Genomic DNA, 72089 nt, shown 5'->3' with positions numbered 1-72089 from the left:
CGCGAAGAATTAGAAACAGTTATTTTCACATTTTATCATTTGAACAGCAGTAGCTGTTTTGGGAAGGGACGACGCCATTATTATCCTCATTTCACACATAAAAGAATTGAGGCTTACAATTTTTAGGTTGTTTTGGCTAGTAAATCTTCCAACTGAATGCACAGCTGGAGCAGATCCAGCTGCATTTTAAGACGTTCAGTTAAAAGAGAAACAGAGTAAAATGCACTGTAAGCTTAATAAAGATATACAGAAATGATGGAGAACACCATGCTTAGCAAAACCTTCATGTATAAGGTGCATATTATTTCACCAACTGCTATACTTATCTTGGACCATATAACTTTTAAGGAACTATTTATGGTTTAATTAATAATTTTTCTAATAACACTATGGTTAACTGTTTGGAAGTCCTGGATAATTGCTGATAAATAAAATAAATGCTTTATTGACTAATTACTGTTTAATACTGTAGATTTTATTCATTTTTATTTTATTTTACTTTATTTTATTTTGGGTTTTCATGACAGGGTTTCTCTGTGGCTTTGGAGCCTGTCCTCTTATAGACCAGACTGGCCTTGAACTCACAGAGATCCACCTGTCTCTGTCTCCCATGTGCTGGAATTAAACTTCTGTGCCACCACTGTCCGGCTTAATGCTGTAGATTTAAAAATGATCCATGCAAGACAGTAAGAATTAATTGCTAGGGGTTGGAGAGATGGCTCAGAGATTAAGAGCACTGACTGCTCTTCCTGAGGTCCTGAGTTCAATTCCCAGCAACCACATGGTGGCTCACAACCATCTGTAATGAGATCTGGTACCCTCTTTGGGCCAGCAAACATACAGACAGACAGAACAATGTATACATAATAAATAAATAAATTTTAAAAAAGAATTTTTTGCTTGGGACTGGGGAGATAGCTCAGCAATTAAGAACACAGGCTACTCTTCCAGAGGATGAGTTCAATTGTCAGTAACCACAAGGAAATTCATAACTCTCTGTAACACCAGTCCCTGCAGGGGTCCAAAGCCCCTATCAGAACTTTGTGATCCCTGACACTCTTTTCTTGTCTTTATGGGTACTACACACAGTGGCACCTAGATACACATTTAGACAAACATTCATGTACATAAAATAAAAGTAAAGAAAATGTGTTAAAAAGCTATTTACTTTTAAATATTGAATGGCAGAAATTTTATCAGAAACATCCCTTCATTATCTTTTTTTACATAAAAACACAATTATGATGAAGTAATATGCAGTATGATACATCACTATAGCAAACATTTCACATATGCAGTAACTATTCTATAATGGGAACCATGAGAAGGATACTTCCGTCACTCTTAATCTTATGGGAAATTATTACTATTTGTAAACGTAAAGTCAGCATTCTCTATTTCTGTCAGTAGTCCCCATTTTATTCTCAAAGAGTTTATAAGTACATTTTAATCATGTTCTAGTGACAAAATCAAAGAAATATAGTAATTTCTATTAAAACTATGGGGTTTGTTATATTTTAAAGTATTATAACAACTAATGTTAATTTCATAATTACCAGAAAAGCAAAATGTAAACTTTTGCTTCTGATTTTATCTTAAAACACAGGCAAAATAAAGTTTATGTAGATTAAATCTTATTCACTGTAAATGATTAATTGGTAGCACTGGTTTCAATATAAATGATTTATTATGAACAATTGCATGCTAGCAATTGAGCCAAATGCTTTAGAGTCATCATTCGATTTAATTCTCACAATGAATTGAGTATTATTATCCTCATTTACATAAAATAAACCTAAACCTTGAATAAGTCAAAAAAGTGCAAAGCTGCACAGACCATATATAATAGAAATTTTGAAGCCAGTTCTGACCTTAAATCTTCCCTCTTTGAAGCATTCAGCAATGTTTTATTAACTAGTCAGTAGGACAAGGATGCAGTTGTAGACACTGAATATTGAAAATTGCTATTTTACAAATAATATTTAAGGTTATAGAATCAAAATCTAGATGACAAAAGCCTAAATATCCTTAAATATGCATAATATTTGCATTGATTCTCCTTCTGAGAACTGTAGTTCAATGAGGCTATAGATAATGGTTCTGAAATAATGTTGGAGAAAGGGGAACTGATGAGAAGACAGACCATGACAGAAGATGAAGAAGAATATGATCAAAGTACACTTTATACATGTATAGAAATGGCATAAGAGGACAATTGTTTTGGTAAATATATATGCAATAGATAGATGACTGACAGATAAATCAATATTATACAAGGAACAGACAGTACTGTAGATAACACAAATGCTGGAAATCTAAGCGAGTTTTAGACTGGAAGATTACATCCTTGAAAATATAGTTTTCTCAATGAATAACATAAAATTTTCAATTTGAGAAGAGCGAGGATAGAAACCTGGGAATAGGAGTGAGTATATAGAATAATTCTGATTCTACCCAATATGCTTTAGACAGTTATACAATAGTTGTGGGGTAACATTTTATGAGAAATTTCACACTTTCTTTGGTCAAAGCAATACTTAAGAGTTAATAGATGAAAAAAGAAACCTATTTCCTAGAAAAATTGTTGACTGTTTCACATGTAAAAAAATAGGAGACAGGAGAGTGACTTGTCATTTTGTAAGTGGGTGCCAAATGTTTTACTCAGGGGAATGGCAGTGCTCATAAAAATGTTTTTAGAGTCTGAATGAATATGATTGAATAGCTGCTAGCTATCTTTCTTATAGTAATTTTCATTAAATTAATTTTACTAAGATAAAGTTACTCTGCTTTTTAAAAATGTGTATGGGTGCTTTGCATATACATACATATTTAATGCCCACAGATAGCAGAAGAGGGTTTGCGATTCTGTGGGACCTGAGAAGTGGACAGTTTTAAGCCACTATTGAGTGCTAGGAATTGAATCTTACTCTTCTAAAAGAGTATCCTTTGTTCTAACCTGCTTATGCAGCTCTTCGGCCTTAATTTACTCAGTTTTTCATGACATTTTCTAAATAGCAAGATCTTTTTATATTAGGTTATTGAATGGAGATCTACTACATCTGATCAAGGCACTTGATCTTCCTTTCTCAAGGGAAAAGTCACTGAATCTCGTGTCCATATCTCACTACAATTAGTTATAGACATTTAGAGATAAAGATTGATGCTTGTTTTTTTTTTGTGAGTTCATCACATGCCTACCTCTGTCTCTGAAGAACAAAAAATGTATTTCTTGTCGATTTAGAAATGAACTAATAATATGCATTTTTCACGTGAGCTTAAAAGGGAACTTTATTCAGAGTGGGGTATATCTGCTCTCCATACTTTTAACATTTCTACTTCAAATATTATATTGAATTGGAATTTATTTTAGTGTTCTTTCTATCATTATACTAACTATGCCTTTTACAATGTTTAAAATATTTATTCAGTTAAATAAGTCATAAATAATTAATTAATATTTTTGTCTTATGATTCCTAGTATCTTTCCCTTGTCTTCTATAAAGGAACCCTTATGATTCTTCTCATTACTTGTCTGACAAAATTAGCTATTAAAAGATTATTTCTTTTATCTTTTGAGATTCAAATATAATTACACCATCTCCTCCTTCCCATATACTCTCACATATCCTCCTCCTTACTTTCTATCAAGTTCAAGGATTGTTTTTACATATGTATGTATATAAGCACACATATACATATGCATGTGCATGTTTATATATATTACTAAATACACAAATGTATTTTGTTCAGTCTGCATAATGTTATTCATATGTATATTTTGGGGGTATTAAACGTCAGATTGGTGTAATATTCCCCAAGTAAGACAATTTTCTTTTTTCTTAGCACTTCTTAGTTACCTGTACTTCTTTATATAGGCTTGAGGACTTTGTGCTCGTTCCTCTTCTACTTTAGAATATCTGTTGCTATTTTGCTTATTCAGTTCATGTTTAGGCTGAGACTTTATGAGCATATCTTCTGATATTTTTAGGATACACAATATCATAATAAATTCCACGTTTCTGCTCCTCTTTCTCAATGACCTATCAGCATTAGATGCATGAGTTCATTTGTACATGTACTTAGTGGGTGTGGCTTCACAACTCTGCATATTCATTGACTGTGGTTTTGTGCAAAGTTCTCTGGTTAAAAAAATGCTTCCTGATAAGGGAAGAGGATTACAATATCTGTGGATATAAGGATAAATATTTAGAATGTTAGGATTTTTGCTGGTTTGATAAAGTGGTAGTTGTAGGTTCTACTTAAAACTCCATAATGTCACATGCCCTTGGTAGTTGGCTAGGTTTCCAGTACCAATCATATTTTCCTCTAGTTGTGTGGGCCTTAAGTCTAATTAAAGAGCCATTGTTTATTGTCAAGGCATTTGAGTCCCTCCTGCAGCCTTAGGGTTAGGCAACATGCTGATCCTGTTGGCTTAATAATCATCATAGCTTGGTAGCACTGTTGGTTTCTTCTATTTTTTAGAATCTTGCACGTAGCTTCTGGTACCATGATAGCTGGTCCTCAAGGAGGCAGAAATATTCATCCAGAACACCAAGAGATTCCCAAAGCTGATTCCTTACACTTTCTATGAAGTTTTGAATTAAAGCTTCCCTAAATCATATTCTGTATGAATGGGCCTCAGGAAAGAATCAAGGCACATGGGTTTCACAAAACAGGATGACTGTGAGTTGTGGAGAATTTTTCACTTTCTTCTTTTTAGTACATAACCTATGCATCACGTATAGCTGAACAACTATTGTTTAAAAACACTATTAAAAATCCCCCTTTTATTCAATTTATGTTAAGTTGAAGACAGAATACATTGCCTTTGTATAGTCTGTTGATGATACTTTGTTACAAAATCATTTATGTCACCACATTTGCTTCTAAACAAGTTTTTTTTAATTTATTCACAGTAAATTACAAGTAATACCACAAAGGTAAATTATGTTAAAATCTTTCTTATTCATATAACTATATCAACTGACAACTTTGGTGCTAATTCTAAATCTTAAACATTACTGCAATTATGTTTCTACTAACTGTTGTTATTCTGCTTTTGGGCTTACCCATCCATCATACACTATTACAACTGCATACTGACTCTTCTTCTTCTGTAAGGTTTGGCCTCTATTGCTATTTATGACTGGGCATTTCCTTATAAATTCTTTTCACAATTTCCAGAACAGAATGTCTACTATTTATACCCAATCCAGCTATGATATATTTACTCTATATATGATAATGGCTCCCTTCAACTGTGGCGAAAATCATGTGTATACCTGTTAGGACAAAACATATTTCAACAGTAATCCTTTGTACTGTGCAACTATCATAATATAAACAAACAAAAACTATAATTTTATACATTCTCTTGCTATTTAACTTATTGCTCTCACTCATACTTCTGTCTGGCCTCCCCTCTGGTTGTATATGGTAATAAACTCTACTCATTATTCAATCCACCACTGAGCTAACACTTCTTTTTAATCATGTTACTTCATGACCTTACTCAATGAAAAAGATAAATATATTTTCAATTGAATTAATCATCTTGGTACAGAAATTCTTTCATCTTTATACATCCAGATATTTGATCAGGTATGTGAGTAAAGGAGACTTTGAATTTTCAACTCATTTTCTTCTATGTTTAAGTACAAGTATGAATGGAATAGAATAGAAGCAGTGTAAATTAGAAGTAGAATAATAAAGTGAAAATGATGAGTGAAAAATAAAGCAAATAGAATGGAATGGAATGGAACAGAACAGAACAGAACAGAATAACACAGAGCTGAGAAAGTACAAGTTGCATCCACTGATAGTCATGTTAGACGCTTGCTTCCTAATATTCTGGTATCCCCATGAAAACAAAATAAACTTTGGAGCCTAGTGGAAGATAATTTAGGACCTCTTCCAGCAGTGAGTTACCTTTTGGGAGGTATAATTATTTTTCCCATAAAACACAGATATTCCATATACTTGCCATTTTCTGAATGTGATTGTTTCCTACTTTTCTGTTTTGTTCATAAATACTTGTACAATGTTCACCTCATGCGATTTTGGACTTCATAAAAACTAGAACTGCAAAGAAAGTAAACATATTTGACTGCATTAGCCAGGGTCAGATATTTCCCTATAGCAATGTATAAGGAATACGATAATCTGTGACAGTTTGTACAATAAGTCCATTCAGCTAAATGATGTGTGTCTGATTTCCAGACAAGGTCCCAGATAGATGCCCCTATGCCATTCATCTCTATCTTTATGACAACAAACTTAGAGTATCCATTATTCTCTGACTCCTGGGTGGCTCACATATTTCATCTGAAACAGAATCAACCTTTGTAGATATTGCACCTCTGCTCTGGTATGATGACAAATAAATGATAAAGGAGAATTATTCAGCTTAGGTAGACAATTGATGAATTTCAAGTGTCCCTTTGTATAAAAGACTTTTGATTGTAGAATAAATGCCTAACGGATCAAGTGCCTTCTAGGAGATAGCCTGGATACCTTTGTTTTATTCTACTCAATGTGTACCTTTTCTTTATAACTTAAGGTATGAAGGGAAATCATTGACTGGAGTGACGGCTTTTAGGCTACTAAATTTAATGAGTAAAATATTTTGATGTCCTTATGCTGATAGAGTTGTGCTATGTCTTCCAGCCCTTGATATGATGAGTTTGTTATGTCCTTCTTTAAATTAAAAAAAAAAACTATCACTTTACTAGGATTTATTAGTTGTAGACAGTTTTGACAACTTGATTTGCTGCCTCTAAATTAGTTAATGGTTGGTTCAGGCGGCAACAGCCTCCAGCAAGGATTATGGCTTATGCTCAAGGCTAAAAACCTTGAAATACAGGCTCAAAGCCCAGCAAGGCAAGATAAAAAAATCACAAGTACAGAAATAATGTATCTTATCTAGAAAGTATCCTCCCTCCTCCCCACATCATACTAAAAAGAAAGAAAAATAAACTGTGGCATGTAATTTTCCTACAAATTGAGAGAATGATAAAATATTCAAAGTATTGAATATGGTTTCTTTAAGTTCTTGGTTATGTTCATTCATTAATATAGGAACCAAGGCCTCTGATTCTTGTCCATAGTTCTTTCCATACAGTTTTCTTTTACTTCTTGCAAAAAAATTGTTAAGAAACCATTAGGAGAATGTAATTCTAATATGATGCTCAATAGGACAATGGGGAGGGAAAGTAAAAGATAAAGAAGCTGCTGAACATATTGGTCAATAATGTTTAATACAAGTATGTGTACCCAGTCAGGCAATAGTGGCACAGGCCTTTAATCTCAGCACTCACGAGGCAGAGGCAGGAGGATCTCTGTGAGTTTGATACCAGACTGGTCTACAAGAGCTAGTTCCAGTATAAGAACCAAAGCTGTGGAGAGAAGCCCTGTCTCGAAAAACAAACAAACAAAAATACACAAAACCAAAACAAGTATGTACACACACATTTTTCTACCCAATACACTGATGAGCATTTTCATTTTGTACTGATTTTATAGTCAAAGAATCAATTCATCTTTAGCCTGCAGAATGCTGCTTTTTTCTAGTACCAAGCAGTCCTGGGATCAATATGAGTCATAATGACAGGGACTGGGTGGTAATAAAAGTCCTGTATTATGCCACATTAAGAATCATCTTCCCATGAAACTGGTAAGCTGCTCAAGTACTCCCCTGTGTGGTTTCAGACACAACCATCAAATATTTAGCATGGATTTTTGGCTAATGTGACTCATTCATTCCCCAAGACAGTCTAGTAAAACAGGCGTTCATATTACTACCCTTTCATGGAGAGATTAACCAGACAAGACAAGCATCCTTGAGTACCCAAGCCAATCTCTTAGATCCCTTACTACAATAGTCACTCCCTGCTTCTCTTGGCTTTAAGACCAGGACGAATTTTAGAAATTCTCTTCACAGCCTCTCTCCAGCTGCTCTTTCTGCAGCCAGAGGTTATGATTGCTTGCTGGTATTAAGCTTTGCCCCTCCTCCGCTTTACAACCACTCTTGAGTTTGTCCCTTCCCTAGCCTCAGATAGCGACACTCATCCAACCTCCTCTTGGCTTAACCTCCCTCATCCTGAAAGACCAATTTTGTTTACTGAGCAGAGAAGTTAATAGAAGGCAACAGAATTTAAGCTTCCCTGGGACTTGCTGTACAGGCTGACAAAATCATTCTTTTCTCCCTCTCACTCTGTTAAATATTCATGGCTCTCAGATTTTTAGATACAAAGGTACATTTTGTTTTAAAATGTGCTGATCCAAGGCATACTGGATTGCATTGATTTCCCCTTCTTTGCATTTCTATTGCATTGGAAATAAAGAGGTCCTCATTCACTTCTTTTGAAATATGGACCTGAATTCATCTTTGCTTTTCTTTTCAATTGTATTGCCATTAGACGAAAGGGCTGACATTCATAGATGATTTATGTGTTTGATAATTTCTCTCTTTTGACATTGCATACACAGACACAGAGAGTGTGGGGAGAGTAAGAGAGGGAGTAGGAGATGGAACAGCCACAATATTTTCTAAATATCTAGAGAAAGTATTAGTATAATTTGAAAAGCATCTTCAAAAAGATTCGATCTATTATAGGCATCAAATATTTGCACTTTGGAAATTAAATAAAATATACATATTTACAGAGTAAATATTTACACACTTAGAGACAAGTCTTGCCCTGAAACAACTAATAGAAAATAGAAAATGAAATGAGAGCATCTGTGACCATGTGAAAAGAGCAACACCATGCTGTAAGGATTGTGGAAGGAGCCTAAGGGACTGCAAGTGGGAAGAGAACCCTGAATAATGTAGGCCCCAGGTCCTTTAACAGGGAGTCACAATGCAGGCTATATAAGGCATTCAGACTTTGGATGTTACATATTTGGATTGTTGCTTTGTTTTTTTGTTTGTTTTTGCTTTCTTTCTTTTTCATTTTTGCCATCAGTCTCACATACAATATTATATGTTATTGAAAGAAAAATAATCTATTGATTAGCAAACTATAAGTTTCTTCTGAGTATAGTAAAGGGATTTAACATTTCGCAATACTCTTAATGTTTGGATTAAGGAGGAAAAATACAAGATTTTTACAAAACTTAGCTATTCTTGAAGCATTTTCAGGGCTAGAGATATGGCTCAGTGGTTAAGAACACTGCTGTCTCTTTTGTGTAAATGGAGACTGCTCTTATGTTTCTTGGCTGTCTAGACCCAAATAATCACACAGAAACATTAATTACAATACTGCTTGGCGTATTTGCTCAGGCTTCTTATTGACTAATTCTCACACCTGAAACTAACCCATTTCTATTAATCTGTGTATTGGTAAAGTTTTGGCATCATTATTCGACAGCTACATGGCATCTCCTTGACTCTGCCTACTATCTATCTATCTATCTATCTATCTATCTATCTATCTATCTATCTATCTATCTATCTATCTATCTGTGTGTGTATGTGTGTGTGTGTGTGTATGTATCTGTTTAGATTTCCCAACTAGCTTTACTCTGATAAGCCACTGACCAAAACAGCTTTACTCGTTATCCAATAAAAGCAATACATATACAGAGGGGCATTCCTGATTAAAAAAGAAGTAAAGAAAAACTTTAACATAGTAAAATTATATATATATATATAAACAGGTATCAAGTAAGAATTACAGTTACAATATTTCTTTATGAGCCTAAAGTTTCATATCTAATTTACCTTTTATCATAACTAAGGATAACTATAATTATCTGTATTCACCTCTTCAAAGACCCCAGAAGGATATATTACCTAAGTAATAGGAAGTACATTGTAAGCAACTCCCAAAATTCTAGAATTGACAAAGGTGTCTCACTGCGTGGACAGTCACTCAAAGTTCTTCTATAACATTGGGGAATCAGTCTTCAACCTGCAGGTCCATGGTATCCAGTACACTTTTTCATGAAGCAGGAAACTTGAAGATCTGTTGTGCCTTCTAATGGCAAAGCTCATGAGTTTTCCTGCAGAATGTCTGGCAGGTTCTTCTGTGAAGCAGGAACCCTAAAGGACGATCCATCTTTTGGAAAGTTCAACAGTCACTTTTCTGTGGGCCCCGTGTGGGCAACTCATATAATATATCAAAAAACAGTCCAGGCTAGAGAAGTTTCTTGCCCAAATTGCTAGCATTATCACATTGAAGGCAAATTCCATAATGAGTTTCTTCAGTGCCAATCAATCTGTCAAATAATAGGCTGCCAGAAACAGACAAGTCTCACTGTAAAGAAAAGATTTAAGCTCTTAAAACCTTTTAAATGCCATATTCTGTAAGTCTTTGAAGTGTTGGTGTTTATCTCTCTAACTGAAATACAACTCTAGCTAACACGAATACAAATCTAGCTAACATGACTACAAATTAGGCTATTATAAATGAATATCTATTAATCTGTAATTTTTAATTAGACTTTACATTTTTAAATTGAGCTATGTAAACATAATACCTTAAACAAGAGCAGAAATACGAATATACATAGTGTAACATGTGGACCTTAAGTTTATATCAATAGACCAAGATCCATGTTAATGCAAAATATTCATCTCTCTATCATATCCTTCTTTAAATGAAAACAAATATTTATAAACAATCATTTTGGGAATTTGGACATAGTTTTCTCCAAATTGCTTCCTGCTGTTTATTGGATGAAGAATTTTTAGGGTTCACAGAGACCTCTCAGTTTGTTTTATTCTATCAAACCACATTGGCCTGAATCTGCAGGTTCCCATTCTCTGTGGATACAAAAGCAAAACCTCTTTTCCAAAGTAACATATCCTTAGACTCAAATTTTGAAGTCAAACTACCTTTTAAAAATATATGTTTGTTTAGCTTAACAGCCTGTAAATGAAGTGCCTCTCTGTAGTTAACTCATTCACTAACAAAAAATTCAAAGAAAACATAATAGTATACATAATCCAGACTTTCTGTGTATTTTCCATCCTTATGTGGTTTATTTTTACTCTATTATTTTTAATATTTAATTATCTTTATTCCTTTAATCTGTGACTGTCTGTACTTTTATATTACTTTTGCTGTCTCTTTAAAGACTTCTTTATTTTTTTATAACTATTTCTTTTTATAACTCTCTATACTCTTTTTCTTCTCTCTCCTAAGCCTATGTACTTTTTAAAAACACACTCTGTCTTGATTAGAGGTATTTTATGTTTGAATTTGTCCTATTGTGTATCTGAAATCCTTTTCTGATAAAGAAAATTTTCAAAAGGTAAGCAGTGTGGTCTTGGCAGCCCTGGATTCTGACGCTCTCTCTTGGGGTCTTAACATTGCAGAGGTAGTTCACTGCCAGCTCTGGGACCACTGGGTGAAAGCTGTGATCACTACCTCAATTCTGGAAGGTAGTTGGCCCATGCTACCAACAAGTAACTTGCAGCAGGCTGCCCACAAATCCCATTCAAGAGCTTGGTCTCCTGAAAGACTCAGAGCTGTTTCTGCTGCCAGCATGAACCAGAAAGTTGTCTCTCAAAGAAGCTTCACAGGTGTTGCTGCTTATGCTGACTCAGAAAGCTGTCTCAAAGTAGACATGCCTCTGTTTGCTGGCAGCAAACAGAGGTTATCTGAAAAACAATTAAAAAGGCAGCTACCCTCATTAGGACCTTGGGAGCTCAGTCCGGTGCTCCAGTGTGGGTCTCTGTCTCTTCATCGCTAGATGAAGGTTCTATGGTGATATGCAAGATATTCATCAGTATGGTTATAGGATAGGTTCATTTCAGGTTCCCTATCCTCAGGTGCTCCAAGGAACTAACTGGAGACATTGCCCTGGGCACCTGGTAGCCATTCCAAGTTCAAGTCTCTTGCCAACCCTTAGGTGACTCCCTTAACTAAGATATGAGTTTCCCTGCTCCCCTATCCAACCTTCCTTTATCCCCAATCATCCCGTTTCCCCAAGTTCCCCTCATCCTCTCCTTCACACTTTTCTCTCCCCATCTCCCCTCACCCCCATCCCACCCCACCCCAAGATTCCAATTTTTTGCCCGGCAATCTTGTCTATTTTCCATAGCCGGGAGGATAACTATATGTTTTTCCTTGGGTTTACCCTCTTGTTTAGCTTCTTTAGGATCACAAATTATAGACTTAGTGGCCCCTATCCATGGTTAGAAACCAATTATGAGTGAATACATCCCATGATCTTCTTTTTGGGTCTGGGTTACCTCACTCAGGATAGTATTTTCTATTTCCATCCATTTGCATGCAAAATTCGAGAAGTCATTGTTTTTTACCGCAGAGTAGTACTCTAATGTGTATATATTCCACACTTTCTTCATCCATTCTTCCATTGAAGGACATCTAGGTTGCTAATGAGGAGCAGAAGGAGGGAGAACATGAACAAGGAAGTCAGGACCATGAGGGGTGCACCCACCCACTGAGACAGTGGGGCCGATCTATTGGGAGCTCACCAAGGCCAGCTGGACTGTGACTGAAAAAGCATGGGATAAAACTGGACTCTCTGAACATGGCAGACAATGAGAGCTGACGAGAGGCCAAGGAGAATGGCACGGGGTTTTGATCCTACTTCATGTTCTGGCTGTGTGGGAGCCTAGACAGTTTGGATGTTCACCTTTCTAGACCTGGATGGAGGGGGGAGGACCTTGAACTTTCCACAGGGCAGGGAACCCTGACTGCACTTGGGACTGGAGAGGGAGGAGAAGAGGAGTGGGGGGAGGGGGAGAAGGGTGGGAGGAGGGGGAGGAAATGGGAGGCAGGGAGGAACCGGGAACATTTTTTTTAATAAAAAAAATATAAAAAATAAAAACCTTAAGTGATCAAAAATCTAAAAAAAAAAAAAAAAAGGCAGCTACCAAGAAGTTGTGCTTAGCTCCCAATTTTGTGGAGTCTTATGTGGTTCATGTCCCAGATGGTAGGTGCCATTTTGGAAATGAAGACTGCTCTTATGCTTTCTGGCAGCCGTGATCTGAATAATCAGACAGAAACTATATTAATTACAACACTTTTGACCTATTAACTCAGGCTTCTTTTTAACTATCTGTTACAACTTAAATTAACCCATTTATATTAATCTGTGTTTCATGACAAGGTTGCGGCCTACTAATAAAGTTCCACGTTCTTTTCCTTCTACAGCTACATGGAATCTCCCTGGCTCTGCCTACTTACTCTCTATATACTCCTGTTCATATTTGTGACCTGACTTTACTCTGCTAATCCATTGGCTGAAACAGCCTTATTCATTAGTCAATAAAAACAACACTTATATAGAAGGACATCCCACATCACTTCTGAAGGACCCTGATTCTATTCCCAGCACCCAAATGGTGGCTCACAACTGTCTGTAACTACAGTTCCATTGAATCTGATGCCTTGGCACCAATGCATGTAAGATAAAATTTAAAAACATAAAGAAAATTTTATTGAGTCTAAGTATGGGTGCAGATATCATTGCCTATTATTAAAGATTTACTAATTAGAAGAGTTTGCTTGTTGACTGATATAGTAAAAAAAATGGACATTTGATACTTGTATAAAGTTTTGTAAAGATGCTATGATAAATGAATAAATTATCTTTTCTCTCTCCTCCCCCCCCAAAAAAAAACAGTTTCTCAGGATCATAATTACATGTTGATGAAGACAATTGGGGGTTTGGATGATCTGAGATCCTAAGTGTAGATTCTCATGATTCGAAAAACACCTATATGCTTATCAAGCGTGTCTTTACTTACAATCATGAATTTCTTTGTAACATGCTGTTCAAGTGCTTGAATACCTTTATATCAAAGCCAATCCAAAATTCTAAAGACAGCAGCAGACACTATTGGGTGCCTTGTCTGAATTTCTAATATTAGTGTGATTTTGATGTTTTTCTGAGCCTCTGGTATTTCTTTTTCTATTTGCTTGTTATTTATTCATCATTGTTCACATTAAGCCTAAACCCAGGGCCTGTGCATCTCAACACAGGTACTCTACTATTGAACTACATACTTAGCCATTTCTGTTCTTGAACTTGCTTTGCTGTTCAGGTTACACTCCAGTTAATGTGTCGTCTTCTAGGATGGCAGACATGCAGCACTTCATTCCAATCTATGGGTTTTTGTTTTTGTTTGTTTGTTTTCTATTTAGTTGAAGACTGGCTTTACTCTCCTGTGATCTGTCTTTCCCTCATGCCATTTGTTACTCTTGAAACTCATACATTTCCTTTCTCAAAACTGTTTCAAAGTCTTTCCCACTCCATGGCATATCTCTTGTCTCTTATACATTGACTTTCTTATAACTATGAACACCTGCCTTGATGGATAGATCCATAAATATCACCAATTAAACACTGCTTCTGGTGAGAAAGGAAGTCTTATCATAAAAGAATGATGTGATATTTTCCCAAAGGAAATATTCTAGTAGTATTTCCATATTGAACATAGTAGATCATCTCAATGATTTGAAAACAAAATAATGAAGACATCAATAATAAAAAAAAAATCTCAACTTCAATGACCATCAACATGGATTTTGAAAAGCATCATTATTTACAAAACTCAACAATTCCAATGCATGCAATATCCTTAATCACAAGACCAGGGGTCTGCATTTATTTTCAGACATTTCAATTTCTTTGCTAAATCACGTTTCTTCATTGTCCATAGAATTTATTGAAGTTAGATATGGTTGTCTGATTTTAGTTTTATAAATTATTTTCTTTAATTGATTTTTTTTAATTGACAGATAGAAAACAAGAGGCTTGAAATATGCATACATGGTGGGACATCTAGACCAAAGTGTACCTAGCAACTGTAAACTTATGCTGTGTGAAGACCACTCATAAAGTTTACCTCTTGGTTATATTTAAGAACTTAATTTATTAATAGTAATTATAGTTACCTTGTCTTATAAACAGATCTCTTGAATTTATTTATCCAATCTATTTTTTTTATCATTTGACCTGCTCATTCCCAAATCCTGGGCAGAATCATTTTACCTTCTGCTTCAAGTAATCTACTCCTTTTGGGGAGATCTCATAATAAAGTATATTTCTAGCAGATTTTTATGCTGTATTTATTATCATTGGTGTACTTGGAGTAATTGTGGCATATGAACCATGATGCTTAAAAAATACCATGAGATTTACAGATGTAATTGGCTATCTTAGGCTGATAACAAATTAATCGCCTTTGCATTAAAAATTAAACTCTGATATGGGGACATGGCTCAGTTGGTAACAGAAATGCCAGGCAAGATAAGGACCTGAGTTTAGCTCCTTGGCAACACACAAACACACACACACACACACACAATAGCAATGGCAAAACTGGGTATTGGGTAGTCCAGCTGTAATTCTATAACTTACATTCTTGGGGATTGTATACCAAAATGATTGAACTGAAAGTTCGGTGAAAGACCTCATCTCAAGAAGCAAATAAATAAAAAATGAGTTGGTGTGTTGTTATCTATGCATATGTATCCATATACTTACATATATGCAAATGAACATTTACACACAGAACTAGATAAATAAAAATAATCTTTCCATGTATATTCTATTATTTCTCCACATTTTAGGCATTTGTTGTTTTAGTGTATGTGGACAATCATTTTTTAGTGAAGACCAGAAGTTGACATCAAGTGTCTGTCTCTATTGCGTACCAGCTCACATTTCTGTGTCAGAGTCCCTCACAGAAACCGAGTGATCATTCACGTAACTAAAGTGCCTGCCAAGTAAATGCTTCAGGTTTCAGAATACTCTTGTCTGGATCCCCAGTACTCTATGGGTCCACCACCCCTGTTTGCTTTCTCTGTGGGTCCTAGGTATAGAACTAAGTTTCTCTTGCACAGTAAAGTATGCTTTACCCATACACTCATCTCCCAAAATTGTTCTTTTATTTTTATTTTATAAGTCATATGTTTTATTCTTTATGCCCACAGAAATATTATTGCAACTACCCTCAGTCATGTTTTTATCTCTAGTTTTCATATGATTAAAGATGTGATTTTTGTACCATCATTATAGATTGATCCTTAATTTGACTGTAGTGACATTTACCATTTAAACAGTTTCACTTTAAAATGTTTTTGTATTTTGCATTATCATTCTATTTAGTTAAAAAAAACACTTTAATATTTTTTCCAAGAGAGTTATTTCTGGTAGTATAGATATAAAAAGTCCTAGGGCATTAGGTTGTTGTTCTTGTTGGGAATAGTATTAATCTTTATCTCATTCCTGTTGAGTAGTTTTGATGTTAAGTGTCCTTAGTTGACTATTTTCTGAAGCATTTATAGTACTAGACTACTCTCTCCTGAAAATAATGATAGTGCTGAGAAATACACTACTAACCTTATTGATAATAATGTATGTGAGATATTATTTCTTTCTAATTTTCAGGCTTCTAGTTTGACTTGATTGCTGGGGCTTTATTATATATTTAGTGTGGATTTAATCTGTAGAACTTTAACCTTCTTTTATCTGGGTCTTTATGTTGTCAGATTTGGAAAGATTCTCTGTCTCTCTAGAATTTCTATACCACTCTGTTTCTGTCTTTCTTCTTTAGTTTTTGTGATTCAAACATGAAAATTTTTGATGCTGTTCTGAAAACATGTGAGTTTACAAATATTATTACTTATGCTCCTTTTTGCCTTCCTCTTTAATTTTAGTATTTTTCAGCTACAGGTTTTTATGTTTTGTTTTTGAACTACCATTTTATCATTGTTGCTGTTAAATTTCTCATTTTGGGTTGCTGATCTCTAAACAGTTCTTGTCAGGCAGTTCTTAACCTCCATTTATTTGTCCCAATTACTGGTGATACCTTTTATTGTTGTTTTGGTGCTGTCTGTTACTATGACCACTTTTTTATGTTTCTGTGGTCATAGCAGATACGAAGGGCAAAGTGTGAAAAGTGAACTGTCCTTTCAAAGCATCTTTCCTTTTTTGTGCTATGTAATACTTGACCAAATTTCCTTAGCATTTGTTAAATTATTTTAAGGCATAGATAGTTATGCCATTGGTGTTTCTTAGAGAAATGAGAGTTTGGAAGTTTTATCTTATCTTCTGGCTTTCATTATTGCTTACTAATTTTATCTGCATTGCATTAAATTTACGTGACACTGTGTCAGGGACCTTTACTGTTTAGTACTTAATCCTAATTTGCATGCTTTATTGAGTAGCAAAGCAGTATGCTCTTATAAATACAGTTGAGAAAAATTAATTACTTAATATACAGTAATCTTCACTTACCTATACAGTTATCTGAAAACACTTTGACACCAAAGATATGTAATAGCAAAGACACAGCCAAGTGGCACTAAAGCATCTTCCTTGTTATGGGCCTCAATGTGGTATTGGTTCTAACATTTCCTGTACTATTTTATGATCATGGGTCAAAATATGAAGTATATTCATAAAGAATACAGAAACTGAGAAATTTTAACTTCGTGCTTCATTTTAGAAAATGCACTCTTGGTATAGTTTCATGTGCAGTTTTATCCACTATAGATGGTTTAACTATTAATCTACAGAAAAAGCAGGTGTATCATCTATTGACAAAGAATCCAGACGTTGATAAAACGTTTACTTTCAAATGATGGTTATACCATTGACTATGGGAAATTGTGTGCTTAGGAACTTTGAACTCTAGCTTCCTCTTTATTGAAACAGACATGATAAAATTTTGCAGCTTTGCAGAGTGGCTTAGAGAGGAAAATGTCACAAAAAAGCCTGTTTTTAATTACTAAGAACAATTAAAACATTATCTTTATTTCAATGTGAAGAAAAATATAGTTTTAGAGTTTGAGAAACTTTCCTAATGTGTACCTTTGGTAAGATTTAAAGTTTCTGGCTTAAGAGATAGTCTAGTTGGTAAAATTATCTTGTTAAAAATCACAAAAACATGCATCTTGATCACCAAAAAATAAAGGTTAAAAAAGTTAAGTCATTCATCCTGTCCCATGTTTGGAATACCAACACTGAAAGCAAACAGGTAGGTGATCTCTAGTTAGACATCCTAGGAATCCAAAGTCAATAAGACACCTTGATTAAAATGAGAAAGTAAAAAAGAGAGGAGGAGAAGAAGAAAAGAACATGACAAAACAATTCATATGATATGAGGAGTTACAAATAACTTAGGTTTCTACACATAGACATTCATGTATCCCATCGAGCACACACACACAGACACATTCATTCATTCATCCATTCATTCATTCAGGAATCACCATTGCAGACATGAATCTAAATGGTTGAGTATTGCCCACAGATATTGTGGCACAAATAGGTATTCAGTATGTACATCTGGATGCCATGCTTTTAACTACTGCACTCTACAGGTTCTCTATTTTGGAGGACACTATACTACAACTTGAGATATCTAGAGATAAATAAGTTTGAATGAAGTTTTAGGACTTAGGTATTAACTAATATTCACATAGTAGAATCACATTTATGTTAGAGATTCTATAAGGCTCATTAACTGCTTACAATTTCATGATTGAATAGAACTCAATGTTCTATGTTTTTTCTACAATTAAAATTACTTGGGGTTTCATTAGTTCCCTTATTAGGCACTTATTTTCTGCCTTTGTGTCTGACTTAATATCCTCTTGGCTATCTAGTAAAATATTTTGAAATATATTTGAAAATGCCTTGATTTACATCTTTCGTAAAAATTTTTTGATCACTAAAGTGTTTCTACATTGTAACGTATTATTGGCATTAGCATAAATCGAGGTTAATCAGTCATACTTGGTTGTAGAGTAAGCTCTCCCTTAATCATTTTGGGGTTGGAACTGTGTTCGGTGTTCACACAGGGAAAGTAGTAGTTGGAAAAATGACCTGGCAGCATCTACCTAAAATTAGCATAAGAGAGAGCCATGATCAACAAAACCAAAACCATAAACTAATGCTTGCACAAAAAGCTCAACAAATACTTGCTGAATAAATGCATATTTACGAAGCCAGTAGAAAAATTTTAATCTTAAGTTAAAGAAAGAAAATGTTCTTCAATCCAAAGAATCTTTGATTCACAGAATTAAACTTTAAAGGGTTTGAAAACTGAGCTGGGGTGAGAGGACACAGTAAAGTAGTAAAGTATTTTCAGCACAAGCACATACACACAAGTGCCTGAGTTAATGTCCGAGAATCCTTGCAAAAATCATGGATACAATGACATATGCCTGTAATTGCAGGGTTAAAGCTTGCTAGTAAGTCAGGCTAGTCAAATGAGTAAACTTCAGATTCAGTGAAAGAACTTTTCTCAAAAATCAGGTAGAACAAAACTGCAGGAAACACACTGCATAAATTTCTGGTCCTCATGCACATGCATATATGTGCACACACAGAGAAAGATTTGAAGACCTTCTTATCATCCCCACATGATTATTATCTTCACATTCTTTCAGACCCATGGTAAGTCAGTAAAAGAAAAGGGAGCTTCTGGATTCTAGAAAAGAAACAAGAAGACCAGAAATCCAGTCCACAGAGAGTGTAAGAAGCTGACGATGAGAGTCCAAGAGCCTCCTGTTTACAGCCAGCTGTTTGATAGCTACGAAGGTCAAGGATAAATACCAACTTAATAATGGCTATAAACACAAGTGTAAGTCTCCAACAGCAAAAAGATGCTTGTCCACATTGACGTCAGTTCTCACCTACTGAGTTTTTTTTCAGAATTTGTTTTTAATTCTTCTCTTGTCCCTGTTAGCTCATGCAGCCAACGTCTCAGAGATGACAGTTCCTCTTAGACTCACCAGTCTGATTGCTGTTGAGGACCTCTAAAATATGAAGGACCTATGAAATATATGCCATTTAATTGGGCTTGTTTCAGTTAATGATCCTGTTCAGATGGTGTTTTACCAGCCAAGTATGCAAAACACCATGAGAGTAACCATGAAAGAAACCATGAGAGTAACAGTTCATGACTTTTTGGGGTAAGTAGATAAATGATTATAGAAAATAGATACTCCCCTCAAGTCAGTAATAACAGCCTTAGCAGTAGATCTGACTCATAGATCTGACTCCCTTGGTCAAAAGAATATTGATCAAGATTATCTGTTATCTTGGGTTGCTGCTAAGAATGCAAATATTTATAGTCTACTTGATATTAGCTGAATAGAAAGAGCAACTGACAGAATTATTTGTTAGATCTATTATGCGATCCAAATTATGTCACCTCTATACCCCAAATTCCTTTTTCTGACATGGCAAAAATACTCATATAGGATCAATCTTTATAATGAAACATACCTAATCCCAGACAATATTTTCTGATAGTTTGGTTGAAAATATCTGGTTTACATTAAAGAATAAATCACAGTATACAATACAAGCATCAGACATTTGAGATATATTTGATGTCCTTCATCAAAAATGAATAAAATCACAGTAACACTTTATAAATTTACCTATTTAGCTGTTTAATGATCACAAATATTTATGGAATATTATAAACAAATGTGCTATGTGAGTGGGTTTGTTGTTTAGGGAACAATTTTTGTCTATTTTACTAATAACTTTATTGGAAAAGAAAAGAAAATGTATCTATATATAGTTACAATATCAAAGAATCTGACTTTGTAACATGAAGCATGAAGTTATGAGATCAGAGAAAACAGGATCACAGCTCATCATAGAAAGAAAACTCCCTGGAGGCAGGGTCTCCAAGCCAACAGCCCAGAGTAAGAACTAATTAAATCAGAAAAAGAGAGCATGGGAAGTTATTGCAGACAGACAGAATAATGTGACAAGTGTATATAGAAAATTTAATGATGTGTGGAGATATTTTGTTTGTGATCTAACAAAGAAAGCTTGCTTGAAGATGAGAGTATAGAGCTAATCCACTAGTTATCCATATGGCCAGGCAGTGGTGGCACACTCCTTTAATCCCAGCACTCAGGAGGCAGAAGCAGATGATCTCTGAGTTCAAGGCTACCTTTCACTACTTGAGATTGATGGAGTCCAAAAGAGAAACAGAACCAGATGGTTATGGACACACCTTTAATCCCAGGATGTGGGAGTCACATAGCCTTTAGTCATACTTCCCAGTACTAAGAATGTAGAGACAGTAAGGGATATGGCTGGGCAGAGAGGGAAATATCAGGCAGAAGGATACAGGAGCCGAAGGCATTCAGTCTGAAGATTTGTGGTGACAGAATTTTGCCCCCTTTGGTCTGGGGAATCATTAGAGGTAAAAAGTTTTTCTATTGGTTGTCTCGTTTACTTCTCTGATCTTTCAGCATTTACCCCAATGTCTGAGTCCAGGCTTTTATTATTAAGAGCAACTGGAATTCATGCTATATCTTGTGTACAACTTTTGGGTCATGGATTGACAAAAAAAAAAAGCTGTTACCTCTGGCTTTGTAGTCAATAGCATACAACACATGTTGTATGCTAATAGAGCTACATGTGGCCAGAATCATCATCCCAGGGCTACATTTTCCTTTCTTCTCTCCCAGTGGGTTGTGAGCTTTCCATGGACCCTCTTCTAAGGCTGCTGCCAAATGAGGTAGCTGCCTTGAATGCCACTCAATCAGCTACTGTTCTATACAACAACAATCAGTCTCATATCTTTATCACCATCCTCAGCAGATTTGGGGAGACAATTAGGAATTCTTAAAGGGAGGAATTAGTTAAAAGAGAGAGTTTTTTTCCAAGTTAAAAAAAAATGGGAAATACTCTAGCTTTCTAGTAGAGTTTGAAGTCAGGGACTGTGGTGCCTCCAGAAATTCCTTTACTGTACAGAATTGTTTTGGCTATCCTGTGTTTTTTTATTTTTCCATATGAACTTCACTATTGTTCTTTTGAGATCTGTGAAGAATTTTACTGGTATTTTGATGAGCATTGCATATTAAATCTGTAGATTGCTTTTGGCGGGATTGCCATTTTTAATGTTAATTCTGCCTACCCAAGAGCATGGAAAATCTTTCCATTTTCTGCTGTCTTCTTCAATTTCTTTCTTCAAAGATTTAAAAGTCTGGTTATACAGGTCTTCCACTCGTTTGGTTAGAGTTACTCCAAGATATCTTATGTTATTTGTAAGTAATTTGAAGGGTGATGTTTCTCTGATTTCTTTCTTAGCCCATTTATTATCTGTGTAAATATGGCTGCTGACTTTTGTTTTTGATCTTGTATCCTGCTACATTTCTGAAGATGTTTATGAGTTGTAGAGGTTCCTTGGTAGAATTCTTAGGGTCATTTATGTAAACTATCACATCATTAGCAAATAGTGAGAATTTAACTTCTTCTTTTAAAACATGTATCCCCTTGATTTCCTTTTGTTTTCTTATTATTCTAGCTAGAATCTCAAGTACTATATTGAATAGATATGGAGAGAGTGGACAAACTTGTTTTGTCCCTGATTTCAGTGGAATTGCTTTGAGATTCTCTCCATTTAGTTTGATATTGAATGCTGGCTTGCTGTATATTGTTTTATTATATTTAGATAGGTTCCTTGTATCCTTTCTCTCTCCAACATATTAAACACGAATTGGTGGTATGTTATTTTGAAGTCTTTCAGCAGCTAATGAGATGATGGTTCATTTTTTTTTCCAGTTTGTTTATATGGTGGATTATATTGACATACTTTTGTGTGTTGAACCATCCCTGCATCTCTGGAATGAAGCCTAGTTGATCATGGTCCATAATTTTTCTAATATGTTCTTAGATTTGGTTTACCAGTATTTTATTGAGTATTTCTGCATCAATATTCATGAGTGTGTTTGGTCTGTAATTTTCTTTCTTGGTAATGTCTTTGTGTTATTTGATTATCAGGGCAATTGTAGACTTGTAAAAAGAGTTTGGCAGTGTTCCTTCTGTTTCTATTGAATGGAACAATTTGAGGAGTATTGGTATTAGTTCTTCTTAGAAAATCCTGTAGAATTCTGCATTGAAACTCTCGTCCTAGACTTATTTTTGGTTGGGAGACTTTTGATGAGAGTTTCAATTTCTTGGAGGAATCACAGTCCCTGACTTCAAACTCTACTACAGGGCTACAGTATTGAAACCAGATTGGTACTGGCATAAAAACAGACAGGAGGACCAATGGAATCAAATCAAAGAACTGAATATCAATCCAAACACCTATAAACACCTGATTTTTGAGAAGAAGCAAAAAACATAAAAGAAAAGAAAGCATATTCAACAAATGGTGCTGGTATAACTGGATTTCAACATATAAAAGAATAAAAATAGATCCATATCCATTAACATGCACAAAAATTGAATCCAAATGGATCAAAGATCTTAACATAAAACCAACTACACTGAAACTCATAGAAGAGAAAGTGGGAGGTACACTTGAATGCATTGACACAGGAGACTACTTCCTAAATATAACCCTGTAGCATAGACACTGAGAGTAACAATAAATAAATGGGACCTACTGAAACTGAAAAGCTCCAGTAACACAAAGGACATGGTTAACAAGACAAAACAGCAGCATACAGAATGGGAAAAAAAGTCTTCACCAACCCCACATCAGACAGGGGGCTAATCTCAAAAATATACAAAGAACTCAAGAAATTGGTCATCAAAATAACAAATAATCCAATAAAAATTTGGTACAGAAGTCTAGTGGCATTTTAATTTTGTTTTAATAAATAAAGACTGCCTGCAGATCTGAGAGTTAAAACAGTCACACTGGTCAACCTTATAGACCAGGCTAGGGTAACACACCTTTAATCCCGGTAGCCACAATGACACATGCCTTTAATCCCAGGAGCCACACTAGATGCTATAGAATCTGGACAGTGTAAGCCTTAAATTCCCGTGGTGAATGCCTTTAATGCCAGTCCTAAAGAGAATTATAAAAGGGAAGGAAACAGCTTTCAACACACAGTATCATTTTGAGATTATGTGAGCCAGGATTACCACTTGAGACTGAGGTCAAGGTAAGAGCCAGAGACTGGCTGTTTTGCTTTTCAAATTTTCGGCATGAGCCCAATTTCTGACACTGAGTTTTTATTAATCATGTGTCACAGAGCTAAACAGAGAACTCTCAACAGATGAATCTAAAATGGCTGAAAGACATGTAGGAAATGTTCAACATCTTTAATGATCAGAGAAATGCAAATCAAAACAACTCTGAGATTCTATCTTACACCTGTCAGAATGCCCTAGATCAAAACCCCTGATGACAACTTGTACAGGAGAGGATGCTCGGTAAAGGGAAGACTCTTCCATTGCTGGTGAGAGTCCAAACTGGTGGAGCTGCTTCAGAAATCAGTATGGCAATTTATCAGAAAATTAGGAAACAACCTATCTCAAGACCCAGCAATAACACTTTTGTATATGTTCATAGCATAATTTGTAATAGACAGAATGTGAAAATAACTTAGATGCCTCTCAATTGAAGAACTGATAGTGAAATTGGGACCTTGGGGATGATGGGAATGAGTAGAAAGGGAGGGGGAGGAAGAAAAGAGAGCAGAAAAAAATATAGCTCAATAAAAACAATAAAAATTAAATGAAAAAACAAAGAATGGGAAATACTAATACAACAGAGAAAGTTAGGTCTCTGTATGGGTATGCAATGTATGACTTAAAATTAAAGCAACTAAATCAATTTTAAAAACAGATAATCAGGTTAACTGGAATTGACATAATGGTTATTATCATTTTGATACTCTTTTTGGTTGGTTTGATAATTCTTAATTTATTTCTAAAAAAGATTGATTGATATGAGTGCCAAAATAAAGATCTTAGAAAAACGTATTAAAACATAATATAGAGATATCCAGATCCAGACAACAGAATTTAAAGGAAACCACATTATAAGGTTAGAGAGAAACAGCCAAAGGTTTTCAAGCAACTAACCTTAAATTATCCACTCACTTTATAAGAACTGCCAAATGAAAGATATTTCCAAGGCTATTTAAATGTTCACTGAAATCCTGTGGAAATGTTAGATTTAGGGAGATTCAAGGAATCTATAGTGTCATATGGCAAACACTCAGTTTTTGTGAAACACATGTTAAGCACGTAATCAAATTGTAGTATAATTATACCCCAACACAGGAAAGACTTAGTTACAGCATTCCTGAGGTCTGGTTCTTAATTATAATGGAGGATCTGGTGGCAAGATGCAGCTAAGACAAATTAATAGTGAATCAGTTCTAGAGAAGTATAAAATCTCCCAAGAGTGAGTTCTTGGAGAGAGTGAGTATGCTGATGTACAAAGACAATCTCTATATGGGGAGCACACCTTGGCTTTATGAGGTTTGAATGCTTGAGCCTGAATTGGAGAAGTAGGAAAGAAAATTGATTCATTTACTAAAGTTACAAAAGGCCCAAAGGAAACCTTTGTATATTTCTTACAAAGATTAACTTCAGCAGTAAATAGAATAATACCAAATTCAGAATCTAGACAATTAATAATTGAATTCCTGGCTTTTGACAATGCTAATGCACAATGAAAATGGGTAACTAGGCTTTTAAAGACAAGATAAGCACCCTTGGAGGAAAGGATCCAAGATACAATCAATATTTAATCTAATGGTCATGATAATGCTTGGATAGGGGAGATGATTTCCATAGTTTGAAAATAAATAAAACTTTCAGGTACTTCAATTGTGGTAAACAAAGTCACCTAAAAAGGAATTGTAAACAGAGCATTCCTAGAAATATTTTTTTCTAAGCATAATCTAAACAGAATGTCCCTCCATTCTGAATTATGCATAAGGTGTGGTAAGAGCTGACATTTAACTAATGAATGTAGAACAACAAGGGACAGTTGTTCCCTGTCATTGTGGAGAAAACTCTTACCCAGAGCAATTATAGAACGTAATGCCTATTGTAAAACATCATACTGCTCTGGATGATAGAAAAGAGAAAATAAAAATTCAGGACAAACCATGAAACAAATTTTGACAATCTTCTATAAGTGAACAAAGACCAAAATTAAAACTTCAAATAAATGATGCTGTTGTTGAAGATCTTAGAGATATAGGTGTGAATGTAACCATAATAGCAACAGAATTTTGGCATTCAAATAGGCATTTTCAGGAGGCAAATGTTCGTCTTTTAGGGACTGGAATGTTGACTCAGGTAAAACAGAATGTGAGATGGGTCAAGTGTATAGTGCCAGAAGGATAGAAAGGAAAATTAAAGGCCGTATGTGACTAATCTAGCAATGAATTTGTGAGGAACATAATTATTACAGTAATGGGATACTGAGATTAACATTTCCCCACTATTGGAAATAAAAACAAAAAAATTTACATAGATTTCTGGGAAAAACTTTAGAAGATATTATTTAAAAAAACTGTCACTGATCATTTAGGTTATGCAAGAACAGGGCAAAATAGCTGCTAATCTTTCAAAGACACCAACAGTCCTATCTTTAAAATGATTGTCAGACAAACCTGCATGGATTTTACAATGACCTTTAATAACAGAGAAATTACAGGCTTTAAAATAACTGGTACTTTAGCAACTATATGTTCAGCAAGTGGAATTATCAACTAGCCCTTGAAATAATACTGTATTTGTTATTTAAAAAAATCGATCTAGAAAATGGAGAATAGTAATAGACCTAAGAGCTCTTAATAAGGTGATACACTCAATGAGCTCTCTAAAGACAAGGATTACTTCACCTTCTTTATTATATAAAGGATGGCCTCTTATAGTTATTGTTTGAAAAACTGTTTATTCACTATACCTTTAAAAAATACAGAGAAAAAAATGCTTTCATGTTTCCTACTTGGGATATCAATAACCTGCTAAGGGATATCAGTAGAAGATTCTCCCACAGGGAATCTTAAATAGCCCCACCCTGTGCCATTATTTTTTAGGTCAGCCATTAGAAAAAATATGCAAGCAATTTCCTCAATCTGTAGTTTGTCATTGTATGGATGATATTTTTTTTAGCTGACCCTAATGTAGAAACGTTAGAAGTAGATTTTAGTAATTATTTAGTATATATACTAGATATACAAAAAATTAGACCCCAAAAGGTTCAAATTAGGAGAGACTGATTTCAGACTCTTAATGACTTTCAAAGACTGCTAGGAGACATTTTCTGTGTCCAGTATTGAGGCAAAAAAAAAAAAAAAGACAAAATGAGCAATTTATTCAAAACTTTAGATGGTGACAAGGACTTTAATAATTCAAGAGAATTATCAAGCTGAAGCTGAGAGAGAATTGGCTTTGGTAGAAAAGAAATAACAGGATGCCCATGTCGATAATTTAGATCCAAAGTTTGATCACATTCTGGTTATTGCTGTAGGAAATCCTACAGCCATTGGCTTTAAGTTACTCACCCACTGGGGTGTGGCCTCCTATACTATTTATGACATTGTAAAGCATGCATCTGCCCTCTTTTCCTGCTGCAGGACTCAGTTGCTGTTCTTTGTTATAGCAGAAAATATTGACTTGTAAGTCTACCCCTAAATAAGTAAGCACCTATTATTCTCAATTCTGAGCTAGTGTGGGATTTCTTTTAAGTGTCCTTCTTCATCTGCCACCCATGTGGATTTGGACTCCACATCTACCAGGTTGACAGCCTAAAGGCCTAGCCAGTCCATGGCCCAGAAAGTCTCCCAACCCTGCCTGCTTGGCCTGCTTTCACTTAAGAAGTATTTTATAGAACACCTGCCACAGTGGAGCTTGCTGCATGTGGCAACTTGGAAATTTCCAAAGTGCACACACACTTGCCACATTCCCTGGTATGGTTCCTATTCGCATGGCAACTTTTGCATTTTCTGCTTTGTGCTTCCTGCCCTTGAGTTCTGGGTTTCTAGCTCCGTGTATGGAATTGATTTAATTGCTTTTAATTTGCCAAGTGAAGCATATTTCTCAGTATTTAACCTGTACCAAGGTGGGAAACTAAAGCAGCTCAGGACCATTCCTGTAGCCACTGGATGCAGTGCTGCTGCTAGTCGTGACTCTGCAACTATAACATCTTCTGGACAATAAAAATTATTACACCTAAAACAATTTACTGGATATCATAAGAGGTAATTAATAAATCAATATACCAGACTATATTAATATCAAAACATTTAGTAACTTTTTTGCTAATACTATGGATTTTATACTTTGAGCGATGTATGATTATGGTTATATTCTAATTTATTGGATATTGGGACTCAGTTTTTTCTTCATATTATATAATTAAGAAAGAGTATGGCACTTTTAGAAATGATACAGACTTTACAGACTAATAATGAACAGCTAGTTGACAGGATTAATACCATTGAAAATAAAAAAAGTTACATGAAAAAATTATTAGTATTAAAAAGGGTAACATTAATTTGACATACAAAATTAAATCCATGTCTAAGGGTACTGGGAAATTATCTGAAAGAATTCATACTGTTTAATTCTACAAAAAAAAGTTGTTAAAATTTATGATGTGATAGCAGATAGAGTATCTCTCCAGAATGACAGTCTGCATGTTATCCAAGTGATATCCAAGAATGAGGTGTTATATTTAAAGGAGAAACTTCAGACGTTGGAACCAAATGTGCAGAATGAGGACCAGAGGCTAGGTACCTCAATAAAATCACTAGAAATATATACATGCCAGGAGATTCAGGCTTTACAAAAGACAATACTAAAAAGATTTGAAGTGATTGAGGAAATTATTGGAGCTAATGTACAGGGAAAGAAGGTACAAGGACAGGAAGAAATTTCCAAAGGAATAAGGAGACATCAAAATACCAAATGTTTTAATTGTGCTATAATAGGACATATTAGAAGGGATTGTAGTCAAGGAATTCCTAGGGATAATAATAACTCCTCTGGGAATGGCAAAATAGGAGGACTCAGTCTTCAGGTATATGTAGAAGGTATAGTAAAGGACAACATTGGACCAATGAATGCAGATCAACAAAAGGCAGAGAAGGCAACCTGATATCATCAGGAAACTTTTGGAGGGGCCTCTCACAGTCCTCCAAGCAAAAAGTGACCCAGTCATTTCCAGTCACTGTGGAGGATATGTCTTACCAGGAAAATTAGAAAATATCCCGAGCCTTCTTTAAAAGACCATACTGTTCTAGATGATGGCATAAACATGGAGGATAAATCAAAAATTCCAATAGGAAATATATATTCTGGCAGACTTATGGAAATGATCAAAGACAAAAGCTAAGAATGTATATAAGTGGCATTGTAATTGTTGGTTTGATAGACACATGTGTGGATGCGAGTATCATTACTCCAGAATCCTGGCATCTAAATTAGCCTCTTCAAGAGGCAGCTGTTCAACTACTAGGAATTGGAACAATATCTCAAGTTAAACAAAGCACAAGATGGTTTGACTGTAACAGTTCAGAAAATCAGAGAGGGAAGCCAAGGCCATATGTGGCTAATATTGTAATAAATTTATGGGCTGTAGCAATGGAAGGTTAACTTCCCACAGTCCCAGGAACTCATATTTCTTGGAAATTTATTATAAGCTACTATACATTAATGTAGCTAGCCATTTGGGCTGTATAAGAACATAAAGTAACTAGCAAACCTTTAGAGGTACCAACAGCCCTACCTTTAAAAGGGTTAACTGAGAAACCAATATGGCTTAAGCAATGGTCACTAACTGAAGAAAAGCTGCAGGTTTTAGTACAGCTGATACAAGGGCAACTAGATGCTCACCATATTTAAGATTCAACCAGCCCTCGGAATTATCTTGTGTTTGTTGTTAAAAAGAAATCTGGTAAATGGAAGATGGTGACAGATCTAAGAGCTGCCAATAAGGTAAGTCAACCTATGGGCCCTATATAATCTGGAATTCCTCTGCCTTCTCAATTACCAAAATGATGGCCCCTTATAGTTATTGATTTGAAAGATTGTTTTTTCACTATACCTTTACAAGAAAAGGATAGAGAAATATGTGCCTTCACAGTGCCTACTTATAATAATGCTCAGGCTACTAAGAGTTATCAATGGACTATTCTTCCACAAGAAATGCTCAATAGCCCCACTCTGTGCCAATACTTTGTTTTTTTTTTTATTTATTAAAGATTTCTGCCTCCTCCTCACTACTACCTCCCATTTCCCTCCCCCTCCTCCAATTAAGTCCCCCTCCCTTGTCAGCCTGAAGAGCAATCAGGGTTCCCTGCCCTGTGGGAAGTCCAAGGACCACCCACCTCCATCCTGGTCTAGTAAGGTCAGCATCCAAACTGCCTAGGCTCCCACAAAGCCAGTACGTGCAGTAGGATCAGAAACCCATTGCCAGTGTTCTTGAGTTCTCAGTAGTCCTTATTGTCCACTATGTTCAGCGAGTCCAGTTTTATCTCATACTTTTTCAGACCCAGGCCAGCTAGCCTTGGTGACTTCCCGATAGAACATCCCCATTGTCTCAGTGTGTGGGTACACCCCTCGTGGTCCTGAGTTTCTTGCTCATGCTCTCTCTCCTTTTGCTCCTGTTTTGGACCTTGAGAATTCAGAGGGATGATATTATCTTAGAATGGATCTTTTTACCACAAAAACCAAGTAAAAAATTAAAAACTTATGTGGAAAAAATATTTGAATTAATTGTAAAAGGTAAATTGAGACTTCATCAATTAGCAAATATAGACCCAGCAGAGATTATAGTGCCTTTCACTATGGATGAAGTAAAAAAGTTATGGGAAGACAATGAACCATGGCAAAGAGCTTATGCTAATTTTTGGGAGAAATTAATAGCAATTATCCCCAAAGCAAAGTTCTTATATTGACAACTTCTTGGATTCTTCCTTAAATTGTATGTGATGATCCAATAACTGGAGCCCATACATTTTATACTGATGCAAAAAATCAGGGATGGCAGGTTACAAATCAGAAGAATTACATAAGGTGGAACAAAGCCCTTATAATTCTGTCCAGAAGGCAGAATTATATGCTATTCTCATGGTGCTAAGAATTTTTAAAGAACCTCTTAATATAGTTACTGATTCACAAAAGCAGAAAGAGTTGTCTTACATATTGAAACTGCTTAATTTGTACAAGATGATAGATAATTGACTTCATTATTTTTCTAGGTACAAGACATAATCAGGAATAGGCTTTGTTCTATATACATAACAGACATCTGATCACATATGGGTCTGCCAGGTCCTCTAGCACAAGGTAATGCAGAAATTGATCAATTATTAATTGGAAGCATGTTGTAGGCCTCAGAATTTTATGAAAAAGCATTATATCAATAACAAAGGTTTAAAGAAAGTGTTTTCTATTACATGGCAACAAGCTAAGGAAATTATAAAGAGGTGTCCTACTTGCTCTTTCTATAACCAAACACTGCTACTTACAGGGACAAACACAAAGGGTATCCAAAGGAATGAAATCTGGCAGATTGACTTGTTCCACTTTGCAGAATTTGAAAATTAAAATATGTACACCACACCATTGACACTTATTCAGGTTTTCAGTGGGCAACTGCTTTAAGTTCAAACAAAGGCTGATTCAGAAATCACACATTTATTACAAGTTACAGCCATCGTGGGTATACCTGCACAAATAAAGACAGATATTAGTCCAGCATATGTGTCTAAGAAAATGAAACAGTTTTTTGCTTATCATAATATTAAACATATTACGGGTATACCACATAATCCTATAGGTCAGGCAGTTATAGAAAGACCAAATCGAACTATAAAGTATATGTTAAACAAATAGAAAAGGAGTGAAAAATACACCCAGAAATAGATTACATTTTGCTTTATTAACCTTGAATTTTCTTAATGTTAATGGGAAAGGGACAGCAGCAGCAGAGAGATATTGGATAACAGAAAAGTCTTATGAATTAAATCAGTCAATTTATTTCAAAGATGTGTTGATCTCACAATGGAAACCAGGAGATGTGCTATGTTGGGCAAGTGGTTTTGATCTTGTTTCCACAGGAGAAAAAAACTATGGATACCCTTAAAATTAATAAAAAGTAGTTTTGAAAAAGAGAAACCTCTTGAAAAAGAGAAATGACAGCTCATCCACTATGGTGACAACCATACAGGTGGTAAGGAAACCTCATAAGGGTTGGGGCAGGGTTCTGTTCTTACCTTTACAGCTCTTACCTTGAACAGCTGGTACTCAAAACAGGCCTTATGGTAGTGCTATCAACATCATGACCCCATACCAACCATGTGGAGCTGTTATTGTGGGGCCCCATCTTCTTCCTGGAAATTTCAAAGATTACTGCAGGAAAATTCATTGTTCATGGTGGAAAACTTAAACATTATTTATATAGACATATACAAACATATATATTCAATGAAAATTTACAATAAAATACACATCTTACCTTTTACCTTTACAATAAAATACACATCTTCAAAAAATTCAAGAGACCACGGATGTTTGGATGCTGACTGAAAAAATAACTGTCCAATAAGGATCATGAAGAAAAACAAATATGACTTATAAGGACAGGTGATCAAAACATATACATATGTGTGTGTGTGTGTATGTGTGTGTGTGTAGAGTTTGTTTTGGGGTTGGGAAATGGCTCTGTCCTCTTCTACATCCAAGAATGTTGTTAAAAGGAATATTCAGAGTTTCTGTCTCATGTCAAGAGCCATCTGGTATGAGACAGAAAGAAAAAAGAATTTAGAAAAAATATACTTTTCTTCTCTATCATACTTTTCATTGAATATATATGTCTTTATATGTCTATATAAATAATGTAAGTTTTCCACCATGAACAATGAATTTTCCTGCAGTAATCTTTGAAATTTCCAGGAAGAAGATGGGGCCCCACAATAACAGCTCCACATGGTTGGTATGATGTCATGATGCTGATAGCACTACCATAAGGCCTGTTTTGAGTACCAGCTGTTCAAATGGCTCCAACATGCTAGGCTGAAATGGTGCACTTTTTTTTTACAATGTTCTTGCCAGAACTCTAAAGACGAACCTCAGAAAAACCCTACCAAATACTCAGAGACTATTTGCAATTATAGTGGACAGTAATCTTGGAAGTAACCATCATTTTACTTTCACAGTATCCCATACAATGAACATCACCCCCATGAAATCTGGAAGTAATTCTAGAAGACAACATCCTCTTTCCCAACAAAGCTTGTCCTCAGGGTCAGGGACATCATTTAGGGGTTGATTTCAATTGGTATAGCTTTGGTAGTTGGGGTGGAAATTTTGTGGGTACAGGGATCTCTTTGGAAGGAAAAAGAAAATAGGATGGGATAATAGATTAGTGTGAGCTTACTCGCACTAATAATAGTGAGTAATAGAGAGAATATTTGTGAGTTATTACTTATAGGCAATTTACATTGGTATAGATTCTTGCATTTTGATACAAACTTAAATTATATTGAATATATTACTGTTTTCATCCACCATTTCTGTATATCTATGCAAAACTATATTGTCATATTATGTATATGCATGCTTCTCTCTCTGTTTAATACATTATTGTTTATTGATACAATTTTAGAACATTTCTACCTCTGATCAAGATACTTATACATTGTTTAAATTTTGAAGTCATTTTCCTCATTTGTTGCACAGTTGTTTATTGTATAATATTCTAATATGAAGTCTTAGTCTTTAAGTTATATAGGTATTAAGAATTATAGATCAATAGTCATCTATGTTTGTCATACTTATAGTTAGACTTATCAGTTTCTTTAGATACATGGAGATTATATTCTGCATATATAGGTAATCTTCAACCACTTCAAAGAGCTATAAAATTTAAATAACAGGGTCCTGTTGAAGTGAGACACATTTGCCCCTGGCAGTACCCATCTATATACAAGAGAATATTGAAAACCAAAGACACTCCACTTGGAGCTTGTTTTTTTCTTGGCAAAACTGGCCTGTGGGCATGGAATTGCCCTTGCCTCAACCACTGTCAAAGTGCATGGTATCTAAAAATGGATAAGCAAGACACAAGGAATAAGACTGTCAAATCCTACCAAGACAGGGTAAGACAGTTTTGAAAAATTCCCTGCCTCTGAAAATGGTCTATCAGTTACTCTAGACCTTACCCAAAGTTAGTTGCTTCTCATTGCAAAAGAGACTTTGGGTGACTGCCCAGGTAGCCAGCCAGTATCTCGATCATTTGTTGTGCCTTTTGGAAGTTGCTTGATTGCAATTCCTGCTTACTCAAGTAATATTATTTCCCTTCTCGAATCTTCAATGGGGTTCAAGACTGAATAGTTGTAATTTGCTCTCATGACTTGGCCACATTATTTATTGTACAATACTTAAACTCATTAGAATAGGATAATTATTGAATATGATTGTTTTTATTGCATATAATTTTGTATTAGGTTTAGAACTCTCTTATTTAAAGAAAATGGGGAGGTGCTGTAAGCAATCTTACAGACAGTATCCTTTAAGTTACCCACCCACTGGGGCATGGCCTCTTATCCTATTTATGCCAATGTAAAACATGTGTCCGGCTTCTTTTCTGGTTGTGAAATTTGGTTGCTGTTCTCCATTCCAGCAGATGATATTGATTTTTAAGTAAAACCTTAAATAAATAACCAACTATTATTTTCAATTCTTAGCTAGTGTGGATTTCTTTTATGCATCCTTCTTCAGGTTAGTACACCTTCTAGACATTCTCCACCAGGAATATTAATGCAGAGCAGAGATACTATCTTATACCTTTCAACCACATAAACAGAGTAAAAAATTAAAAACTTATTTGGAAAAGGTCTCTAAATTGATTCTTAAATGAAAATTGAGAATTTGCCAATGAGTAGGACTAGACCCAGCAGAAATTTAGTACCTTTGACTAAAACTGAAATTAATAAATTTTTGGCAGAAAGTGAACCCTGGGAAAGAGCTTACTTTTTGGAAGAAATTAGTAACAAATATCCCAAAAGCAATAGAATTCAATTCATAAAGAGAACTAATTTCATGCTTCCTCATATTGTTTGATGACCCCAATATCTAGAGCCCCTAAATTATATATTGATCCAAATAAATCAGGAAAGGAAGGTTATCAAACAGAAAATTTAGGTAGAATGGCTCAAAGCTCTATGACTTGGTCCAAAAGTCAGAATCATATGCTATTCTCATGGTATTCATGGATTTTCCAGTACTTCTCAACATAGTTACTGATTCACAATATGCAGAAAGTATTTTTTTTCAAATTAAAACTGCTCAGTTTATAACAGATGATACAGAATTGACTTCATTATTTTTTAAGTTACAAGAAATAATCAGAAGGGCTGGAGAGTTGGCTCAGAGCTTAAGAACATTGTCTGCTCTTCCAAAGATCCTGATTTCAATGGGGTGGAGAGAGGGCTCAGGGGTTAAAAGCATTGCTTGCTATTCCAAAGGTCCTGAGATCAAATCACGGCAACCACATGGTGGTTCACAACCATCTGTAATGGGGTCTGGTGCCCTCTTCTGGCCTGCAGGCATACACACAGACACAATATTGTATACATAATAAATAAATAAAATATTTAAAAAAAGAAACAATCAGGAACAGGAATCATCACATATATAGCATACACCTTATCCCATATAGATCTGTCAGGACCTCTAGCACAAGGTAATGAATAAATTGATCAACTATTGATAGGAAATGTGCTGAAGGCCTCAGGATTTTATAAAAACATCATGTTAATAGCTAACATTTTAGAGATAAATAGAAAAAGCCAATTAAGATGTTTTAATACTTTAGGCTCTTTTTATGACAATGAAAAATATCTGCTCCTGGCAATATCAATCTCCTTCAGAGAAGATGATGGGTGTCAAATAAACTCCATACGGAGTTTACTTTCTTTGTGGCAAAAGTTAGCCACTGGGCAATAAAGTGCCTTGCTTTAACTGCTTACAGTATGCTGTCTGAATTGGACTATCAGGACACGAAAAAGTATCTCCCAAACCTTGCCAAGACAAGATGGGATAGTCCATCAGAAATCCTGTGTTATAGAAAAGTCCATAGAATAGTCTAGGCATGTAGGCCAAAAATGGATGCCCCAATATTACAAAGAATCTTTTTGCCTAACCAGGTGGCCAGCTGTTTCTGTTATTTCTCACATATTTTGGAAGTCACTTGTGTTCACTTCCTGTTTATTCAGTTAATATTATTTCCTCTTGGGTATCCAAGGAAGTTGAAGACTAGATAGTTATAGTTATAGCTTTCCTTGTTTGCCAGATTCAGAAAAGAAGCTCACTAAAGAGGTGTAAAGTACACAAAGTTGAGAGAAATTAGAAGACAGTTTTGGGTGGTAATATAAGTTAGTGAATTAGTTATAAAACTTTGGACTCACCAAGATAAGATAGATATGGAACATTTTTTTTCTGAATTTGTCAAATGCAAACAGACTAGATATTGTTGATATATTTATTGCCCATATATATTATATACAGTTATGGTATTTATTGTATGTAGTTTTTCTTATATTAGTTATAACCTTTGTTATTCTAGACAAAAATGGGAAATATGGTGATATCTTGCTTATGATCTAAGAAATAAAGCTTGACTGAAGATCAGAGTGTAGAACTAAGATTCATGCAGTTTAAAAGAGAACCAGATCCAGATAGTGATGAACACACTTTTAATTCCAGTACTTGGGAATCACATGGCATTTAGTCACACATCACATCACTAGGAATGCTGACATAGAATGGTTGGGTAGAAAGAGGAATAAATGACTGGAGGAGACAGGAGCTCAAGGTATTCTGTCTGAGGACTTGTGGATACAGAATATTTGAGGATTTGTGGAGACAGAATCTTGCCCCATTCACTCTGAGGATTCAACAGAGGTAAAATGTTTCTCTAATGGATGACTCCTTAATTTTTCTGATCTTTCAGCATTTACTCTGATATCTGACTCCAGGTTTTATTATTAAGACCAACTAGAATTCAAGCTACAATGATATAAAGCACATTAATTCTAGTGTAGTATTAGTACAATTATGAGTCTGGAACGTGGATGAGATTCCAGATCTTGTAATCTCTGGAAAATTCTATATCATGTTGTATTATATTATTATATTATATTATTTCCACTACTTTTCATGTTAGGGGAACTTCTCAGTCATCAGAGATTATGTGTAATGTTCACTTGAATTATTTAAGATCACAGAACTTTCATGACTTTTATTCTGATATTGCCTTTCTTGAAAACACTTTCTCTGAAATTTAAGTTATCATGGATACATGATTACTTTTTCCCTTGTTCATTTCACACCGTCTTCTGTGCACACCTACCTCAGAATAATCTTGTGTTCAAATGCATAGAAGCTTAGGACTTGGGAGACTTTTGCCCTTAAATTTTTAATTCTGTTTAGGTTGACCTAAGAAGTTTGTGAAATCCCGTTCAAAACTGTAGAAGATGCATTCACAAAAATTGGGAAACCAATTCTAAAATTTACAAATAATTGAAATACAGAAATTTTAGTCATAGACTGTTTACATATCTACATTTTTGTATAACATACTGTTAAAAGAAAAAAAACTTTTTCAACCAATTATAGTTAAACAATTAGATGTCTATATATAAAAAATTCTAAGTTTGATATTTTTAATGATTTTATAAATAAAATTAAAATCCATTATAAAACTTCACATAAAAGTTAACACTGTATTAGAAAAAAAGGGTAAGATAAATGTCTCTGAAATCAAAAATGATGAATCTCAATGTGATTGTATCACAAGCCTTGACCCTGGAACTGATCACTTGGTAAAACCATTCTAAGTTAGATTTAAACATAGAAAGGAACATAATATTGAAGAACTGTAAAGAAAAATTCAAAACCATCAAGGCCTTCAAATAAAGTTTACTTGCACTGTGATCAATCTGTCCACTCTTGTACAGGGACAAAAGAGCAAAGATGCTTTATTTATACTTGACTTCTAATGTCACAGTCTCCAACAGGTTCTTCTATAAATTTCTAATTTTTCTCTCAGAAGTCAATATTCAGTCCAAACCCTAGATACTTGCTAGTTCATGCAGATTATACTCTATTTTATTCTACTTTTAGAAAACCAGGAAGAAGTAATGCTATAGGTTGTGGGTAATAATATGTTTGCTATACTTTATAATATTGTTTGTGGTTCCTTGTTGGTCTGTATTATCAAGCAATATCCATGTGTGTCTGACCTCAGTCCCTAGGAATCTGAGACTGGTAGATACCGAGGCTCTACTGTAAGTAGAATTGTTGGTTTTCCTGGTGCATCAGAGTCCACCCTGAAAAACAGAGAAAGTACCCAACAAAATCTTATTGTTACCTTGCTGGATAGGATCGAGTATCCCTAGGCATGATATCGAAAATAACCATCTTCTAAAAATTTAAGTTAAATTATTATTGTTAACATTCGTCTTTTTTTCTTTGTGAATTCCTCAAGGCCAATTCCTCATCTAAGTTTTGTCCTACCCATTTTTAATGGTAGACACCCAGCTATACTTTCTACAGCAATGTCACATTTTTGCATGTATATACATCCATGCACAAGTATTCTAGTGATAAAAATTTGAAATAGTCATATATATCTATATATAGAGATATATATACACAAACACACACACTGAGGTTCAAGTAGAATTAAATTTTCAAATAAGTGAAAGAAAAGATGTATATTTATCACATTCTTATCACTCATATTAAGGCTTATTTCATTCCAAATCTTAGAGAATAGAAAGGTAAATAGTGTGATAACATAGCTATATCCTTTTAATGACTGTATAAAATGAATTAATTAGTGAGGTGACACAGTGGCTAAAGGCACTTTGTGCCAGCTCTGATCACCTGAATTCTGCCTCTGGGTTTTACACTGTCGAAGGAGCAATGTGACTCCCACAAACTTTCTTCCAATTCCAACACATGTGCTATGACATTTAAGCACAGGTGCATACATTCATGCATGTGTGTGTGAGTACATGCATGCACACACACACAACTGTAATTTTAACTGGTAAAAACAATTGGTTTTATGATTATCTGTCTTGTTGAATGACTTATTTGATAATATCCTGTTAACTGTTAAATAGTGATAATTCATCCTGTGTTTTAGGAATCAACCTTTTACTCCTGTTGAGGTAACCTGAGTTCTGGTATGACCAGAGCAAGGTCAATTCTGAGTTCATGTTTTGGGGTTTTAATATCATTTTTCCTTTATTCTCAATATCTGTATTTTATCTAAGGACTGCAAACATCCCCTGTTTTAGGAGACTGACATTCTATCCCTGAACCTGGAGTCCTGCTGTGTCTTCTTAGCTCTTCTTGATCACTTTCGACAGGCTCACCAGGCTCTATATTTGTCCTGAATGTGGGGCCCTTATAACATATTCTGTTTGTCCATTCATGTCTACTGAGCCATTAGTTATCACAATGTCAATGTTCAGGCCTCCCATCACACCTTGCTCTACTTACTTGCCTACTTGTTCCAAGCACCTGTAATTGAGCCCCATCTGCAGCCCTACTAAATGCTAAACCAGATTTTATTGACTGCACTTTGTCTAGCATAGCTTTTTATTCTTCCCCCTGAATAATTGTTTATATAACCTTTGTGAAATCCCACAAGAATAGCTTAAACGTTGTCCAAAACAATGGCCAAATATAAACATTGTGAAATGAATAGAAATATGGAGGAGGTTTGATAATTTCCTCATTGTTTATACTTGGCCATTGTTGTTTCCAAGAATTAGAAAAGGGGATGATTTTGCTCTGCGCCCATGGAAAATTAATGTTTGATTATTTATTTGAAAAGAAATTCAATCAGTACACATTTAAAAGATAGGAAATTAATGACCAAAAGTATGTAGCGCTTAGGTTGTGGCTGTGAATAATATGACGACTTACAGAATGTTTTTAAAGGAGTACAGTCTAATAATTAAATTGTAAATTTAAGGTAAGTATTGAGTATTTTAGTGATATGGCCACACAACAGTGCTCATATCCTATGTTCGTTGGTAACATAGTTTGCTTATGAAAGAAAAGACAAAGTCATGTAATTTTATTGAATCTTAATTAAATGAAATAATGAGATGGTTAACCACCTTCATTAATGATTTTGTTTCATAAAGTCAATATTGTGAGCCATGAATTGTGCAAGGAGATTAGGTAAAGCTCTGACATATGTGTTTTCACTCAGTGTATTCCTGAATACCCTGGATTCCAAAAGCATAAACCAGTGTTGACAATGAATGTTTTTCTTACATAATGTTTCAAAAAACATTAAAGGATCAGGCATTATTGTTTATTCTTTGCTCCATTTCTTTTTTTATTTTTATGCTTTATAATTTTTGTAAGCATATTAGACTTTAAAAATGCTACAATGTGAGTAAATGAAATTGTGTTATAGTTATATATAAACAATGTCCAAAATGAAAAATTGATATTGACAAAGTATGAATATTTAACCTACAGATGGTACTAGAGTCTGGCAGTCATTTCACAGAAGAATCTTAGTAGCTTAATGTGAAGGCTAGAATCACATGCTATATTTAAGTCTCATTTCTCCATTTCTTTTTGCCTTAAATACTTTGATTTTTTTTTTTTTGGTTTAAATAAAAACGGCCTGTATAGGCTCAGACATTTCAATGCTTAGTCATCATATAATAACACTACTTGGAAAGAATTAGCAAGTATGGCCTTAGTGAAGTGAATGTTGCCTTGCTGGAGGAAGTACATCAGTGGGATGGTCTTTGAGGTTTCAAAAGTCTAAGCCAGACCCAATGTCTCTCTCTTCTCGCAGCCTGTGGATTTGGATATTGAACTCTTAGCTACTTTTCCAATACCTTGTTTGCCTACATGCTTCTATATTCCCTATCATGATGATCATGAGCTAAATCTATGAAATTGTAAGCAAGCCACAATTAAATGTTTTCTTTTTTTCTGAATTGTCAAGGTGATGGTGTCTCTGCACAGCCATGGAGAGTAACTAGGACAATATTGTAGACAATAGTGGATTGCTAATTTGTTTAAAGTCTCTATATTTGAGTTTTCTGCATGTTCCTATGGTTAGATTTAAAATATCTGTGTTTTGGGGGGGGTTGGGGTGTGTTTTTGGTTGAGAGTTGCATAGCAGTGAGGTAGTCTTCTTATTGTTTCAGTTTTCTGTCCTATCTCTACTACCTGATTACTACAATTCTGATGATAATAAATTCTGTTCACTTAGCCAATTATGTGTATACTTTACTTACACTTAATACTTAATTGCTTTCTTCATAAACTGTACCTGTGAGGACAATTTTGGGACGACGTAAAGTGATTACTTCTTTTGAAATGTGAACTAAATGCCTGTGATATGATTCCATGGAAGAGTGAATGAATGTGGGACATCTATGGTTTTCAAGGAAATAATCCTTCCCAATGCCAGCATGAGGCCACTGCATCACTTTCACTGTGCAAATGGCACATGTTTTTATATGACATTCCAGACTCCTCATTCAGAACTTCTCTAATACTGGGTCTTTGCAAACACAGCCCACAAATGATTCTGAAATTACAGAGAGGTTTCATTCTGTCCTGCTGTGTCTGTCAGACTGTGAAATAGTGGCTGGCATAAACAATTAAAGGGGAAGAAAGAATATTTTTCCTACAGCTCCAAAGATTTCTTTGACTCCATTGCATCTGTACTGGTGGTGAATGCGTCAATACAGTAGAAGAATTTAGAAGGGGAAGCTTTTCACCCATGTGCAGAAAAGAAAACAGAGTCAGGAACAGACCTGGACTTGGGGAAAGGATTTTCTCTGGGTTGTTTGATGGAGGAAGGTCATTGGCTATAAAGGGGAATATGATATAGATATGAATAATTTGCATTGGTATAGATTTTAAGGTCAATTTTGTTATATATATATGTATTTCTGATCTTGATTAAGGTATTGTGATTGTGTAGTTCATTTAAAAATGTAATATATAATTAGGAAATATAGGTTGCTAATGGATAATCATAAATAATAGTCAAGCTTGTAGTCACGTTAGTTAGATTTTCTAGATATATAGAGATATATTTCAATTAGGCATTCTTCATATCTTTCAAAGACTACAGAACATGACATTTAATGTTTTAATAACTTAGCACTTTTCATGACAATGAGACATGTCTGCTCCTGGCAGCACCAATCTACTTCAAGAGGATGATGGGCATCAAAGAGGCTCCTTATGGAGTTTGATAGCCATTTGGGCATGAAACTGCTCATGCCTGAACTGTTGCATAAACTGGACACAAAGAACCCACAGAAAAAGGACTGCTGAACTTGCCTAAAGGTGAGATGGTCTTTCGGGGTTCCTGATTCATGAAAGAGTCTACGAGACATTCTGCAGGACACAACAAAAAGTGACTAAACTGTCTTTGGAATTTTCCTGCTTCATGGAAATGTCTGCTGAAAACTATGAGCCTGTAGGCTAAAGATGAATGCCCCAATGGTACAGAGGAACTTTGGGTGACTGTCCAGGCAGCAAGATGTCTCTGTCATTTCTAGAGTTTTCTTATTTCTTGTTTACTTAGGTAATATTATATCCTTCTGGAGCCATTGATGGAGTTAAAGAATAAATAGATAGTTATAGTTTTCCTTAGTTATGATAAAAGATAAAGTAGATATAAATATTGTAACTGTAATTCTTGCTTGATAACTGTTTTGTTATATGTAATTTTACTATGTTAAAGTTTAAGTCTTTCTTTTTTGTTTAAACAGAAAAAGGGGAAATGATGGAGGTGGGTCTTGCATTTATCTGTTGCTTTCATTGGTTAATTAATAAAGAAAACTGCTTGGCCCTGATAGGACAGAAAATTAGATAGGCAGAGTAAACAGAACAGAATGCTGGGAGAAAGAAGCCGAGTCAGGCAGTCACCATGATTCTCCCACTCCCGACAGACGCAGGTTAAGATCTTTCCTGGTAAGCCAGCTCGTAGTACTACACAGAATATTAAAAATGGGTTAGATCAATATGTAAGTGCTAGCCAATAAGAGGCTGGAACTAATGGGCCAGGCAGTGATTAAAAGAATACAGTTTCCATGTAATTATTTTGGGTAAAGCCATGCGGGCAACCGGGTGCCGGGGACGCAGCCTAGCCGCTCTTATTACAACAGTTGTTACTACAACTTTTTAAAATTGTGTCACTGTTTCGGCACCAAGCCTTTAACACAATCGCCCATCGGAACCATTTCATATTCAAATTTTGACTTTGGCAAGGTTTTTGTTTTTTATTTTATTTTCTAGTGGGAGTGGGAGTTGTGTTTTTAAGAATTCTATGATACAAGTCAAGGTCAGAGAGAGCAAAACCTTAACAAAGGACTTACCCAAAATTTATGTGTGTAGAAGATGTTCATAGTACAAGGAAAAACAACAATCAGGGAATAAGCAAAGGAATATAGCAGGAGTGTTTCTGTGTTATCTGTTGTTCAGTTTGGTGACAGCCCATCCCTCACACAGGCTGTTTTTCATAAGCACTTACCTCCTCTATATAGAAAGTAGAGTTATTATTCAATGATTGTCAGAAGTGAGAAATGCAGGGGGAGATAAAGAAATGAGTTTTCCTTTTCCTGACAGTGTTTAAGGAGCTATTCCTTTTATCAGAGGATCTGGACGCTAATGAATGGATCCAGCTGTTCTTATCCATCTCCTGAAGAAGAGGCAAACCCAGGCCCAGTGCTCTTCGGCTGGCAGCCTGCACTCTTTTTTTTCTTTGTACTACTGTGTTTACAGTCATTTGTTCTCATGCATAAACTATTTTCCCTCTTTCTTTACAGGCAGCAAGTTTGTCTAGTAGTCCTCAAATGAAGCCATGGGATGGCTCTACGTCAAAGAGACAGAAGTAAGCTTTCTCCTCCAGATCACCATCTGAATTCGTGTCCTCAGGGTATATTTAATGCCTTGTATCTGACTTTGCAAGACTGATCCCTTTTTATCTATTTGAAACTAAACAAAACTTTTCATAATCTAAATTTCCATAAATTAAAATTAACTTGGAAATGTGAAACGCTGATTCCATGTTTCAAAGTCAAGTATCAAGTTCATGGCAGTTTTCCCTCTCAGCATTTGTCTTTTCCTTTGGGACATATTTGTCTACCTCTAGCTTTCATTATTCTGTAGAAAACTCCCCCTTCCCCATTTTAACTCCTTTTCTCTCCTTCCAGGCTCTGTCTTCTCTTCCAGTCTTTCAAGATCTCCTTTCCAAGTCCATGTGTGAAAACAGCTGCTAACTGCTGCTGCTTCCAAATTGAGAAGGGGCCACAATGCAAGCAAGAGGCCAAGACAAGAATCATTTTAAATAGAAAATGGCTTGGCAGGGTCTAATGCTCTGGGACCCATCTGTGAGGAGAGATCATTAATGTTAATCTAAGTGAGCTCACAGAGGGAAGAAGTAGAGCTGTGTTTTCTGAAGGAAATCGCTTGTGCTAAGGGCTGGTTTTATTTGACAGGGACAATGAGAAATGACTTGTCTGTGCTAAATAGAGACATGATTATCTATAACAGATACATGGTTTTCTACAGTCCTTACTGCTCTGGGGCAGAGCTACCCATAAGGATGCAGTGTCTGTGCCTAGACCAAGAAAGTCAAGTGAAAAGTCTCCTAATGCCAAAATCTGTGCCCTAGGATGGGGCAGGGATTTTTATTCCGATAAGGAATATAGTTGCTTACAAAGAACATAAGATTTAAGACTTCTTATGCAGTTTTAAAATTGTATAAGCTATTTCACAATGATTTAATTTATTATACTCTAATATTAAATAGGTAAGACTTTGAATCAGAGTGCCATATATGTATTTTTGACATAAACAACAATGACTTCATAATCTGAAGTAAGCAATCTAAAAATCAAAGCAAATTTTCATCTACATACAGTAGGGATAGCTGTATTTACCTCCTAAAGTGGTCTGTAGTCAGTATTAATAATGAGAAAATAGATTTTAGTAATGTTCATTGTATGTCATAGGACCTATGAGGTATAATTGTATAATTGCAAATATTTTATATGACAGAAAACACAAATGCTGATAATATGACTGTAGTGGAAAAGGAATGGAATCTGAACATTTTTATATGGCACAGAAGTTTAGTCTACACTAAACTTCACCATTTGCAGAAACACTGTGGTGTAGTACTGTCCAAATAACAAAATTCTGCAGAAGTATCTTAAGAAGTAAATGTGATGAATATAAGACTCCAATGTCCTCCAATACTATAAAATCAACTCCCTTTCATAATACATACTCAGATTATCCATTGGTGCAGAACATTGATAGAATTCTCCCTTGACAAATGTGTTAAAATTGGTTCACAATTCATCTCATAACTGTAGTGTTATCCTTCTACTCACTCTAACAATGTAAACTACAGGTTGCACTAGACCAGGGCACCTTTTGAAAGACTCCAGTGTATGGCAGAAGCTCTGGTCTCAGTTGGAGTTCTATAAATGCAAATTGAGTTGTTAAAGTGTGTTTTAAGCACCTCTTCGAGGAGTCCTGAAGTCTGAAAAGCTCTGTGCCCAGAACAAGATGTTAGGCAGCCAATCATGTTTGCCAATAGAATAAGAAGAAAGGGATGGAGTTTTGTAACCAATCTTTCTTTTCTGAAAGTATTTTTATTGCTTTTGCCAGCCTTTAATGTCCTTGTTTTAAAATGCAGATTGAAGGCTAGAGGGAAGTTGGGACAGGTAGTAGAAAGTGTTCTTCAAAGGATCGATTTAAAACAACCTTTCTCCATATATTAACCCGATGGGGTGAGCAAGCATTTAAGCCTCTCTCTATTCTGTAAAAGATGAGATGATCCTTTCTGGGGTTCACTTTTAGGTCACTGAGTAGGAGGGATTAATTTACAAATATAGATATACCATCCAAGGCAGATCACAATGGCAGACATTTGAATCAGACACTATGGTTTGTGGTGACTTACAGATGAAAAATTAACAATTAGTTCGGAAAGTGGCGTTATAGCAAAAACATCATTTAGTTGAAGAGGAAGGAAGGAAATAGAGGATGTAGTCTAATAACTTCAAGTATCAGATACCTGAGAAACATGTGTCCTGTTAATTTCTCCATTTTATAGAGTAATACCCAGAAGCATAAGAAAGTCAAATATCTTGCCTAATATTAGGGTAACTACTCAACTGTAGAGCCAAAGTTTGATTCTCAGTGGAGATAACAGTTCTGATTTTAATCACTGACTAATATTTATTTTATAATTATTTAATTATAAAAACAAACTTCAAATTAGTTTATATATGGTATATATATGTGTATGATGACACAGTGCACAGTGTACTTGAAGAAGAAAGTTATTTGGAGAAAAGACCACAGTAAAAGGGATTATAATTTTTAGCATGTATAGGTAAAGAACAAAAATTTCTAAGAAGAAACATTTAAAACTAAAGATAATTCAATGTCCTGGAAATAAGTACTCTTCTGCCCTTATTTTACTGCCGCACACTTTATGAACTAAAATAAATTCCACTCACACAAACCACTTCAACATATTTTGTTTTTAATCTTCCCAACATAGGAGAACAAATTTAACAATGAGATTCTGTTTCTGTTCTGTACATGTGGAATAATTAAATTTACATCCCACTTAGGTGTCAGATCTGCTGCTTGAAAGGAGATGTATCAATTGGATGCATGCCCCGTGAATTCTTGTCTGTAAATATGGCTTTTGGAGTTGGGAGCAGAAACATCTTTCTCCTAAGAAATAATCACAGTCTAATCTTAACTTGGTGACAGCTTGTTTGAGGTTGGATTAATTCCCATTTGAGAGGGAACAAGGAGGCAGGGAAGAAAAGAAAGCAAGCTGAAGAGAGGCAGAGCATAATTAGAGAAAATCCTGGGGGCAGAGAAAGTCCCAGGGGACTTTGGAATGGAGGTTTGCAGCAGAATTCAGTTGGCAAATATCTAAAGAGAACCTATGTTCGAGACAGTTTTTCAGTCTCTGACTTAGTTGCAAGGTCTCAATATTTTTGTCCACATGAACGTGAGGTGCTGGGCCTCAGTCGCAGAAGATGAAACTGTTATGGTCTATAATCAACTTATGCATTAGTAGTACAGTGGTGAGCTGGGTTTAAGCTTCAGTCCTGTCTAACTCTGTCTTTGAGACCTTAAGAAAGTACCTGATGTCTCTGATTTTTCATTGTCAGCAAGAAACAGTATGGTGATTATTTCTACTCCCATTTCATCTGTCAGGGGGAAAAAGAATACTAAATAGAAATTTTTATTTCTTTTATTTTTTATTGATTTTTATTGAGCTCTACATTTTTCTCTGCTCCACTCCCTGCCTTTCCCACACCCTAACCCTCTCCCAAGATCCCCATGCTTCCAATTTACTTAGGAGATCTTGTTTTTTTCTACTTCCCATGTAGATTGGATCTATATATTTCTCAGAGTCCTCATTGTTGTCTGGGTTCTCTGGGATTGTGATTTGTGGGCTAGTTTTCTTTGCTTTATGTTTACAAAACACTTATAAGTGAATACATGTGATAATTGTCTTTCTGGGTCTGGGTTACCTCACTGAAAATGATGTCTTCTAGCTCCATACATATGCCTGCAAAATTCAAGATGTCGTTATTTTTTTCTGCTGTTTCCATTATGTAAATGTACCATATTTTCCTTGTTCATTCTTCAGTCAAGGGGCATTTAGGTTGTTTCTAGTTTCTGGTTATGACAAACAAAACTGCTATGAATATAGTTGAACACATGTCCTTGTGGCACAACTGAGCATCCTTTGGATATATACCCCAAAGTAGTGTTACTGGGTCTTGAGGAAGGTTGTTTCCTAATTTTTTGAGAAATCATCACATTGACATCCAAAGGGGCTATACTAGCTTGCATTCCCACCAGCAACGCAGGAGTGTTCCCTTTACCCCACAACCTCACCAGCATAAGTTGTCATCAGTATTTTGATCTTTGCTTTTGGTAAGATTGCCCAATTAAGTGATTTCTGAAAGCAAGTGACTAATAAAGGACCACCATGAGAAAGTCAACATTTCACACTCAAGGCATTTTTCATTGAGTTTGAGTCTGTTATGATTATTTTGAAATTTTTGTTCCCCATGGTATTCATTAGTAGTTGTTATTTTATTTCTTCTGACTACATGTTCAAGTTGTTTCTCGAATATATATATATATATATATATATATATATATATATATATATATATAGTCTTTTAATTTTCTGTATGAAAACTAGTCTTATATTTGAGATATTAGCCTCTGGGTGAAAATTGCTTGTATTTGTGCTCAACTCCTACAATGACAAGGTTTGTCAATCCATAGTGAGTGTTCTCTTTATCCCATAACCTCTCCATCATAAGTTGTCATCATTGTTTTAGATCTTGGCCATTCTTACAGGTATAAGATGGAATATCAGGGTTGTTTTGATTTGCATTTCTCCGATGACTAAGGATGTTGAACATCCTTAAGTGTCTTTCAACCATTTTAGAATCCTCTGTTGAGAGTTTTCTGTTTAAGTCTGTACTCCATTTTTTTTATTGGATTATTTGTTTTTTTGATGACTAATTTCTTGAGTTCTTTGTATATTTTGGAGATCAGACCTCTGTCTGATGTGGGTTTAGTAAAGATTTTTTTTTCCCATTCTGTAGGCTGTTGCCAAGTCCAAATGAATTAAAGACCTTAACATAAAATCAGCCACACTGAACCTTATAGAAGAGAATTGGCATAAGAGATCACTTCTTAAATATAACCCCAGTATCACAGACACTGAGAGAAACAATTAATAAATGGGACCTCTTGAAACTTAAAAGCTTCTGTAAAGCAAAGGACACAGTCAACAAGACAAAACGACAGCCTAAATAAGAATTTTTGACATGTATTTGGGTATCAAAATTTTTCCTTACTATCTCTTTCTATCATCATTTCAACACTCCTTTTGCATTAATTTGCCATTATTTTCTTTTAAAAAATACTTTTTATATTACAGAAGGTGCAGAAGAAATAGTTAAGACATTGAGAATACTTCTGTCTCTATTAAATGAGAGAATTGTGCTAAATGAAATTCAAAACAAGCAGCTGAATAAACCAAAACCCCACCTAATAATTCCTTGTAACCTAGTGCCCTCCAAACATTTTTGTTTACTATAGCCTAATCTAATTGCACATGGTAACTGAATAAGTAAACAAATATAGGAAATGGAGGAAGAAAGGGAGAGACACAAAGAGAAGTTGAGGATATTAACTTATTGGCTAAGTACTTTCTTAACAAGCATAAAGTCAAGTGTTCCATCATTAGTACCATAATCATTCAACCAGCTAATCAAGGGTGAAATTAACTATAAAGTAATTTGAAGATATGTTTAATCAAGAATCAGTATGACACTGGACTATGATCTCCCTTTGAAAGCTTTTTGTTTTTTGTTTTTTGTTTTTTTAAACAAGGTTTACAGTGCTGAAAATGTATTCACAGATGATATAATAGAATACATAAGTGACCACAAAACTCGACCTGGGAGCTACTGCATGTGATAAATGCCTTCAGTAATGTGGCAAGATGCAAGATTAACTAAAAAAAAAAAAAAAAAAAAACAGTAGCTCTTCTATATACAAATGATAAATAGGCCAAGAAAGAAATCAGAGAAACAACATTCTTTACAAGAGCCACAAATGGGGTAACTCTAACAAAACAAGTGAAAGAATTGTGTGACAAGTACTTAAGTCTCTAAAGAAAGAAATTGAAGAAGGTATCAGAAAATGGAAAGATCTCCCATGCACTTGGATAAGTAAGCTCAACATAATACAAATGGCAATCCTACCAAAAAACAATCTACAGATTCAATTAAATCCCCAACAAAATTCCAACACAATTCTTAACAGGCCTTGAAAGAACAATACTCAACTTCATATGAAATAGCAAAAAGCCCAGAATATCTAAAAAAATAAAGGAACTTTTGGAGGCATCTCAATCCCTGACTTCAAATTACTATAAAGTTATAGTAATAAAAAGTGTTTGATATTGGCATAAAAACAGAAAGGTAAAACAATGGATTAGAATCAAAGACCTGGATATTAATCCACATACCTATGAACACCTGATATTTGACAAGAAAGCTAAAATTATACAATGGAAAAAAAAGCATCTTTATCAACTTGTACTGGAATAACTGGATGTCAGCATGTATAAGATTGTGAATAAATCCATATTCATTACCATGCACAAAACTATAGTGAAAATGGATCAAGGACCTCAACATAAATCCAGCTACATTGGACCTGACAGAAGAGAAAGTGAGAAGTAGTTTTGAATTTTGAATACACTGGAATAGGAAACTACTTCTTTAAATATAACACCAGTAGCACAGAACCTGAGAGCAATAATCTATAAATGGTATCTCCTGAAACTTGAAAAGCTACTGTAAGTCAAAGGACACAATATATAAGACAAAATGACAGCCTACAGAATGGGAAAATATCTTCACCAACCCCACATCTGACAGACAACCGATCTCCCAAATATATAGATAAATAGAGCAACTAGACATTAAAATGCAAAATTATTCAATTAAAAATGTTATACATAGCTAAACAGAATTCTCAGCAGTAGAACAAATGACTGAAAGACATTTAAAGAATTGTTTAACATCCTTAATCATCAGGGAAATGCAAACAAAAACAACTCTGAGATACCTCTCAGAATGGCTAAGATCAAAAGTATGAAGGATAGTTTATGTTGTAGAGGATGTGGAGTCAGGTGATCACTCCTCCACTGCTAATGACAGTACAAAATTGTATAGCCATGTTGGAAATCAGTATGGTGGTTTCTCAAAAAATTGAGAATCAATCTATGTCAAGACTCAGCAATACCTGTGTAGAGGGCCCATAGGTAGAATTACCTTGTTAATAGTTCTTACATATTTCAGCATTCTTCCATTTACCAGATTTGTTTTTAACAACAAATACAGGAGAATTACAAGGGCTGGTTGATTCTTCAATATGGTGAGCATGTAGTTGCTCCTATACCAGCTGTTCTAAAGTCTGCAGTTTGTCTTCTGTTAAAGGCCATTGCTTAACTCATATTGTTTTCTCAATTAACCATTTTAAAGGTAGGGCCATTGATACCTCCAAAGGTTTGATAGTTAATTTCTGTTCTTGTACAGTCTGAATGTCTGGTGACCTTTGTTACTGTACCTTATAATATCCTTCCCAAAAATATAAATTTCAGGGACTGTAGGAATATTAATCTGGGTATTCAATTGTTGCCGTAGGTCATGACCCCATCAATTCACTGTGATATTAAATGATAAATTTATGCACCGAGTGGTTGACTATATCCCTGTAAAACCTGACAAAGCTTAGAAAAGAGTTCTAGATACTAAATAACAAAGTTTAGCCATATTTTTTTGACTGCTTTAAGAGAGATCCTCTAGATTCAGTGGTAGCAAACAAACAAACAAACATGGTTTTCTAGATGTATAGAGGTATATTTCAGATGTATAGTTATTCTTCAAACCTTTCAAAGACTACAGAATATGGCATTTAAATGTTTTAAGAACTTAGACTTTGCCGGGCGGTGGTGGCGCAGGCCTTTAATCCCAGCACTCGGGAGGCAGAGGCAGGCGGATCTCTGTGAGTTCGAAGCCAGCCTGGTCTACAAGAGCTAGTGCCAGGACAGGAACCAAAAGCTATGGAGAAACCCTGTCTCAAAAAATCAAAAAAAAAAAAAAAAAGAAAAAACTTAGCCTTTTTATGATAATGAGAAACATCTGCTCCTAGCAGCACCAATCTACTTCAAGAGGAAGATGGACATTGAAGAGGCTATTAATGGAGATTGATAGCCATTTGGACAAGAATTTTTTTTGCCTTGACTGCATAAGGTTATGCTGTATGAAGTGAACAAGCAGGATCCACAAAAAATGACTGCTGAACTTGCCTAAAGGTGAGATAGTCCTTCAGTGTTACTGCTTCATGAAAGAGTCTGCCAGACATTCTGCAGGACACAGAAGAAAGTGACTGACAAACTGCCAATATAGGTGGAACTGTCCTTGAAATTTCCTCCTTCATGGAAGAGTCTGCCAGATTACTATGGGACAGTGGGATTAAGATGAGTGCCCACAAGGTTACAGAAGGACTTTGGTTGACTATCCAGGTAGTGAGATATCTCTGTCAAATATCAAGTTTTGGAAGTTGCTTACAATGTACTTCCTATTTACTTAGGTAATATTATATCCTTTGAGTCTTGAGAAATAGAACAAGGCTGGAAAACTAAACTGAATGCTGGGAGAAGGAAGGCAGAGTCGTAAGATGTAGCTTCCAGAGGGAAAAGACGCAAGCTGCCAGCTGGAAGTCACAAGCCTCATGGCAAAATATCAAATAATGGATATTGGTTAATTCTAGATGTGGGTGCTAGCTTGCAATACACTCAAGCTATTGGCCAAACAGTGATCCAAATGATATGTTTTCTGAGTGATTATTTTGGGTTGGAACCAGGAATAAACAAGCAGCTTCTGCCTGTATGCCTCTCCTGGGTATATACCAAAAGAATATTCAATCCTACCAAAAGGACACTTGCTCATCAATATTCATAAAAGCATTTTTAGTAATAAACAGAACATTGAAACAACCTAGATGTCCCTCAACTGAAGAAAGAATAAAGAAAATGTGCTAAATTTACACAATGGAGTATTACTCAGCTGTAAAAAATAGTGACATAGTGAAATTTCTAGGCAAATGGATGGAGCTAGAAAAAACATCCAGAGTGATGTAAGCCAGACTTAGAAAGATAAACATGGTATGAACTCACTCATAAGTGGATATTAGATGCAAAGCAAAGGATAGTCAGTCTATAGTTCACAGTTCCGTAGAAGCTAGGGAGAAAAAAAGACCCTGAGAAGGTCAGATGGTTCAACAAGGGAAGGGAAATCTGATAACATCTCCTGGGTAAACTGGGGAAAAGGGGCAGTGGTAAAGGGAATGGGAAAAAGATGAAAACATGAAGGAGCAGGATGGATGAGTAGGGCAGTGATGTAGCAGAAGAAAAATGAAAGAAAGATAGTGATAGAGACAATCATTATGGGGTTAGGGATCAACCTATTTCTATGGAAATTCCCAAGAATCCACAACAATGACCCCATTTAAAATTCCTAACAATAGTAGAGAGGGAGCTCAAACTGACCTTCTCCTGTAATCATATTATCATAGAGCCTTATCCAGCAACTGACAGAACCAGATGCAAAGATCCACAACCAAGCACAAGGCTGAGCTCCAGGAACCAAATTAAAGAAAGGGAGGAGGAAAAATATGAGCAAGGGAGGTCAAGATCATGATGGAGAAATCTACAGAGACAGGTGAACCAAACGCATGGAAATTCAGTAACACTAGACAAACAGCTCTGAGGACTCCATGAGACTGTACTAGGCCTTCCATATATGGGAAACAGTGGTAATACTTGGAGTATCTATGGGGCTGCTAGCAGTAGAATCAGGACCTAACCCTGGTGTATGAGCTAGCTTATTGGAGTCCAGGTGCTATGGTGGGATGCCATGCTCAGCCTTAATGCAGGTTTGAGGGTCTTGTCCTATCCAAACCTAACGTGACAGACTTTTTTGACTTTCCATGGGTCCCCTTACCCATTGTGAGGAGTGGATGGGAGTGAGCTGAGGGGGATGGGGGAAGGGCTGGGTGAAAAACTGTGTATGGAATGTAAAATAAAATTAAACATAAATTAAAAGAAAAAAATAATGTAAATTATCTTGGTAAATACAACCACCGTATTTTACAATAGATCTTTTGAGCTTGGTTTACTTAATTAACTGAAGAATGGTTGGTATTCTTAGTTAGAGCAAAGTTTTGAATCCAATAAAGTCAACAGTAAATTAAGAGCAGAGATATATTCAAAGTATTGAAATATCAACACAAGTTATTGTTGTCTACTTGTTAATGAATATTAAATACTGATTTCCATGTAGATATTAAAATTTACACCCCTTAGAAATATTATTTGGCATTGCCTTTCTTTACATCTTGGATTACATGTATTTTATTTATGTATTTTTTTTGATACAGGGCTTCTCTGTATGTCATTCTCTGAATGTCCTGGAACTTGTCTGTAGATGAGAGTTCATCTTGTATTTCATTGTCACCATATAGAGCAGGGGATTTCTGTATCATATGACTGTTTCACTCACTTTCACTCTTTTGAATCTTCAAGCCATACATATTTTCTTCTGATTAGGGTGTTAAAGTATATATCTAGTGAACTACCAATATGCAAAATCAATAGTCACAATTACATATATATTTTTATTCTTTTTTAATTAAAATTTCCAACTGCTCCCCGTTTCCCATTTCCCTCCCCCTCCTCCCACACATTGCCCCCTCCCCCCACTCCCCTCCCCCATCCCCACTCCTCTTCTCCTCCCCCCAGTCCATTGCCCCTCCCTCTCGATACTGAAGAGCAGTCCAAATTCCCTGCCCTACAGGAAGACCAAGGTCCTCCCACTTCCATCCAGGCCCAGGAAGGTGAGCATCCAAACAGGCTAAGCTCCCACAAAGCCAGTTCATGTATTAGGATCGAAACCTAGTGCCATTGTCCTTGGCTTCTCATCAGCCTTCATTGTCCGCCATGTTCAGAGAGTCCAGTTTCAACCCATGCTTATTCAGTCCCAGTCCAGCTGGACTTGGAGAGCTCCCAATAGATCAGTTCCACTGTCACAGTGGGTGGGTGTACGCCTCGTGGTCCTGATTTCCTTGTTCATGTTCTCCCTCCTTCTGCTCCTCATTTGGACCTTAAGAGTTCAGACCGTTGCTCCAAATTGGGTCTCTCTCTCTCTCTCTCTCTCTCTCTCTCTCTCTCTCTCTCTCTCGATCTATCGCCAGATGAAAGTCCCCGTGCCATTCTCCTTGGACTCTCGTCAGCTCTCATTGTCCGCCACATTCCGAGAGTCCGGTTTTATCCCATGTTTTTTCAGTAGCAGTCCAGCTGGCCTTGGTGAGCTCCCAATAGATCGGCCCCACTGTCTCAGTGGTTGGGTGCACCCCTCATGGTCCTGACTTCCTTGTTCATGTTCTCTCTCCTTCTGCTCCTCATTATAACCTTGGGAGCTCAGTCCGGTGCTCCAGTGTGGGTCTCTGGCTCTATCTCCATCCATCGCTAGATGAAGGTTCTATGGCGATATGCAAGATATTCATCAGTATGATTATAGGATAGGTTCATTTCAGGTTCCCTATCCTCAGGTGCCCCAATGAACTAACTGGGGACATTGCCCTGGGCATCTATTGTCCTTAACTTTCAGTTGTCTTTTACTTTCTTTTAGTGAGCAATTCAATTCAGGTACTCAAAATTCCCATCCCATCTTCTCTATATCTTTTTAGAATATATTAGTAAGAAGGACCTGAGTGCATTCCTCTTGCATCTGACTAGGTAATAACAGAGGTACTAAATCTCCAAAATATTCTTATGTTTAAAGGCAGTATGTTTATATGTGCATATATGCATATGAATATACATATAAGTATATATTCTTAATCACTTGTGTCAATTTTTTTTAACAGAAAAAGAGTTTAGAAATTTATGTTTAACTTCAAGCTTAACTGATATGCATTTACTCTCTCATTGACTTGAGCCTGGTATAAAGTTATAGTCATTCACTTGATGAGTTCTAAATTGCATTTTGCTTTCTATTTAGTTACTTTCTTTTCATAACTATGACATTGGCCAAAAATACCAAAAACCAAGCAAAGGAGAAACATTTCAATTTAATTTCCAAGTATGAAACATTATTTTTCATCTTCTACTAGTACACCTCATTGATGAAGTTTCTTGATTCACACAAATCCACATTGATTTTACTTCTACGTCTTCATCATTATTTATAGCCTATCACCATAGGTTTCAGTGATGAATTATGTTCTGGTTCAAATATGAAGGTAATTGTTTTATTACTTCTAATTAAATTGTGATATCATTGAAGGTAGAACTAGTTAATATTTGTTTTCTATCATCTCTGTAGTTTCAACTGGCTGAATGAGGAGCTGACATTTTACTATGAAGTTCACAAAGTCTTCTTGCTGATATGTTAATTTTTTCATTCAATATTAAGTTAATAAATTGCCTAAGTAATCTTTTCTTGTGAATGTAAGTGGCTAAACAAATACATACAATCTTTTATAGGTAAAATAAAGATAGGAATGAAAGAGTTAGTATGTACAGAAGCGGGGGTTGAAGAAAAATTGTATCAAATGAAAATGACAGCCTTTTAAAATTTAATCTGGGAAAATACTTATCTACAAAAACATTGTAAGGGTGATATTTCCATGTTTTAATAAAATCTGAGTCAGTTCCGATCCTTTTCCCTCACAACCCTCATATTTCCTCCTCCACACACTTATTTGCTCTAATCCTAACCTCTCTTTTCCCTGTAATACCTGAATTGTGCATCATGGAGGCACACCAAAAATAATTTCATTCTAGGGAATACAACCAATTAATACTTCTTATGTAATACATAGAAATGAACCACCTTAAACTGGGAATAAGTATATATCAATGTAAAGTTTTTTTCACAATTTAATTCAAATTAAGTATACTTTGTTCAATTAAATGAATTCAATCTGAGAAAGGATGTAGAAAATTTGGGTGTTAGTATCTCTTATAAAAGGGAAACAGATGCAGTTCCACAAATAAAACATATTATTTTCAGAGATTAGTTTAAATAAAATAGTACAGCATGTTGCTAATTTTTGCTCTTTAAATATTTTGAATTACTCATTTTATTTGTTGCCCCCCATTTTTTGCCTGTCCTGAGAGATTACAGGAAGAAAGAGAACCATGATCTTGATTCCAACATTTATATTTGGCTGTACTATATTGCAGTATAATTATTTTAGTGAAATTTCTTTGCTAAAATCATGATCAACTCATAATAACTCTGACAATTTTAGGTGGGAAAGCTGCCTAGAGTTAGCTGCCTAGAGTCAGGAGTCTGTACCTGTGAAGACAAAACCTCTGCCTTCCAGTTCTTTTGAGCACCTTGCCATTTTGTCATCATCATTTCACTATGTTTATGAAGTAGAGCTTTGTGTTTTTCAAAAGCTAAATGTTTAAGATGAATATAACACTATGTGAATCTTTTCTGAAAAACTCTAGGCAGAGAGAAGTTTTTCATGCTTATAAAGTTTTAGAAAATAGAACACGATTGTGAAATTCAGTGTAGGAATGTAATAAAAAATGGAGGGGATCAGGTAAGATTGAGGGGTTTGTGCTTTATTTATAAAAGAAAGGAAGTCATACCAGCAGTTCATAATTGCACACACAAGGAAGATGATGGCAGTTGTAATAGCTCTTCTAGGCATTTATGAGAGTATAAACATCAATATATATATATATATATATATATGTGTGTGTGTGTGTGTGTGTGGCTATATAATATATAACCTATTTATATGCGTTTATGTTAAATATTTCAGTTTTTAAATCTTACTGCAGGTTTTATAAAATTTATCTGGAGCTGAATTTTCCCATCCCTCTACCATATAAAATCTCTTGAGAGAATCAGGCAGAGTGAACAGATACATACTCTGCATGACCCCACATCTCTCTTTTTTGTGTATGGCAGACATTGCTCTTTCATTGCTCATGGAATTCTTTCCTTCTCACCGTCTAGAAATGAACTGAAAATGACTTCTGATAAGCACTCTAAACATCCATTACCACTATTCAGAGGCACATGAAGTATCTGTCTAAAATCCTCGACACGGGTAAATTAGTCATCACATTCATTGTTTTTTTCCATGTATGATAGACAAATTTAAAACTTGGATAAAAATCTGGGTCAGACACTAAATTATAATAATTATACCTCATTATTTGATTGTCTTGTTCAACTTATAATCATGTTCAAATATCTTTTCTAATTAGAGCCACAAGGATCTTTATGAGGTAGGACAGAAAGTGTGTCTATATTAAAGCAGAGAAAACAAATGTTCACAGAAGTTAAATGAGTTACCAAAGGTCAGACATCTAGTAATTAGAAATAAAAAAAAAAGATGGTGGCTGGGGTAGATGTGATCTTTACAATAATAATAAAACATCACCAAAAAAAAATCTGTAGGTAGAAAAGAAATTAAACCCTTAGTACTGCATCAAAAAGAAGCAGAAAATGTTCTACCCAGAATTCAGGTAGCTTGCACCTCAGTCATATCATGCCTAGCTGAAAAGACAATCTGTACTCATGGAAATCCTGCTCCATTGGAGAGTGTGACTCTTCCTTTGATTTTGGAGAACTTTCTCATATTTACTCTGATGGCTTCAGAAAGCACAGATGGACAGTGGAAAGGAGAGAAAGATTCCAACTCCCCATTCTTGGTTAGTGAATGACAGAATTCTTCCCCTGTTTCTAGCTTTATTTCTCACCTTGTGAATTATATTTCCTGCTTACCAATGACAGCCACCCTTCTGTCTTTATCCTGAGATTTATAAAATAGTTTTTCCACTTTCTTCACATATGTGAAGAAGAAAATATTCTGATGGGACATAAATGCCATTGACCCTTTCCAAGAAAAACTGAGACACTAAACGTTCTTGTCACCATTTCCTAATTGCAAGATGGCTGTTCTGATATTTGTGATATTGATGATGCTTTGTTGTTTCATTAATAATTGTTCTCATTTGTGAATTTTTAACAAGCCATACATGCTTTCATTTTTTACCTTATATTTGATTCTCTCAGAAACCTCTCAGGTAAACAGAAAAGGTAATTTGAGGGGCAGAAAGTTTCATCTTCACCAATAAAATGTCAAAAATCAAATCAAATAAAGACAATAGCAAAGATTAACATTTGCAGTGTGAGAACAGAGGGATGGGTGCTATGAAAAATACTGACAGACAGAGTAAAATGTACAAAGATTTGTTAGCTGTTAAAAACTTGCACTATCACCCTATTCCTGGGCATCTGGTAGTTCTTGGCTTTTATAATACATTATTTTAACTAATATGTTTCCATGGTTAGCAGAGAATAGCATGAGGCAAGTTGATGGTCCAGATACAGACTTTCAGAAGTTGTAACACTATTTCTGTAAAAGAGTGAGATTTTTAAAATTACTTCACATCAACCCAAACATTACATCACTTTAGAGAAATTTGTATGTGAGTGGTGAGATTCCTGGATTAAGTTCTTTCCTTATTACTATACACACAAATGGGTTGAAAACAAAGATATGATATTTGTCCTTTTAATCATTCTCTTCATTTATTAATGCTCCTGTTGACATTCTTTTTTGAGAATTTCTGAGTCCCACTTTACTGATATTTATCTGTAAAATATTTCAAAGTTTAATTTAATTTTCTTTAACAAAGTCAAATCTATAGTGTATTACATATCAATCCATATCACAAACGCTTTGAATAGCCTTCCCTACAATGAAATACATGGCTTTTTACAATTACATTAACATCATTCCTTTACTAAGTACTAACTTCATTAAAACCCTTACATTTATACATGCTAGCGGTTTTGTGTCCATTTAACTGTTTATTTATGATGTCAATAAAAAATTAACTGCTAGAGTTCAGAGCCAAGCGAACAAAGTAGTCCCTTAGAGGAGTTTTGTTGTTGTTGTTGTTGTTTGTTTGTTTATGGGCTTTGATCACAGAGATATATTTAAAGAACAGAAAGAAATTTTGGAAATATGGACTTTTGTTTCCCATCACAGAATTTCAAATATAAATTGTTTTAGTTAGAGTTTACAAATTTGAATTGAAAAAGTTCTCCAAATATTTTAATATAAGACCACTAAAAAAGTTATTGGGTTCTCATTCTACTATCAGTAGGGAACAATATTCCTCAATTTATCCTTAACACTGTTGATGTGTAGCAGCTAGCTTACTAATTTTCAAAGATGCATGTTGCTAAAAATAATGAAAAGCTTATTAGTGAAGAAATCCCTCCACTTTCCATAACATTTTCATGATGCTCCCTCTATTAAAATATTAAAATATTACTTTCTGTTATGACCAAAAACAACCAAACCAGAAACCTAAAACTAAACACATTTTATAATATACAAGAAACATAGAAAACTAATAAGAAAAATATTTGAACTATAAGAAACTCTAGAGACCAAAAGTCTAATTTTATTACCAAATATTTCTCTTTGAAAAATATTTAGAAGTTTGTCTCTCACAGACTGACATGCATTTGCAAGATACAGTCCACACATAAAATGCATAGATATTACTTAGATTTTAATTTTAAATTTATAATAAAACATAAAGCAATTCTTTACCATTAAATTACTTTAAAATCTTTAAATCTTATTTTGGACTGTTTTTTTTTATTTTTTTCAACAAGGTCTCCTTTGTAGCCCAACCTAGACTCAAGTTTCTCATTCACCTCTTTGCCCCACTCACCCAAGAGCTTGGATTACAGATAGCACCATAATGCACATTGTTAATTTATATTTATTAGGAACTTTTTTTTTAGTTTCTTTCACTTGCAAATTTGTATTTTGTTTATGTGTATATTAATTTTATTAATTTTTTGAAAATTACATATATTATATTTTTAACATATCTACCCTCACCTCGCATCTCCTCCCACCCAACTTCATATCTTCATTTTTTAAGCCCTCTCTTCCTATTAGTGTTATCTGTATAATCTCAAGAATGTGGCCATACAATTGAAAGTGTGGGTGTTAGAATACACGGAATACAGCACTTAGGAAAGCTTGACCATAATCTTTGTATAAACTTTGTGGTAAGGATTATTCTAGTGGGCCTGAGGCTATGTGTATGATGATTCCTCTGTTCCTCCTTGGGCTACTGGGCTTAAGAAAACACAAATGAACACACCCAGTATGAATGACAAGTTGAGGAGGAAGAAAACCAAATAGGTGAGAATTTCCTCTCCACTGTCTTGGTCACCCGTTTTCTCCAGATATGACAGCTATATAAGAGGCCGGCAGGCTGTAATTGCTGGTATCTAATTACTTGTTATACAGATTGTTATATTTGTTGCTTACTCATCTACCTGCAGGAGAAAGATTATGGTAGCTAAAACTTGAGAATGACCACAACTCTGGATCTGCAGCTTAGTGACTGTGTAATCAAGATAGGGATTTTATCTTATAGATATTCAGAGATTCAATTTCCATAATTAATGAGGATTGGAAAAAAAAACTCTCTCTACACCACTCTCAGGTAGAAGTAGACAAGCATGTGAAATGGCTTCAGAGATTGTAAAGGTACTAGGAGGTACTAGTGGGTCAACCACCTCTACTTTCCAGGATTTTTTGTCACTTGTTAACCCTTTGAACATTTAATACATTTCCCAATAGGAACAAGATTTTTCCAACTAATGGGTTCAAATTATTCCACTATAAGGAATAATTAGGAACTTAAATACTATGAATCATTGTGTTTAGTAGAGTCTCTCACACCTGAGTGTGATGCAATTTCAAAATTGCTAGCATAACTTAATAATTTTCAAGTGCCCAGTCTTAGCAGCCAGACACTTGGGGAAATATGTAGACATTACTAAATGTACTCCATCATTATTAGGTAGGCCTCCTGGGCTATCTATCTATCTATCTATCTATCTATCTATCTATCTATCTATCTATCTATCTATCTATCTATTATCTATCTATCTATGTATCATCTATCTATTATCTATCTATCATTTATGTATCATCTATTATCTATCTATCTATCTATCTATCTATCTATCTATCTATCTATCTATCTATCTATCTATCTATCTATCATCTATCTATCTCATGCCTAAGGCCTGCAAGAATCTAGAATAAAAAATGTGATAATTGGAGTTTTCATTTTTTGTATTTTCTTTTGCTATTTTCCCCTAGATATACAGAAGACAGGAAGATTTGACCTTAGCCCCTTGAAGCCATGATTTCAAAAGAAATAGTACCATTCTTGGTTTTCAAATTAACCTTCACATGTGCATATACATCTGTACTAGGTGTCCAAGTACTTTAAACTCTAAACTACTTTAAATTTAACAAATGTTGCTGATTTCTCACATTATACAGATTGGATATGTCATTCCTTCTGTTCTTCAACTTATTCCATTTTGATGAGACTCTTTCTTTGTTATACACACACACACCTCTCTCCCTCTCCCTCTCTCTCTCTCTCTCTCTCTCCCTCCCTCCCTCCCTCCCTTCCTCCCTCCCTCCCCTCCCTCTCTCTCTCTCTCTCTCTCTCTCTCTCTCTCTCTCTCTGTCTCTGTCTCTCTCTCTCTCTCTCTCTCTCTCTCACACACACACACACAGAGCAACTACTAATACATTCAGTTTTACTTTTGACAATAAAATATAGTGGTTATATTTTAAAGATTTGCAGTTATTATTTGGGAATGGACTCTAAACTCTGCATTTAGATTGCTCATGATTTTCAATAATTGTCTTCATTGGCTGCAAATAGAATTTTCTTTGATGAGGGGTGAGGAATACACTTATCTGTGGGTATAAAACTAAATACTATGTTTCCTAGAAAAGCTACATCCACAAAGCCTCACCACAGTGCCTTTATAAACATGACCTGAACAAAGATGATAATAGACATGCTAATGTAGAAGGAAGAACTCGCAAAGCCTTGGCCCTACACAAACAGCTACAAGTAACTAAGAATGCTGAAGGAAGAGCACACCTATTAGCTTTCCAATTCCAAAGAATCATCTCTGAAAAAAAATACATACAAATAATTTATATTGGCTTAACAGATTGTATCTATATATTTCTAAATGTAATATATAGAGAAAAGAGAAAAGAGGCCATAAATTTGAAAGATAGCAAGTGGCTGGGTAGAAAGAAGAGCTTGGGATCAGGAAAGGGAAGGGAGCAGTAATGTAATTTTATTTTAATCTCAAATAAAAATATATTATTGTGACTAGAGCATTGGTGCGATGGTTAAGAACTTACTCCTGTCATGTAAACCACAGAGGACCTGGGTTTCAGTCTCAGCATCCAGATGGTCATTCACATTAGTCTGTAACTCTAGTCCCAGAAATCTGAAGTCCTCTTCTACCCTTTGAAGGAACCAGGCATGGATGTGGTACATAGACATACATACAGGCAAAACACTCATACACAGAAAACTAATAAAATAAATTAATTAGTACAAAAGACAGAATCATGACAATTACCCACTGTTTATTTTAAAATAGATTAAAAAGCAATCCATTTTTTTGTTGTTTAGCTATTTCTTCTTACTTGAAACATACCTCTAGTAGAAGGGAAACCAGTTCATAACGCAAAGGGAGTAAAGGAAGCATGCAAGGGCCTAAAAAGTAAATTAAGCTGGAAAGGCTATCGTGGCTTCTGATAGTTACAGAGGTCACAAGAGCCCCCCGCCTGAAACATCATATAAACACTGATAATTGCTACCCAGAGAAGGTTTTCCAACCAGTGAAGCTGCCTTCAAGTTGTGCTCTAGGAAGGCTGCTTTTTAAGTCATCACCAAAACTGGGGTCGGTGGACGTTTTGATGATGAATCTGCCTTTGAGTTTTCCATGTGTTTGAGTAAAGTGTTCCTTCATCCATGGTCCTGTAAGTATCCCTGGCCTACTTCCTGGTTCACCAAACTAGACCTGAACTCAGTCATTTCTTTGGTCTGATGCCAGTGTTCCACCAGGGAAAAACAGTTGTTTACTCAGGTTCCACCCAAAAAGTCACACCCTGACTGGTTAGCTATTATCTAACTGTGAATCATTTTGGGCAAGTCATTTAGCCTCTGTGTCTCATAGTGTCTTCATATACAAAGTAGAATGACTGTAATACAACTCATTTCATAATAGTATGAGAATGAAATGACTCCATATATAAATGTGAACTGTTCTTGGCACAAAAGACTACCAAAGTATTAGCAGCTGATATATATGATATATCCATCCTGGAAACTTTCCCAGTCCTTATAAGGATTGTTCTGTATTCTTTCATTGCATTTAGTTTGTCTTATTTCCCATTAGGTTTTAATCAGCATGAGAACCACAGATGCAATATTTTATATCAAAAGCCTAGCATGTAATAAGCACTAGCAGTACTTCTGAACAGATGGGATAAAAAGTGAAGTAATAGAATCTAGAGTGACTGTATATCATCTTCTCCATCCTAACTTGTATGTCTCATCATATGGAAACAAACATGACTTTAGCACAAAATCCTACTTTTGTAATGCCTACAATATGAATCTTCATGAAACTCTCTTGCCTAGATGAGATTTGTTTATATTAAAGTAATCATGTGAGTTGTGGAACTCCTTCATTGTTTCCATTATAAATGACAGATATTTCATTTTATCAAAGCTTCCCTTTATAGTTGTCTCATATTTATTCTACCACAGTTCATTATAGCTAACTTCAAATGCAAGAATAACAGACATTCTCTCCATAGGTGGCTCATTTGTATTTCAATAGAGTATATTGCTGTATAACATACATTTTCAAAGTATATTCTAGGGAGTGATATCTCTGCAGATGTTAGAAAACATGACTGCAAAATTAAAAATTTATAATAAGTTTGGGAAATGTTATGGTAAGCAATATTAAACTGATACCTTTTGTAAAATTATTCAGAGTTTTTAATATTTAAATGTGTTTTGTGAATCTCCAAAGTCTCTTAGAATATGTAGCTTGTGCCAAAGTTATTATTTGTCCAAAGAAGTGATTTGTTTTTTTAAAGGCATCTTCTAGTCTTACTCTTCCTGGGAAAGCTCAGTTAAATTTATTTTGAATAAATATTGGTTTAAGTTTTTGATTAGACATTCTAATATATTGTTTTTGAAATAATGTCTCTGTATTTTAAATTAATTGCTAATTTTTAATTGCAAAATTGTGTTTTATGAGGGTATTCGTGCGCACACAACTAAATCTTTTCTATGCTCTCTTAAAATGGTGTGAGTTATGCATGGTCACAATATTCAATATGGCAATTCCAGATTATTTTTACTAGATTTTATGTTTCATTGAGACCTCCTCATTTTTCCACCATGTACTTAATGCCCAAGATCTCATCTAGCTAGCACCTTGTGCTAGATTTAATAGCTTGGATTTATGCTCTCTTAATTGTGTTAGCAACTCACTTTTCAGAAACCATTTATTTTTTTCCATTTTTGATAAAGCTGATGGTTTTATGGTCAGGTATTTTTGTTGAATATGTTGCAGTTAAGATTTCTAGAGCAGTTTTTCTCATGATTAGACTTGGTATGTTTAGACTTGGAAAGCCTACAGTAGTATCTTTTGGCTCACATCATGTCAAGGTACACAACGTCTGTAGATGTTCCAAAATTAATCACTTTATCTGAAGTTACACTTGCCCATGCACACCTTCCTACATGTAAGCCATGTCCTGTTACTCTCTGCTGCATTAAAGCAGTTTGTTGAATAACTTTTGCATAGGTTTTTTTTTTTAATATTTCCTAGACAGTATTTGATCAACTATTATTTTTTTATCATCATGGTCTCATGAATATTTATATTAAACTCTAATATCCAAAACAGACACCTTTCCTGCCTGTATTTTATTCTTAATGAAGAATCTCAATACATGTTCTAGGCAAGTTTTCAACTCAGTGTTAATTAGGCTATGCTGTCCTTGAATTTGTGATATTCCTGTTTTAGGCTTTCAAGTGCTGAGATTACAAGCTTGTTGATCATGTCTAGATCTGCTTTGCTTTGTATTAAATTATTCAGCATTGATTACTGAAAGCTTCTTCTGAACATATCTTCTCCATTTCTATAGAACCCGAAACTTGTGTGTTTGTCTATGTTGGGATATATCTTTGCACTTTTATACTTCTTGCGCATCTTGTACACTTCCTGTTCTGTTCTACAGTTGCCCATTTCTTCAGATAACTCTGCTTGCCTGTCTTAAATAACATCATTGTAATCCAAGAACTGGGTACTAATCTTATCTACTACTCCTGACATTACTTTGTTTTAGACCCCCAATTTACAGAAAAAGTGACATTTTGTAAAGAGTTTTACATGTAATCTGTATTTTAACATTAATTTAAATGCAACTTGGTACTGTGTTTCCACACAAACCAATGTACTTTTTTTTCTTTTTTTTTTTTTTTTTGGCAATAGTAACTTTTTGCCCTACAATAAGATGGCTTCAACATTTCCAGCTGTAAATATATTATTGATGCTCAGTACTTATGGAGTGGTATTATGGACAGTTAAGCAATTTTGTAGGTAGGAGCTACTTTATCAACTCACACCCTATGTTATATATGATTCATGATATGTTAGTGTTACATTCACTTCCAAACTTAGTCACTTCAGTAAATTTTTCCCATTGGTGCCTTAGGAGAGACTGTCATATTACCATTGTTCCTTACTATCAAGGCTAAATTTTGTCATTAATACCATGTATTTATATCTCTTACTTAAAACAGCTGCTCTCCTCTAAATAAATATGTTATTTGAAACCACCATATCACTATAACATTTCTTGTTCTGTACTTTTTCCAATCCCAAATTGGTTGATGACAAACATGTGGCTCTGAAGATATAACCACTGTGATTTAGGTAGCATCAAAATTGCCAGGCTCTTAAGGTAGATTGATTCCCAGTTTTTCAGAAACTGCCACATTGAATTCCAAAATCCTTGTAGAAGATTGCACTCCCACCAGCAGTGGAGAAGTAAGTGTTCCCCTTGCTCCACATCCTCAGCAGCATGAGCTGTCACTTGTATTTTTGATCTTAGCCATTTTTACAGGTGTAAGATGCAATTTCAATGTCATTTTGATTTGTATTTCCCTGATGGCTAAGGATGTTGAATATTTCTTTAATTATTTCTTAGATACTTGAGATTCCTTTGTTGAGAATTCTATTTAGATCTGTAGTCACATTTTAGCTGAATTATTTGGTTTATTGTTAAATAGTTTGTTGGTTTGTTTCTTGAGTTCTTTATATATTTGGAAATTATGAATCTGTCAGATGTGAGGTTGGTGAAGATAAACTACTGTTTTGTCGAAGCCAAAGTGGTGTTTAGATGTGAAGTGAAATTTTAATTGTCGAAGAAGGCAAATAATGAGGAAGGTTGACCTTTTCTGTGTTTTTGTTTTATTTTTTGAGACAGGATTCCTCTGTAACTTTGACGTCTATCCTGGAATTTGCTCTGTAGACCAGGTTGGCCTCAAACTCACAGAAAAATGCTTGCCTCTGCCTCCTGAGTGCTGGGATTAAAGACATGAGCTACTGTTTTGTACATTTAATGTTGTCCTTTGAGACACTATTTGAGTCCAAACTTTTATGAGGTCTCATTTATTAATTGTTGATCTTAGTGCCTGTACACTTAGGATTTTTATTCAGGAAGTTGTCTTCTGGTGCAATGCATGCAAGACTATTTTCCAATTTCAGTTATCTGATTTTATGTTGAGACCTTTGATCTACTTGGACTTTAATTTCATGTAGAGTGATAAATATGGATCTTCTTGAATTCATCTATATTCAGATATTCAGTTAGAACAGCAGCATTTATTGAAGATGTTTTCTTTTCCATTGGGTAATTCTGCCTCCTTTGTCAAAAATCAGATATCAATAGGTGCATGACCTTATGTCTGGGTCTTCAATTAAATGTCATTGATATACCTGTCTGTTTTGTGTCAACACTATCCAGTTTTGTAATACTATACTTCTGTAGTACAGCTTTATAGTCATATATCCAAAAATGCTCCATCCTACCACAAGATACTTTCTCAACTATATTCATAGCAACATCATTCATAATAGCCAGAAACAGGAAACTGCCTTGATGTCCCTCAACCAAAAATATATATGCAGAAAAGATAGTACATTTACACAATGGAGTATTACTAAGCTGTTAAAAAATAACCTCAAGCTACAGAGAAACCCTGTCTCGGGAAAATAAATAAATAACCTCATAAAATTTGCAAGCAACTGGATAGTTCAAGAAAAAAATCATTCTAAGTGAGGTAACCCAGAAAAGAATGACAAACATAATATGTACTCACTTAAAAGTGTATATTAACTGTAAAGTAAAGAATTATTATGCTATAAGCTGCAGACCCAGAGAGGCTAAGTAACAGAATGATTCAAGGATGGATGTATGGCTGTCCCTGGGAAGGGAAATAGAATAAATTTTATAGGTGGACTAGGGGCAGATAGAGGTGGAAATTGAGGAATCAGGAAAGAGGAGTGATGATGAGAGAGGTTACTGAGAGATAGAAATGAAACTGGGGGACACTTCAAGCTTGAAGTAGAAACCTAGTGCAAGGGAAATTCCTTGGAACTTATGAGGATGACTATAGCAAAGGCTCATAGTAATGGGGAATATTGATCCTGAATTTGTCATGTTCTGTAACATGCAAATCCTATAGCCTAGCCACAAAGCCCTCAGGTTGTCCTGGCTGCAAAATGTGCTGGTGTAAAGGGGGCCCAGAACTTGTAGGAGTGGCCAAAAAATGACAGGTACAATTTGAGATCAATGCCATGAGAAGGAGCAGTCATCTGACACTGCTTGGTGGACCAAGACCCAGAAGCTGGATAGCCCAGAGACCTAGGATAGAACCAAACATGTTTGGTAGAAAAAGTCAATGAAATTATTTCAAGTAGTATTCGGTTATACACATAATTGTCATCAGAGACGTTTCATACAGAAACTGATAGGAAGAAATGCAGAGGCCCACAGTCAAACAATAGGTAGCATTCAGGGAATCTCACAGAAGTTGGGGAGGGAGGATTGGAGAATCCAAAGGGGTCAAGGACACTACAAGAAAGTGGCCCAAAGACTCAACTAACCAGGACTCATAGAAATTAAAGTGACAATCAGAAAAAATTGTATAGGTCTGGCACAGGTCCTCTGTATATGTTATGTTTGTGTGGCCTGGTGTACTTGTATGCTTTCTAACAGTGGGCATGGGGGTTATCTCTGACTCTTTTCTCTTGTTTCGGAATCATTATCCTCTTACTGAATTTTCTTGACCAGCCTTGATATCAGGGTATATGTCTCATCTTAGTATTTCTTGTTATGCCATGTTTGGTTGCAATCCATAGGAGGCCTGCTCCTTTCGAAGGGAAAGGTAGAAGAGTAGATCTGGGGTAAAGGAGAGGTAGGGGAGGGACTGTGAGGAAAGGAGCGAAGGGAAACTGTGGTATTATATGAGAGAGGACAAAATAAATAAATAAATCAAAACCAAAATATAACAATATAACAAAGCAAAATAAAATATTGTCAGGATCATTTTCACTTTGTGTCAACATGATTTTTAGGACTGAGCATTGAATTAAAGAATAAAGTAGTGATTCTTAACACACAGTGCAGGACTCTTTCTCTCCAGAAGCTTATTTAAGTCATTGATATTATTTCATACTCTCTTTTCACTTCCAACATGAAAGGTTTTACTTAAGAATTACTCTTTAAAAATGATTCTTCTGACCCCAGCATAGTACAGGGACTACCTTATGAACAAATATTCCTTGATACTTAAGCACTTATTCATTGCCAACAGTTTGTGAGCCAGTTTATTTCAATTAACTTAAGTGGTAATTAGTCTAGTTTATTAAAAAATATAGTTTTGCCATATTCATTTACAAATGAGAAACTGAAGTCTTGGGAATAAATAGAAGACAACTTAGTCAAGCTCATACAGTTGTTTGGTAGTCATAGAAAAATATAACCCCAAATGTTTCCTAACTAATTTAACTTTGTAGAACTGCCTGAAGCCTGAAGTAACTTTTGACTTTCTGTTGTCATAATTAGGTCACTCTTAGGAAGTTTTTGAAGGTACGAACTGTTTTACTGTCATAATCACAATTTATACCTCCAGTACTAGGCAAATGAACATGGTAATAGTGGAATCCTAGAGGGTACTGCTCAAGCACATAACTGGCAAGATCATAACTGAGAAGAGTTCACTTTAAAATTAAAGGTAATTTATTCATTCTTATTAAATTTGGTTGTCCTCATTTTCTTCAAACAGTTCCAACTTTGGTTGTATCAGAAACATCGCATTTTTGCTTTGTTTTCTTCACTGATAAGGATGTTTTGCCCACCCTTCTATTTCCTGTGCCTCATTTCCTAACACAAAATAAGCACCTGGCATAAATATGTTATGATATCTACAAAGCAGCATTTCTGATACTTCCCATTGCTTACTCTGATTCCACAGAAGCTATCAATATATTATGAACTATATTCAGTCTTACATTAAAATCTAATCACCAAATGCTACTTGCTGAAGACTGAGTCTTTCAAAGACGTATCTATGGTAAATTTTAAGAGAGATTCTGTCTCTTTTAGTCTCTGTCTCCCTTTCTCTGTTACACACATACACATGGACACACACATGCATGCACGTGCGCACACACACACACATTCAAATGCAGAAGAAGAACACAGAAAAAAATGTCTTCTTAAAGTTGAGTAGAAAAGACTTACCTGCACAAATGTTGATCTTGAACTACAGTCTCTAGAACTGTGAGAAAATAGGCTTGTGTTTTAACCTATCCATTGTTGTCTGAATTTCCATTCTGCCCAGTCCCCACAATGGTTAAATCCAAAGAAATCACACATTAACTATAAACTGATTGGCACATTAGCTCAGGCTTCTTATTAACTCTTATAACTTATATTAGCCCATTATTCTTATCTCTGTTAGCCACATGGCTTAGTACCTTTTTCAGTGAAGCAGTCACAACTTGCTTCTTCTATGACTGGGCCAGGACTGCAGAGGAATGAGCTTCCTTCTTCCCAAAATTCTCCTGTTCTCCTTGACCTACCTCTACTTCCTGTCTGGTTGTCCTGCCTACACTTCCTGCCTGGCTACTGGCCAATCAGCATTTATTTAAAATATAATTGACAGAATACAGACCATGGTCCCACATCGATCAAATAGAATTATATTCAAATGTTGATGTGTTGCTTTTAACTAAATCTCAATCATTCAATTTTACTAATAAAAACTCAGGAGTTATATGCTAAGATGAAAGCCTGCTCAGAAATTTATCCACTTATCTACTTATCACCCTACTCTGCAGCGTCCCATAACAACTCCCCTTTTTCCTGTCATCTTAAACAAACAAAAAAGCCCAAACTGAATGTCCATCTTCCTGATTCCCTCTTACTCTCTGTTTATTTTTCTTATTCACTTCCTATCAACTGTTTGCTTGCTCTGCCTCTTGACCTATGATTGACTTTATTTAATCATGTTTATAATAAGTAGCAAGCTCTCAGATTAAAGATGTAAGGTAGAACTGAGCCACACTACAACTAGAAACAGTTTTTCCAGTAAGTAACACAATCTCAGGGTTCACAAAGTGAACAAATATCCTGCTACATTATTGCCTACACTTCTTTGTTTTTATGTTTCCCAAATGTATGTAAAATGTTTCTTTGAATACAGTTTCTTACTTGATATACATAGATCTAAACCCAAGCATGTTGGGTTTTTTTATTAATTTGTGTTGAGCTCTACAAGTTTTTTTTTATTTGTTGAAAGCATTTTATTTAAGAATATTTTGTTTAGCTGCTTCTCTTTGTTTTATTTTAGTTAAGCTGATTGAATACTAATCGACAGACTTTTTCCAAGGCATTTGTACTGGTAAAATTGAGTCTGTCTCATATCAGAAGAGCCACCTGGTATGTGAAAAAAGAAAACTAAAATATAGTGACTATTTTGCTCCCAAATCTCCTACCCCTCGAATTACTTTTAACTTTTTAAAACTTTTCTTTAGGTATAGTACTATCTCACAATTCTAACTTTCTCTTCTGATATTAATAATACTTATGTTTTCTGAAGTGAATGATGAATATTTCTAACATCAATATCTGAAATCTCCAAAAAGATGATGAGTACCCACAATGATGATTTAACCTAGACTGTAATAATGCCACTAAGCTGATAAACAGCGCCTAAAGATTGGCTTTGTACTACAAACTGCTCAGGACAATTTCTTGGTTTCTATCTAGGATGGTCCTCACTCGTGACACTACAGCCAATACTTCAGATAAACTCTATACCTTTCCATTACTCAGAGACTGGCAACAAATAATGTGGCTGTTTCTCCCCAAATGTAACGATTGTTTTTGTTTTTGTTTTTGTTTTTCAGTATCCCTAAAAGATGGCATCCCAATATAGCAGAAAGTAATTTCAATAATACTTTCCCAAGAAGTGTGGTGGGCATTTTTTGGTCTTTCATAGGGTTATGAATATTTGTTATTATATAGGGGGGTGTTGATTATCAGTTTCAATAGAGTAAAGGACTGAACAAAAAATTGACTCAGAGATCTCATTTGGAAAGAAAAAGGGGGGATAGATATGATAGGATAAAAAGGTAGATTATTAA

The sequence above is a fragment of the Chionomys nivalis genome, chromosome 11 (assembly GCF_950005125.1).
Source record: "Chionomys nivalis chromosome 11, mChiNiv1.1, whole genome shotgun sequence".
NCBI lineage: Eukaryota > Metazoa > Chordata > Mammalia > Rodentia > Cricetidae > Chionomys > Chionomys nivalis.
Note: the sequence above shows the minus strand (reverse complement) of the source record.